This window comes from Mizuhopecten yessoensis, unplaced genomic scaffold, assembly GCF_002113885.1.
Source record: "Mizuhopecten yessoensis strain PY_sf001 unplaced genomic scaffold, ASM211388v2 scaffold8421, whole genome shotgun sequence".
Taxonomy (NCBI): Eukaryota; Metazoa; Mollusca; class Bivalvia; order Pectinida; family Pectinidae; genus Mizuhopecten; species Mizuhopecten yessoensis.
The window spans coordinates 253,913-326,001 of NW_018407539.1; the positions used below are offsets into that span (position 1 = coordinate 253,913).

The 72,089-nt window shown below is 36.2% G+C and overlaps 3 protein-coding genes across 5 annotated transcripts in view; 1 reads left to right on the top strand and 2 right to left on the bottom strand.

The window, feature by feature from the left end:
• Positions 1–5,099: 5,099 nt before the first annotated feature.
• LOC110455909 (trans-1,2-dihydrobenzene-1,2-diol dehydrogenase-like) lies at positions 5,100–23,191 on the bottom strand. 2 transcript variants are annotated; one of them, XM_021506339.1, is made up of 8 exons: positions 23,180–23,191; positions 15,456–15,562; positions 14,847–14,958; positions 13,986–14,149; positions 13,238–13,487; positions 11,728–11,855; positions 10,272–10,422; positions 5,100–5,497 (listed from the first exon to the last, which is right to left on the bottom strand). In XM_021506339.1, the coding sequence occupies exons 2-8, from the start codon at positions 15,552–15,554 to the stop codon at positions 5,394–5,396; spliced, it is 1,008 nt and encodes a 335-aa protein (XP_021362014.1). In that variant the 5' UTR covers positions 15,555–15,562; positions 23,180–23,191; the 3' UTR covers positions 5,100–5,393. The 2 variants fall into 2 exon arrangements, with proteins under 2 accessions (XP_021362014.1, XP_021362013.1); XM_021506338.1 differs by lacking the exon at positions 23,180–23,191 and adding an exon at positions 16,819–16,864 and having other exon boundaries at positions 15,456–15,563.
• On the top strand, positions 16,889–48,021 carry LOC110455908 (tankyrase-1-like). The gene is made up of 28 exons (XM_021506337.1): positions 16,889–17,094; positions 18,978–19,202; positions 23,220–23,315; positions 32,395–32,507; positions 33,716–33,810; positions 34,242–34,308; positions 34,525–34,711; positions 35,035–35,150; positions 35,403–35,494; positions 36,637–36,715; positions 37,204–37,375; positions 37,901–37,980; positions 38,262–38,413; positions 38,829–38,895; positions 39,320–39,418; positions 39,730–39,823; positions 40,192–40,317; positions 40,810–40,919; positions 41,167–41,289; positions 41,918–41,983; positions 42,331–42,458; positions 42,895–43,229; positions 43,826–43,920; positions 44,250–44,318; positions 44,556–44,739; positions 45,223–45,331; positions 45,625–45,781; positions 46,251–48,021. Exons 1-28 carry the CDS (start codon positions 16,905–16,907, stop codon positions 46,335–46,337), a joined length of 3,513 nt encoding a protein of 1,170 aa, XP_021362012.1. The 5' UTR covers positions 16,889–16,904; the 3' UTR covers positions 46,338–48,021.
• A 22,955-nt stretch (positions 48,022–70,976) lies between these two features.
• The window catches only part of LOC110455912, a 14,403-nt gene continuing 13,290 nt past the window's right edge, over positions 70,977–72,089 (bottom strand). For both annotated transcript variants that reach the window (XM_021506347.1, XM_021506346.1), the window contains exon 7: positions 70,977–72,089. This exon is cut by the window's right edge and continues 2,302 nt beyond it. The gene's annotated coding sequence lies outside the window, so the exon portion shown is untranslated.

Genomic DNA, 72,089 nt, shown 5'->3' on the forward strand with positions numbered 1-72,089 from the left:
AATGGATGTGTTGTGTTTTGCAGATTGTAACATCCTGTACATACAGGACCTGGCCCAGACTAGTAAGAGTTTCACCACACAGTCCAAACTGGACGTACTGAAGAGTCGAGCCACCCACTCCCTTTAATATACCTAAACCTAACCCACGTATCTCAGACTCTGGGCTACAATGTACTAAAGAGGCGAGTTACCACTTCCTTTGATACACTTAAATCTGACCAACACGTATCTCAGACTCTGAGCTAAAATGTACTAAAGAGCCGAGTTACCACTTCCTTTGATACACTTAAACCTAACCCACACGTATCTCAGACTCTGAGCTAAAATATACTAAAGAGGCGAGTTACCACTTCCTTTGATACACTTAAACCTAACCCACATATATCTCGGACTCTGAGCTACAATGTACTAAAGAAGTGGGGTATAACTCCCTATAATATACTCAAATCTTACCCACATATATCTCAGACTAAGAGCTACAATGTACTAAAGAAGTGGGGTATAACTCCCTATAATATACTCAAATCTTACCCACATATATCTCAGACTAAGAGCTACAATGTACTAAAGAAGTGGGGTATAACTCCCTATAATATACTCAAATCTTACCCACATATATCTCAGACTAAGAGCTACAATGTACTAAAGAAGTGGGGTATAACTCCCTATAATATACTCAAATCTTACCCACATATATCTCAGACTAAGAGCTACAATGTACTAAAGAAGTGGGGTATAACTCCCTATAATATACTCAAATCTTACCCACATATATCTCAGACTAAGAGCTACAATGTACTAAAGAAGTGGGGTATAACTCCCTATAATATACTCAAATCTTACCCACACTCAGTCTCAGACTAAGAGCTACAATGTACTAAAGAGGTGAGGTACCACTCCCCTTTAGTTTACTTAAATCTTACCCACATGTATCTCAGACTAAGAGCTTCACCAGATATTCTAAACTGAATGTACTGATAAGAGGTGGGTCACCTACTCCTGTTTAATACTCTCAATCTAACCCACATGTATATCAATGTTTGTCAACTGAATTTCCATCCACCATGATTTTGTTTAAATGAATCTACTCTTTAGGTGTAAGTTTTGTTTGTTTTAATCTACTGTGTCCCTGTGAGGTGAAATTTTTGATGATAATTCTTATACCTTTTCCAGTGCAAGTATCCTGGCCCTTAAGAAACCTGTGGAGACGGCCATGTTGGTCAGCCTGACCGGGGTCAAGTGTCTCCTGGCCAACCAGTGGCACTGTACCCTGGCAGAGACTGCCAACAGGTTAAAGGTCAACATGAAAGGTAAATCATGCAGGTCAGAGTCTAATGTCAATGTTGTACATATAAATCAGCATGATCCGTGGGTATACAGACATCACAGATGAGGTTTGTAGCCACACACAAAGTCTAATGTCAATGTTGTACATATAAATCAGCATGATCCGTGGGTATACAGACATCACAGATGTGGTTTGTAGCCACACACAAAGTCTAATGTGGTGCCAAGGAGGAGATGCCCGAACCCGAGATGTCCTGGTATAACCCGTCTGTTAGTCTTCCAAACATTGTAGTGACAATAGCGTCAGCATCAATAGAATGTTTGTCAGTGACTGTCTACGAAAACTGCCAAAGTGGAGAGCAAATAAATAAAAGGAGAATATGAGCCGATAAAAAATGTGAAAAAAACACACCAATATTTTGATTGGAGGAACAATTTAGTATTTATATGAAAAGTGACATCATATTAATAATGTTAATAGCTTTGATCATTTGTGTGGGTTTTTTTGCATTTAAAATTTAATATTATGTACACTGTGATATTTTGTTGTCTAAAATGTTGGACTTCGCTGGAAAGAGATAACATAGTGCTGTATGTCCGACTGTATCGCCTCCAACTTTGTCACATCAACCTGAACTGATAAAGGAACTTGTGCTTGAGTTTAGGAATTCTCGATTTCAGAGTACCGTAAAACCCCATGTAATTTGCGCAGGTACTTTTTGAGGTATTAACAGATATACAGTCATATATATGTATTTATTGTGAGCATATTAAGGACAATGTCAGGGTTTTTTGAGAGAAACAAAATACTTTTATATTTACTACCAAACTTAATATTTAATAATATTCCGTCCAAACTGAAATTTAAATATTGTGATAAAATTGTGATATTTGATCTACATAATTCTGATTAATATAGTGATTATACTTTCTCTATTTCGAAAACTAATGTTGTGATTGAAATTTGCTTGTTTTTGAATGAGAATAAAGTTAACTATTTTGTGTTAATCCGTGTATTCTTTTCTTGATGACCATTGTGATATCCTGCAAAGTTTTGTCAATCAAATCAATCATTTTCAAGCATGTCATGACTTAATTTCATAATTAATTGATAGTGTTCATTACAGACTTATATCAAGGTTTTCTATAAGATTTCATGTTCCACGTACCCAACGCAAAATAGGCAGTTAATTTCAGTACATTTCATAGTACAAATATTCCCTCATTTTTTCATGAAAGAAGCCGGTGAAATATCCCTAGAAGGAGGGAATTTTTACCCACTACTGGCTACAAATGAAACCCCCGTTAAGGATGTACACCCCTGAGAAGTCAAAAATTTCCTGTATTAAACTTTTTTTCTTATATGGATTTTTGGAAAAAGGAGTTAATGGCATAGTAGAGAATGCAAAAAAAAACATATGTCCGTGTGCTTGTTTTTGTGCTATGATCGGTCAAAGATACCAATTTAACACAATAGGTGATTTTAGGTGATTTTTGGGGTTTTGACCACTTGCAGAACAAATTCATACAATTTCTTCCAAGTGTTTTATCAGATATGTATAAATGTTTGTAGAATTGTTGAAAATATTATTTTCTTTTGAATTATGGAAGTAAAATTTCTTAATCTTATTATTTTAACTCAAAAAGCTGATTTTAGTTACCCCTACCCCCTATTTTTTAATGAAAAAATACTCATTTTTTACAGATTAAACGCTTGATATAAAAAGTTCTGGTATTTAACGTTTTTTTAATATTTCATGAATTAAATGAAAACGTGTTTCTCTTTCTAAAACATCTACAAAAATGGGGGGTCAGTGTGCTTCTTTTTTTGTCCCATTATCATTTGTGTTATTTTTTACTTTTTTCGGGGTCAAAAATCAAAAGTGCTTCAGTCACACTAAATACGTAAAAAAAATATCAATAATGTATAATTTTCCAGTTTGTTGCATATTAATTTTATCATATTGAACATTATAAAGTTGTACAGCAAAAAATGAACCTGCTACTATTAAAAATGGCGACACAATGACAATTTAAGTGATCAATCTAGTGCCAAAAAAGGTGAAATTTTGGCCTTTTTTGAAGCACAAGAAATACACTTTAATACACATTTTCAAAATGGCCGCCGAATTGGTAACTTTTAGCTCACCTGGCACGAAGTGCCAAGTGAGCTTATGCCGTGGCGCGGCGTCCGTCGTCCGGCGTCAATATTTTACTTTAAACGACTTCTTCTTAATAACCGAAAAGCCTAGGGTGTCAATATTTGGCCAGAAGCAAACTTGGATGAAGGGCTACAAAGTTTGTTAAGATTAATGACCTTCACCTATTTTCAAGGTCACAGGGGTCAAATATGTCAAAAACTTTAAACATCTTCTTCTCAATAACCAAAATGCACAGGGTGATGATATTTGGCCAGTAGCTAGCTGAGATGAAGGGCTACAAAGTTTGTTCAAATGCATGACCTTCAACCATATTCAAGGTCACAGGGATCAAATATGTTAAAAACTTTAAACAACTTCTTCTGAATAACCAAAATGCCCAGGGTGATGATATTTAGTCAGTAGCATACTAGGATCAAGGGCTACCAAGTTTGTTTAAATGTATGACCTTGAATCATATTTGTTCAAAATATTTCAACAACTTGTTCTGAATAACCAAAAGGCTCAGGATGTTGATATTTAGTCAGTAGCATATGCTGGGATCAAGGACTACTTTGTTTGTTAAAGTGAATGACTTTGACTTATATTCAAGGTCACAGGGGTCAAATTTGTTTAAAATCTTTAAACAACCTCTTCTGAATAACCATGGGTCCCAGGATGTTTATACTTTGCAAGTTGCATCCTGAGATGAAAGGCTATACAATGTGTTCAACATAATGACTTTGTTCGACTTTCAATCACAGGGGTGAAATGTTCAAAAAACAAATAACGGGTCTTTTGAATGAATTTTAATCATAAATACTGATATTTTGCCTGCAGCTTTATTTCAGATCACTTTTAAGGTTACAAGTGTGAGTTTTATACCAGGTGAGCGATGCAGGCCCATTGGGCCTCTTGTTTTAAATCTCTGTAAAAAAAGTTCTACAAACAACAGGCATCTAGTTTTTTGACGTATTTTCTTATTAATTCAATCGTAATTTGTTAAATATTACAAAAACCCGTTACACCAGATCAAAACGAGACTTGAACGTGACTGAAACCTCAGAAGAGTACATCTTTAAATACAATGTTAAACTTTACAATAGATTTTATATTACTTTGGTTTACGAGGGCTGTATTGGGTAAAGTACAACAAAGCTGAGCTCGGATACAAACCTCACAAATCAGGTTATATATATCCATCAGAAAAACTCCAGTTCAGAGAGTACTTATCAGGTCACTGGCCATTTGTTGGGTTTGCCACAATGTATATGTCAAGTGGAATGGGTTCGAGGTAATAAGTGCAGACTTGGCATGGCCTCCTGTTCTGTCGCATCACTACTACTAATGGGTAAATCGTTAACTACAGCCCTGCATTAGAGATATAGGTACTCATACTCATCGTACTCATAGATGGTAATCAGGGTGAATGTGCGTCTGTCTATCTTCCTTCCGCACTTTTGTTTCTGAATATTACCTTAGAATACAGAAGTTTACATTTCTTAATTTTACATGTTGATACCCCTATCAAAAGAAAGTTATCCCCTCATATAAATACCTCATTGGCTTGAATATTTTAGATTGAAAAATGGTCTGGAAATTAAAAAACTCCAACTAGGACTTCCATTTTAGTTATTCAACAATCTTACTTCAAGTTAAACACAAAGAAACAAACAAATTAAACATTTTATTTGTCTTAAAAATCAACAACATTTTCTGTAATAGGTAAAAAAATACATTCTTCTTCCAATTATTAGAGGTAAAGGAAGAGATAAAACTGAGAAGTTTTAAAAATATTGTATACATTAATCATTTAACTTATAAAAATGTAGATTTAACAACTATGTCACTTATTCACCTGTTCATGTTGTATATGAACAGTTAACTTAATCATAGATTACCTCAATTATAACAGTAAAGTATATATGGCACCAACATAGAAATATTGAAGGGAGATAACTCTATGCTTTAGTCAACATCATACACCACACCAAGTTGCTTGCGGACCTCATCAGTAATGGTCATTACCATCTCACTGTGGCGATGGGACATGGCCTCGCATTCTTTTTTACCTATGATGTAAAAAAATATATAATCATGTTGATCCTACAGCTAAGCATTGATTGTTCCCATCATTGGTTAAATAGGTACGCTGACGAAATGACTAAGGCTACATTGGTTAAATAGGTACGCTGACGAAATGACTAAGGCTACATTGGTTAAATAGGTACGCTGACGAAATGACTAAGGCTACATTGGTTAAATAGGTACGCTGACGAAATGACTAAGGCTACATTGGTTAAATAGGTACGCTGACGAAATGACTAAGGCTACATTGGTTAAATAGGTACGCTGACGAAATGACTAAGGCTACATTGGTTAAATAGGTACGCTGACGAAATGACTAAGGCTACATTGGTTAAATAGGTACGCTGACGAAATGACTAAGGCTACATTGGTTAAATAGGTACGCTGACGAAATGACTAAGGCTACATTGGTTAAATAGGTACGCTGACGAAATGACTAAGGCTACATTGGTTAAATAGGTACGCTGACGAAATGACTAAGGCTACATTGGTTAAATAGGTACGCTGACGAAATGACTAAGGCTACATTGGTTAAATAGGTACGCTGACGAAATGACTAAGGCTACATTGGTTAAATAGGTACGCTGACGAAATGACTAAGGCTACATTGGTTAAATAGGTACGCTGACGAAATGACTAAGGCTACATTGGTTAAATAGGTACGCTGACGAAATGACTAAGGCTACATTGGTTAAATAGGTACGCTGACGAAATGACTAAGGCTACATTGGTTAAATAGGTACGCTGACGAAATGACTAAGGCTACATTGGTTAAATAGGTACGCTGACGAAATGACTAAGGCTACATTGGTTAAATAGGTACGCTGACGAAATGACTAAGGCTACATTGGTTAAATAGGTACGCTGACGAAATGACTAAGGCTACATTGGTTAAATAGGTACGCTGACGAAATGACTAAGGCTACATTGGTTAAATAGGTACGCTGACGAAATGACTAAGGCTACATTGGTTAAATAGGTACGCTGACGAAATGACTAAGGCTACATTGGTTAAATAGGTACGCTGACGAAATGACTAAGGCTACATTGGTTAAATAGGTACGCTGACGAAATGACTAAGGCTACATTGGTTAAATAGGTACGCTGACGAAATGACTAAGGCTACATTGGTTAAATAGGTACGCTGACGAAATGACTAAGGCTACATTGGTTAAATAGGTACGCTGACGAAATGACTAAGGCTACATTGGTTAAATAGGTACGCTGACGAAATGACTAAGGCTACATTGGTTAAATAGGTACGCTGACGAAATGACTAAGGCTACATTGGTTAAATAGGTACGCTGACGAAATGACTAAGGCTACATTGGTTAAATAGGTACGCTGACGAAATGACTAAGGCTACATTGGTTAAATAGGTACGCTGACGAAATGACTAAGGCTACATTGGTTAAATAGGTACGCTGACGAAATGACTAAGGCTACATTGGTTAAATAGGTACGCTGACGAAATGACTAAGGCTACATTGGTTAAATAGGTACGCTGACGAAATGACTAAGGCTACATTGGTTAAATAGGTACGCTGACGAAATGACTAAGGCTACATTGGTTAAATAGGTACGCTGACGAAATGACTAAGGCTACATTGGTTAAATAGGTACGCTGACGAAATGACTAAGGCTACATTGGTTAAATAGGTACGCTGACGAAATGACTAAGGCTACATTGGTTAAATAGGTACGCTGACGAAATGACTAAGGCTACATTGGTTAAATAGGTACGCTGACGAAATGACTAAGGCTACATTGGTTAAATAGGTACGCTGACGAAATGACTAAGGCTACATTGGTTAAATAGGTACGCTGACGAAATGACTAAGGCTACATTGGTTAAATAGGTACGCTGACGAAATGACTAAGGCTACATTGGTTAAATAGGTACGCTGACGAAATGACTAAGGCTACATTGGTTAAATAGGTACGCTGACGAAATGACTAAGGCTACATTGGTTAAATAGGTACGCTGACGAAATGACTAAGGCTACATTGGTTAAATAGGTACGCTGACGAAATGACTAAGGCTACATTGGTTAAATAGGTACGCTGACGAAATGACTAAGGCTACATTGGTTAAATAGGTACGCTGACGAAATGACTAAGGCTACATTGGTTAAATAGGTACGCTGACGAAATGACTAAGGCTACATTGGTTAAATAGGTACGCTGACGAAATGACTAAGGCTACATTGGTTAAATAGGTACGCTGACGAAATGACTAAGGCTACATTGGTTAAATAGGTACGCTGACGAAATGACTAAGGCTACATTGGTTAAATAGGTACGCTGACGAAATGACTAAGGCTACATTGGTTAAATAGGTACGCTGACGAAATGACTAAGGCTACATTGGTTAAATAGGTACGCTGACGAAATGACTAAGGCTACATTGGTTAAATAGGTACGCTGACGAAATGACTAAGGCTACATTGGTTAAATAGGTACGCTGACGAAATGACTAAGGCTACATTGGTTAAATAGGTACGCTGACGAAATGACTAAGGCTACATTGGTTAAATAGGTACGCTGACGAAATGACTAAGGCTACATTGGTTAAATAGGTACGCTGACGAAATGACTAAGGCTACATTGGTTAAATAGGTACGCTGACGAAATGACTAAGGCTACATTGGTTAAATAGGTACGCTGACGAAATGACTAAGGCTACATTGGTTAAATAGGTACGCTGACGAAATGACTAAGGCTACATTGGTTAAATAGGTACGCTGACGAAATGACTAAGGCTACATTGGTTAAATAGGTACGCTGACGAAATGACTAAGGCTACATTGGTTAAATAGGTACGCTGACGAAATGACTAAGGCTACATTGGTTAAATAGGTACGCTGACGAAATGACTAAGGCTACATTGGTTAAATAGGTACGCTGACGAAATGACTAAGGCTACATTGGTTAAATAGGTACGCTGACGAAATGACTAAGGCTACATTGGTTAAATAGGTACGCTGACGAAATGACTAAGGCTACATTGGTTAAATAGGTACGCTGACGAAATGACTAAGGCTACATTGGTTAAATAGGTACGCTGACGAAATGACTAAGGCTACATTGGTTAAATAGGTACGCTGACGAAATGACTAAGGCTACATTGGTTAAATAGGTACGCTGACGAAATGACTAAGGCTACATTGGTTAAATAGGTACGCTGACGAAATGACTAAGGCTACATTGGTTAAATAGGTACGCTGACGAAATGACTAAGGCTACATTGGTTAAATAGGTACGCTGACGAAATGACTAAGGCTACATTGGTTAAATAGGTACGCTGACGAAATGACTAAGGCTACATTGGTTAAATAGGTACGCTGACGAAATGACTAAGGCTACATTGGTTAAATAGGTACGCTGACGAAATGACTAAGGCTACATTGGTTAAATAGGTACGCTGACGAAATGACTAAGGCTACATTGGTTAAATAGGTACGCTGACGAAATGACTAAGGCTACATTGGTTAAATAGGTACGCTGACGAAATGACTAAGGCTACATTGGTTAAATAGGTACGCTGACGAAGTGACTAAGGCTACATTGGTTAAATAGGTACGCTGACGAAATGACTAAGGCTACATTGGTTAAATAGGTACGCTGACGAAGTGACTAAGGCTACATTGGTTAAATAGGTACGCTGACGAAATGATTAGGCTACATTGGTTAAATAGGTACGCTGACGAAATGACTAAGGCTACATTGGTTAAATAGGTACGCTGATGAAATGACTAAGGCTACATTCCCATACCCCTCAATCTACACATTCCAAATTTTCCTGAAGTCAGCCTCGGTTCATAATTGGTTTCCAAACTTGAAGACATCAATTTTCAGAGTTATTTCATGTATATATGTGAAGAGGCTGCCAGCGTTCACGTGGCAGCTCATTACCAGTATCAGGATTTTACAGACTTACCAAATTTTTGAAATTTCCATGTGAGAGATTCTGCATTCTCAAAATTAAAATCTATATAAAATGTGTATTCACCCCCTAGGGACAAAAGGACTCTTTACAACGACATATCTTAAATTGTTCTTTCTGATGAAAGCATTATATCTTAGAATGTACAAATAGTTTTAGCAAATCGAATGGGTGTCTCCCTCCTAAATAGGGAGAGTTGACATTAAGTATGGTTTTAGTGATTTTTTTGCATCAATCAACAAGTTCCAGTGGAGCCACGCTGATCTCAACACATTGGTTCCCAGAGAAAATATCCAGATAAACAAGACATAATTTTTGCAGATCATGACATATTTATTTTTAATACTTTGTGTGAATGTACATAATGTTAATTGCTGTTAACAGATAAATGTGTCCATTAACAATGAGATACCATGTCGGCACCAGAGTCTTGTCAAACACGACTACGTGCTCACGGAGCCAGGCTGGAACATTTCAACTTTACCAAAAATGTTTACTGCCTACACAAAATTTCCAGCCTGGAGATTGAATGTTATAAGGAATGTGACTATTTCAGGTCCAGAAAGCAAATTTCTGGGTTAATGAGTTCAATTAATGTTGTGGAAACCTGACTGTTGCCTGGAGTTTTAGTTTTCCTGATTAACCTCGATGGGATTAATGTGCTTCAACTGTATTCCAAATTAAATCTGAAGGTTTATATATTTACTTCATCATTCACAAATAGCTCAATATGATATATCTAGACTGCAGATGAATAGGAGATATTTGATGTATAAACACTACCATATAAAGTTACAATAAGTTCAACATACCTTCAAGAATGGCCTTGCGGGCATGGTCTGCCTCGTACCTCATTCCTCCACTGTTGATGAAGTTAAAGGGGTGCCGCCCCTCAGGAACCTCATTGGTGACAACGCCTGATGGAAATGTGGCTTTCTCTGGGCACCAGAAGTGGTCGGGTATCTAATGAAATGACAGTTTTTTTTTACTATTATGGTCTTTATTTTAACATTCCAAATATTGTGAGGGTGCAAAATGACATGCTCAAATCATTATTGTATCACTGACATTTGTACTGTGTAGGAGCATGCTCGAAATCATTGCTATTTCAATGACATATGTGAAGTAACTTTTCAAAGTTAATCCTTGAAAATTTCAAAATGGGGCAGATGTAGAAATCTGTAGTACAATTGTATGAAAAATTCATCAAAATGTTTTGATATTTTTTGTATCCTGTATATTTTCAGTATTATCTTTACACAATATCCCAGAAATCATGTTATCATGTAAACACTATCATGCATGAATGATGTTTACAGCACACACTAACACATGCAGGAATCATGTTATCATGTTAACACTATAATACATGAATGATGTTTACAGCACACACTAACACATGTAGGAATCATGTTATCATGTAAACACTATAATACATGAATGATGTTTACAGCACACAATAACACATGCATGAATCGTGTTATCATGTCAACACTATAATACATGAATGATGTTTACATTACATGCAGGGATCGTCACTAACATATCCGGTGTGCACATGTAGTAACGACAACAGTTTATAGGTAAGACAAATCAACAGATAAGGTTGTAGAACTATCAAATTTGAAGGAAATACAGAACCGTATTTCACAATAAAATTCCACCTGCATTTGAAGCTATGGAGACAGTTTCCAAGACTGGGAATTTTCCGGGGAAATTAAACCTGCAAAATGTACAAGCAGAAGCTTTTTGTTTGCCAGTTTTCAATTCCAAATTTTATGCATATTTTTAAGTACTCTATTATACAGGGTCTTATATGTATTTCTTTTCATCAACATCGACCATGATGTCATGTGTTGTTTTAATTCTGATGTCACCGTAAGTTTATTGCATGAGACAATACACAAAAACAAATGTCATTGGTGTATTCATCATACAACAAAGTCGTTATGTTATAATAATGATAATTATAATATACAACATTTATATAGCACCCTATATAATTTTAAAATTACTCTAAAGCGCTTTACAACATATACATAACAGTATTAGTTAAATTTGATATACACAAAGGCTTACAATCACCATTATACGTTAAGCAAGAAGATAATCATCTCAATGTGCACATAAATGAATAAATAAAGGGTGGTATATACACGACGTCTGTGCAATAAGTGTGATATGTACACAAGTAATAAACTGTTTTCACACAATTCCCAGCATACACATTACAGCGTTTCATGTAGAAATGATCCTGTCACTGATTACCTCGATGTTGGCCTTTGTACCGTTGATACTGGCAGAACACTGAGTGACACAGGTACGACCAGAGTAAGTCAGATTAGCCATCCCGCCTCCCTTATACTTCAGGATGACACAGCCTCCCTCATCCATACCTGTCAACGAAAAGCCATTGGGCTATTTTATTTTACCAGATCTATCTATTATGGCTACATTTGCGTATCCAGTTCAAACGGTTGAACCGGTTGAACCTGTAAAGAAAACGACAGGTACAGATTTGGACCGAGGATAACCTCAGGAAAATTTGGTGCGTGTAGATTGAGGGGTCCAGACGTACCTGACCGAAACTAAAATGCTGACAATGTCAAGTCACATGTAATTTTTAAGATACGTTATGTAATTTAGTGGAAGCATGAGAGAAAGGCATAATATTCTTGATATATTGTTTTTTATTCTCCGAAACTGTGGATTTTTAGCTCTGCTTATAGAACGGTTCAAGTGTGTTTGTTTATCGTCGAAAATTTCTGCGCCACACGTACCGTTTCAACCGGAATACGCGAATGTAGCCTATAAAACATTTCAGATCCTCAGATTTCACCAAGAGTCTTAAATTTTCCTCAACTCCATGAGTTTTCATATTGGTGCAATCTGATTATGTTGACAAGAATTTAGTTGACATCATTACCCTCAGTTTTCATATTTCTGGTATCTGATAACACAACTCTAGGTCTGGGAGTTCTGTAGCACCAGTCATTCAAAACTGTTAACAGAATTGATCCCATGCAGCTTTCATTGTGGCTCACACTGATTTGTCTGAATAAACTGACTTCACTCCAGCACACTCCAGCCTAAATTATCTGTCGTGCTAGCACAGGTAAAACCGGTCAGCGTAACCGTGACCATTGGGGCTTCATCATCATGATTCGCGGAGGACAATCTGCTTTGAAGAACCGCGGTGTAGTTATCACCGCATGTTTTGGTGACATGATCACGTGACATTTGTCATCAGGGATCGCGATGACGCTGTTTTCAAGGTCCCTGATGTCGGTTTTGGGTGACAGGCCACCGCGATTGGCCACCCAAACAGATAATTGGTCATCAAGTGAACGCGACGGATTAGTAATTTCTATGCGCTGTACTGTACATGTTAAGAATCATGATTAAACCCCATGGTTGTTACGATAAGAATCGTTTGAAAATTGATGCTAAACAAAACATCCATTAAGCTCACAATTCCTTTATATCGGGGGGATTTAAAACTACAACAAAACTTAAAACCAAAATGTTACAACTTTGTTTCAAATGTGGGTATTGAGAACAGTGAGTTTATACCTGAAAAGATTACTGTCATTTGTAAACCCTGAAGGTAAAATATTCTCTAAAAGGCATACCACCGTCAAACCTAACTCAACTAAAATCAACAGGAACTAAATCAATGGGTTGGTAGCGATATTGTGTTGGTAATGTCGGGGAAAACAAAAATTAAGTCTTCTGGGGGGTCAATTTGTTTATAATGAAACAGTTATAATTAGCGTACCCTGATCGTTGAGTACTCCATCCACCGTTATTTTCACTGGCATTTCATCGTACACCATACAGGCCAGCTGGACAGTGTACATGCCAATGTCCATCATACAGCCTCCACCTAACGCTTTCTCTTTAATTCTTTCAACATCCTTGATAGGAATTGAAAATTTGGCCGTCACCAACTCCACATCTCCTAGGCTACCAGATGCAATTTCTGCTTTAATCTTCTCATAAATTGGGAAACATCTGCTCCATGTAGCCTGAAAATTAAACCGTGAATTTGACCTGTATCACTTCATGCTGCCACTAGACCTAATAAACCAAAATTGACCATTTCAGCAAATCCGTGAAAATAAAGGACCCCCCCCCCCCCCCCCCAAAAAAAGGGTGTTTAAAGAACTTCATGTAAAAAAACACTTATTGTGCATTATAATTAAAACAACACATTACATCACATTGAACACTGTGACATTGAAGAAACCATAGATATGTTGTAATAGATACAGAAAACATCTTTTTACTTGCATTCATTGCAATATGACAAAAAGGATCTTCAATTTGTTTCCATGTCAGGTGAGAATAATAAAATTCATCCTGATGTTTCTGTTTTAACTTGGCAAATCCCTGCTAAAAGAAAACTTCTTATTTTGTTCCATAACTCAATTCAAAATGCAGAATGTAGCACATTTCCCCTTAGCAGATTTGTGCATGCATGTGTAATGATAAAGTACTAAACATCCTATTTCACTTCAGCTTACCTCCATGAAGAAGAGGTTCTTTTGCTTGGCTAGTTGTAGAACACTTTTGGCCTGTTTCATATTGAGGGCCATGGGTTTCTCACACAGAACGTGTTTCCCAGCATTTAACATCATCAGACTCAACTCCATATGATTGATGTTGATGGTGCCGATATAGACAATATCTGTAAGAAGTCACAGGACAGGATGTGTTTGGTGTTAATATAGATGATATTTATAAGAACTAGATTAGTATGGCCTTCATGGATACACCCCACCACAACCATATCTGTTCCTACATAGAGTTGGGTAGTTGAGGTCAAGGTCAAATAGTTGGATGTTCACCTCATGAACCTCATTTTATTACACCTTACTGTGATCACCTGATCTTAGCAACAAATCTGTCTTCATCGCATGAAATAGAAGGTATGATACCTTATGGAAACCTACATCTATGCTGTATTTTAAACTCGAGTCCACAATGAGGTTGAAGAGAACCAACTTTATAACCCAACATATTCTTTGACTATAAAATAGTCACACTAAATTTAAAGTTGATACATGAAATGGTGGTCAATGTTTGCTTTGGAAACTTGTATTACACTGTACAAAGTACTTGCGGTTAAGGTATAGGACAAATAGAGGTCGCAATGACCTCTTTTTCCGATGTGACACACTGCCATCCTATGATGTACCTATTTACAAAGTTGAATGCCCATTTGTGAAACAGTTGCTTAGATACATCCAAGAAACAATAGTTAGCATGGAAGAATGCATGCACACCTGAACAAAGTGAATACCATATATACCTCTTACTTCAGTTGAAGTAGGGAAGTAGGGGTGTCAAAATTCTCTCAGAAATATCAATAACATATTACTAACCAACATTAGGATCCTTTGATAGTGCTTCATAAGAATCGTAGGCAACCTCTGACCCAAATTTGTCACCAAACTCCTTGGCACTCTCCAGCTTCCTGGCGGCTACTGCCACTACCTACACAAATATACAACAAGGGATGTCACTGTTAAGGAAGATAGGCACACTAACTTTCTACTGAATATAGACCTTGAGAATACTCTTCCTTTGAAGTTTATGTTATTTCCTCTATATTAACACAATTGCAATTACAGGCCTTTTTTCGGGAGTTAAAACATTGTAAGTTACTTCCAGCACTCTTTTGATGGCCAGTCAGGGTGCAGGGGATAAGTTACCTGCTTCAAACCAGGAATTTCTGTGGTGGTGATGTTTTTGTGAAAAGAGAAATTGTAATAAATATATTTCTTTCTTGTACAATTCTTTGCTATTAATATAAATTGGGAAACAATTCAAAGGTTGGAATAGTTCATTATGGAATTTCAGGGGTGAAATAGTTAACAGATCTCCTGCAATACAAGGCCTCTTTGTGGACTTCCTGGACGTGTTCTCTAAATCGATTGTACTGAATCCCTAACATTTTTATCAATAAATCTGACAAATACAACAGTGGGTACCTTATGTTCTCCATCAGGTAGTGTTGTCATGGCAGAGCAGAAGTCGTTGGAGATCTTTCCTGCACCACAGATCCCCCATCTTAGACATTTGGTTGTCATGTTTTACTCTTTCAACACAAGAGAAAAATGGGGGAAAAAATCAAGATTAAATGAATTCTCCACAAGGCAAAGTATCATAAGCAATTTATAGTCCCCAACCTCTGGAAAACTTTGGTGTTTAACATTAACAAAGGGCCATAACTCTTTACATATAGTGTGGCATAAAAAACAAATTACACAGATTGAAATACTGACAGAAAATGAAAATAGACAAAGTAGTGAATTTGGAGTTTAACTTTTTCAATTGTAGATGACAAGATTATTAAGATATTCAATGGACAATATGACTCATGCTGAAAAAGGGCTATAACTCTGTTTATAGTAGAGCACAAGCCCAACTATGGTCTACACAACTAAGAGGCAAAGGGTAGCATGTTTGGTTAAAAGGCTATCAGGTTTGTCCAAATAAATGAAAATGACCATCAAAATGTTTAAACAACTTCTGTATAACCAAGAGGTGAAGGGTCATGACATTCGGCATGTAGCATGATGGGACGCATCTTGCCACCGACAAAACTTTAATGTTGCTGAACTAGTCAGCATGGTCAGACTCAGTGGCTGGATTGGTGTTGGCCTGCACGTTACATTTGGTGGCAGCGGTGGGAATTAAGGTGTATTGGTACACAGGGAGTACCTCCAGGATTCCCCAGGCAGAGCATATACAAAATTTAGTATCATGATTTTTGGCCTGTATCTTCCCCATCTTGCTTGATTGCAGAGTATGAGTATACTATCTGGTTTGTTCAAAGCAGTGAAATTATTAGCTTTCAACATCAGAGCTAGAGTCAAAGAGGTCAGAATATAGTGAAAAGCTGCAATGATTTGATTTTCTTTTTATAAAATAAATACATCCATTGGAAAATGTGGAGCTTTGGAAAAACTGTTTTCAAGTTTTATCATAATTAAGTGATCCAGCTTGATATGTTACAGGTAATTTTAAAGTGAAATTATGCTATTTGATGTTTTTTAATTGCTCGTTGATAAATTTGTGGAGTTATACACAGTCCAAACTGGTAGATCTGCACAAAATACATTTTGAAACGGCCCCTCTAAAAGGACACCTGTTATCAGTAAAACGTTTTGAGATGACTCCGTGAGCTATAAAGCAATTTTGGCATTTCAAAGCAGAGTTTACAGTAGTTTTCAAACTAAATAATCACAGTCTTCATATTGCATTTTAAAGAAGTGACAAATATAATGTGTTAGCGTTGGTATGTTTCATAAACTGGTATAAAGTGGCCCTCCAAAGTTCTTCCCAGTTTACCTTCGAACCGAAATCGTTGTCGCGTAAAAGCTTGAAAAAGATCTCGTTTGCAACCGTTATTTTGGCGTGAGTTACGAAAATTAAAGATGGCGACGGGCCGTCGCTCCATGCTCCAAAATGAACCAAGTTCTCCGTCTCACAACGATCCAGGTCGAGATTTATTTGAAGCTTGTAGAAATGGAGATTTGAACAAAGTAAAGAAACTAGTTAACCACCATAATGTGAACGCGAAGGATACTGCTGGAAGAAAGTCAACCCCTCTTCATTTCGCTGCAGGTTTGTCTCCTTTCCCTCCTTGGAATGATGTTATTGTTTACATGAGTGTTAATTTGACTAATTTATACTCCTGAATGGCGATATTAAAGCTGATTCTTATAACAGTATCATCTTATGATAATAGAAGTGTATGATTCTTTGAAGAATTGTGGGATTTATTGAAATTATACTAACAAATTGCTGACAAACAAAACAAAAGGTTGAGTTGAAACAGCTGACACACGTACGACATCCGTCTGTCTTGAAACCCGACACGATAGACGATACCGATTTATTACATTGAAAATGAATCGAATATGCAGTTTATCAGGTCCGTTATAAGTTGATGTATTTTTCAATTAAAACGTTTCATATTATCTATCCAGATACGTTTTCATTATTATACCAGTCTGTTTGAACCGTTTTGACAGTTTGAGTTGTGACAACTAATCAAATACACTCATCTTCATAAGACAAGCACTGCCAATTTATTAACTATTTAGTAGCTTTAGTTTAAGGCCATAATTTGAGCTATTTCAAAACAGGACCATTTGGCAAGGCATTTGGGAATTTTCAGCGCAAACATCTATTAAATGAAACTTTTTGTTGTTAAATGCGTGCAGCTATTGTAAAATTCCATTTTTTTAAAATTCCAATATATGACTTAAATAAGTTTTACAACCACAATGAGTTGGTAGGCAAGAAACTTTGATTAGAAAATCCATGTTTATAAATAGAGATTTTTTGTTTTAACCTGCATTTAAGAAAGGGGTTATTTTACATTCTACCATGTCTGTGATGTAACGACGGTTTTCATTGGTTAAAAAGAGTGCATTATTGAGCGATATACCATGCATGTGCCAATAACCAATGCACGTAAAATAGTGCGCACGCATGCTGTTGCAACAACCTCCTCATATTTTATCATGAATTAACAAAAATAGTTAACTGTCAGGTGGGATCAAAATATTTGACAGGCCTGCCATTCAAAAGATTACACGGATCTATAGACCTAAAGTATGTGGGTCCGTGCAATGAAAATGGTTTATTAATTATTGACATTTAAAATGTACAGGTCTGAAGACAAAATGGTGAATTATCAATTACTTCTGTTTTTACTTCACTTGGTGGTGCCGTACATTTCACGATGTGTGCAGTGTGTGTACGTACTGTCAAGCATTGATTTCATGTTTTGACGAACGATGTCGATAGCATGCCAATGTTTGATTGATTGAAATAAACATCGTACATGTATCTGACGTCACACGTGTTCAGTTGTTTTTGGTCTGCAAAACGTCATCTGCTTTCAAAAAATCAAAGTGATGTCGAGCATTCGCCTACAGTGTACATACCGTGTGTGAAGAATAATGTTGCAAAAAGTAGCATCGGTCTGAACAGTGGTTGCAAAACACAGCGGTCTTGTGAAATCGATGATGGTCGCGTCATGATCAGCCGGTCAGCGACTTTCCATCACGTCATGGCAACCAACTTAATATGCCAACTCATGTCAGGCCTATCGTATGATGTTGTATCACTGGCACTTCCAAGAAAATCTGCTTGGTATTGGTACGATGATGATGGTTTTAGAAGTAAACACAATCCGGGAATCCCAACCCTAAGCACTGAGAAATGTTGGCGCGACATTGATCAAGTTAAAACGAGGCAACACGATCACGTGATAAATCTTGCACGCGCAAAAGCTTAAGGACAGCGTTTAATTTGCATATCGAATTATCTAGGTCATGTCGCCTTATAAGACAGTAAAACTTTACAATTAGTTACATTTGACGTGGTAGAATATGTTGATTATTTCTTAAGTATAAAAGGACAATGGGATGTGGGAGGTTAGGAGAGAATAGTAAACACATGTTTTAATCAAAGTGCAAATGTTCTGTCATTGACAGGATTTGGACGGAAGGACGTTGTTGAGCATTTATTGGAGTGTGGAGCAAACGTCCATGCTAAGGACGATGGCGGACTCATATCTCTGCACAATGCATGTTCATTCGGACATGCAGAAGTGGTACAGCTGCTATTACGCAATGGGGGTGATGCCAACGCGCGTGACAACTGGAACTACACGCCTCTTCACGAGGCTGCAATCAAAGGGAAAATAGATGTTTGTATTGGTGAGTAAATTCTGTTCTTAATAGCATATCTTAGTCATTTAATTTACTTATATTTATATAATTCTTTATTTGTTTTATGAGGATTACAAACAGTCATTGGCTAAGAGTTGGCCTCATCACATGTAACACATAAATACATAATATGACAATTCACGGACATGAATTTCCACCAACAAACACCAATCATACTCACGCGTCCTCATACAAAAGTTTGAAATAAGATGATATGCAAATTCTAAAAAATATATAGGCTTAACAAACACCAGGATGTCTTAAGATAAAGTTTGCTATAGCTCACTGCTGTATTGGTACATCTTTAAGAAACCACAGGAGTGATAAGTTTACCCTAGCTTTGTAGGCATAAAGAACCACAGGAGGTCTAAGACATTGTTTGCTATAGCTTTAGACATAATAAACCACAGGAGGTCTAAGTTATTGTTGATATAGCTATAGGCATAATAAACTACAGGAGGTCTAAGTAATTGTTGATATAGCTACAGGCATAATAAACCACAGGAGGGCCAAGTTATTGTTGATAAAGCTGTAGGCATAATAAACCACAGGAGGGCCAAGTTATTGTTGATATAGCTGTAGGCATAATAAACCACAGGAGGTCTTAAGTAATTGTTGATATTGCTATAGGCATAATAAACCACAGGAGGTCTAAGTAATTGATATAGCAGTAGGCATAATAAACCACAGGAGGTCGAAGTAATTGTTGATATAGCTATAGGCATAATAAACTACAGGAGGTCTAAGTAATTGTTGATATAGGTGTAGGGATAATAAACCACAGGAGGTCTATGTAATTATTGATAAAGGTATAGGCATAATAAACCACAAGGGGTCTTAAGTAATTGTTGATATAGCTGTAGGCATAATAAACAACAGGAGGTCTATGTAATTATTGATATAGGTATAGGCATAATAAACCACAGGAGGTCTAAGTAATTATTGATATAGGTATAGGCATAATAAACCACAAGGGGTCTTAAGTAATTGTTGATATAGCTGTAGGCATAATAAACCACAGGAGGTCTATGTAATTATTGATATAGGTATAGGCATAATAAACCACAGGAGGTCTAAGTAATTGTGTGCTATAGCTGTAGGCATAATAAACCACAGGAGGTCTAAGTGGTAATATGTTATAGCTATAAACATAATAAACCACAGGAGGTCTAAGTAATTGTTGATATAGCTGTAGGCATAATAAACCACAGGAGGTCTATGTAATTATTGATATAGGTATAGGCATAATAAACCACAGGGGGTCTAAGTAATTGTTGATATAGCTATAGGCATAATAAACAACAGGAGGTCTAAGTGGTAATATGTTATAGCTATAGGCAAAAGAAACCACAGGAGGTCTAAGTGGTAATATGTTATAGCTATAAACATAATAAACCACAGGAGGTCTAAGCAATTGTTGATATAGCTGTAGGCATAATAAACCACAGGAGGTCTAAGTGGTAATATGTTATAGCTATAGGCATAATAAACCACAGGAGCTCGAGGTCTAAGTTATTGTTGATATAGCTGTAGACAAAATAAACCACAGGAGGTCTAAGTGGTAATATGTTATAGCTATATTAGCATTACAAATCATGGAGAACCTAAACTTGTCATTACTTTGCTATAACTATATAAGCATATCAAACCACAGGAGGTCTTAAACATTAGTGCCCTAGCTTTATAAGCATCATGCCTTACAGAATTTGACGTCTGGAGTGATAATTTTGTATCAGAGAACGCAAATATAATGTTATTGTAAATAATTTGCATGAGAATTTGCTATAACACAAGATACATTATCTAGGTTTCTGTTGATTAAATCAAACTGCACAATCTACACAGTAAAGTCTGATTATGTTTCAGTGTATCGTTGTATATTATCACACCAGAGCTGAATTTGTATAATGTATTTCTTTCATGATTGAAATGACCAAAAAAAGGATTCCATATGATATGATTCCAATTTTTCGTATGATAAAAAATAAACAATTTTTTGATGATTTTGATCCATGGGAATTCAAAGTTATTGTAAACTTGTTAAATCAAGAGGTAAGCATAAAATTGGTAGCAATAAAACCGTCAAAACCTTCTCCAGATTTACACGGGTGTACAGGTATATGAGATTGTATTGACATCCTGTTGATCTATAACTGTCACTGATGCAGTGATTATAAAGCCTATGGCTATGTGGGTGGGTGTCTAGGAACATGGTCAGTCACACTCTACAACCAGAGGGTCAGAAAACATATATATGACCTCATTCTGTGTGAGATAGTGTCCATTGATCCCTGATGTAGACATTGACTACAGAACAGGTAGCCTGGCACCCTCAGCTGTAGGTGTTAGGACATAGTAATGTAGCCTCAGGTAGGGAACACAGATGTCAACAGCTTCAGAACAATGCTCCATAGAAAAGCAGACAGGACAGTGATTACAATCTCCTGTATTGGAAACTAATGGCATTATGACACTGACTGATTTCTTATAAGGACTCCTTACAGGTCTTTATCAACTGCAATTTAAATTTATGGTAAACTATACTGATTTTAAGAGAATACTAGTATAGCTTAGCCTTTTGATTTATACCATACATATACTTCATTTCATTCACAACCCTATTTTATTATTTACATTTGTGTCAGCAATAAAATATTTTGGCATTCATAAAAAATGTTGACATACTCCATAAAAAAAGTGGAATAAACCATGATATTTTTGTCAAAACTGCAAAATTAAATTAAATGTTTTAAATTAAAATAAACAAATGAAAATAAGTTGTATATTATAATATATCAATACCAAAAGTCCATGCTTCAAATGGGATAACTAGGATTCAGGAAATATACTCTCAGGAAACGTAATTCTTAAATACCCTATACGTAACTGATAGCCTATTTATTGATACATAAACTTTCCTTCCTGTTATAAATTGTACTATTTTGGTCATATAAGTAGGATATAATGTGATCAATGATAGCCTATACAGTAATCTCCTGGTGATTCAAGGAAATGATGAGTTGTCTTAGTGAGTCTATAAAATATAACCCAGAATGATACAGTACAAGTGTCTTGAATTAGATTGGGTCATCCTGGTAATGTGATTTCCACCTGACACCTATTTGTGCCCAGTGGTGCGTCCAGGCATGACATCATTTGTTTACCTGGAGTTAGTGACACTTGTCAGGTTATGTCCACTTTGTGTTGACAGGGGGGCTGTACATAGTCTACACTATTCAAATACCTACAACTGTTTTACCACTGTGTTACAGTTTGAGTTCAAATTATAGAGACAGTATCTCTCTGATTAACTGAGAGCCCCTAAAGGGCTAGTATACATGCTCTGGGTATATTGTGGGTCAGGTGACCTGGGCTTCTAGTGGTCACTGTTCTGTGCACCAGCTGGCCTGTGATGACCAGTGAGTAGATAAGCCCATGGTGAGCTGTGTTATGATTTTCTCACTGACCACATGTGACAGGAGTAAAGAGAGTATATCTCAATCTGTATGGACAGCTTGCATTGGTACATGTTTGTGTCGCTACCTACTGACCACATGTATTAGGACTCGGTCACATTGATGTGCTAACATTCTTAGAAATCATCACCAAGTGTTGGATGTACTCCCTTGGTTTATGAAAGAATACTTGTGTGATTTTATTTGGAAACTTTAAACACCGCCAGGAATTTTAAACACAGTGTGTTATTCAGTGCAATTAATATCCTGAGGTTTTATTTGGATTCTCAAAAGACAAAAACACAAAAGTGGAAAATGAAGCTTTCTTGGAAATTTTAAGGAGATGTGCTTTATTGTAATATTTGAATGGTACTACAGAAGGAATTATCGAACAGTGAATTATCAATCTTAAAAATGAGGTCACGAAGTGAGAAAAATAGGAGTGGGCGACCTGATACCCAGGGTTACAGCCTGTACGATGTTGGTCTTTCTGATATCTCCTCTATACACCCTGTAAACTATGATAATTATGATACTGTCACTTCCACAGTGCTTCTACAACACTTTGCTGACCCCAACATCCGTAACACTGATGGCAAGATGGCAGTTGACCTGGCTGACCCTTCCGCCAAGGCTGTACTCACAGGTAAGAAACTTGTCATTTTTCATATGTTAACTTACACTATGTTAAAAATTTACATATTCTTTTTCAGAGGACAATATCTGACCTCCCTTATTTCTTGTGATCTAACCACCCTCACTTCCTGTGGATACTTTCAATAGGAAAATTTTGAAAAATATAAAATTCAATATTTTTATCAGAATTTGCATCCAATTTTATATATTTGTATATAAAAATTGCATCAATTTTGTATATAAAAATTGCATCAATTTTATATGTATATATAAAAAAAAAGAACAAAAATTGTAGACATACTAAATACATGCCCTTTGCATTTGAAAACCCTATGATTATAATCTTCATAGAAATAAAGTGAATTCTGAATCTGTAAGATAAAGTTCCCTGTAACTGCATGTTTTAGTTCTCAATTAAGAGACAGAAAAATCCCATCCTATTGACTCAACAAGTGTCAGCCCCTGGATTATAATCAGTTCCCATGGCAACCAAAGAACACTCGGGAATGTTGGCAATCTCAAAATTTGTTCATGTTAGGAAAAATTTTTTGCTTACCAAACAGTTCATATCAAAACGTTCACAACCAATTTTAAACCAGTCAATTAAGTTTAATTTCAAAATATCATAGGTTAGAGCAATTGATTTTCAACTATATATGACCTCTGACCATGACATCAGAATAATTAGTGTATGTAGCATGGTTTTCTTATAGAACAGACAGCAGACCAAAATGACCTACTCAAATCACCTTTTTCTTATATAGCTCATGTATTTTTTTTTAAAGTTGGTCAGTTAGAAATGTCATTTGGTTTAAATTGAAGTTATTGAAGAGCCTGTTTCAGTGGTCAGGACAGGAATGGAGGGATGTGTGGGGTCTTATCCCAGTGTGTCACTTAATTGTGATTAAGATATTATGAAAGTGATAAGTGTTGCCTTGCCAGGATATGTCAGTATGACAACCATTACCGACCTGGCAGGCTTATCAGTTAGCTAACTGAGGGCTCATTTCCTAGTGTCCCATTATGAATTTCTTACGTAAGGAAAGTATAACTGTCTCATTCTGAATATAAGTTAAAAATTCAATCAGAATCATTTTATTCACTTAATTTTTACTGAAATTCTTGTTTGAGTATAATTATGTTACTTGTATAACATTACACAAAGCAATTGGATTAAAAAAGTTTCTTTCTAATTTGAATTTGTGATTTTATTTCATTTAGTATATAAATTTTGTTTTAGTTCACTCTAAGAAATAGTCTTTAATTGAAGCCTTAGCAGAAAATTTAGTTATTACACAACTTCAGTGGCCTTCCTTCATTGATCAGGTAACTGAATATCCTGTAGCACAGTTGGTGGCCGGTCTAGGCTGGGTGCCATGTTATAATTATCGTATCTAGTACAAGTCTATAGGGAAATGGTTGACACATAATTCCACGCTCCATCCTACATTTGTCCTGCTGCCAGCTGTCGAGTATATATAGCCAGAGAAAGGGCAGTATATGATGAGCTTTGTTATTGGCAAAGGAGTAAATTTAAGGTTCATATCATTGTTAAGAAATATGACAGGTTAAATTATAGCCAGCAGCTGATAATTTACAGTTGTAACAGCTTTAATCTTTGGTTTAGGCGTTGAAGCTTGAGTTTTAGAAAAGAGAATAATAACTTGATAAGTTTTTGTCTTGTTAACTCGTGTTTACCAGGTATTGTTTTACACAGTACAGCTACAGACACTGCCTTGCAGTGTTTTACACAATACACACATGATGCATGCCACAGAGCAAATAAACATTGGTATTGATCACCTGCTAATTATGTTACCTCAGGGTTTTTTCTGGAGTTGAGGAATTTTCGTGTACAATATTTGATGACTGTCTTACACTCGGCATGCTGATGGTCAGTGCGGTGATGAAGATCAGGGTATTGACCCTTGAGTAACTGTGTGATGACACACCTACAGACACATGTGTTCGCTGAGAACTTTGTTGGTGCATTGCTCAGGACAGTACAACCTAAGCTGTAGGTATTGCATGCCTGTTACATGTATTTGGGCCACAGAGATGTAGTCAATATCAGAGTGGAAGTATGGCAGACACCATTACCATGTTTATATTCAAGCAACATCATGGATTTGAATAATAATTAACTTTGTACAAAATTGTATGTTATACTATGGTAAGAAAGCAGCCTACTTACATTCATGTCTATTGATTTATAATTCCAGCTATCTTAGTGCATCCTTATGATCAGCAGGTAGGATACTTATATTTAGACATGTTGTGATGGAGTGAAAAACTGTCTGATTAGACAGGTTATCATAAGAACAAGAAATGTCAGATTAGACAAGTATAACCAGCGTTCTATTTGGCTAGTTCAACAGGATTATCATGTCTGTCAATGTCTAATTGGACAGGTTATTATTGAAGTCATTGATGTCAGATTAGACAGGTATTACCAGGATTCTGTTTGACTAATTCAACAGATTTAGAATTAAAACCTAGGATTGTCTTGGTGACATAGGTTTACCTTAGAATGCAGGATTGTCTTGATTGGACAGCTCATATAGGCCAATACTGTATAGCTGTACCTGTTTATAACAGAAGACAGCATGGTCTTATTAGAAAGATTTAAAATGTACGTTGTGGATGTTTTATCAAATAGGTTTTTCCTTAAGGCTAAAATGTCAGATTAAACAAGTTAATCATGCTAGCCAAGAGTGTTTGTTTAGACAGGTAACACTATATTATGTTGGTAATACAACATGTTAATATAAGACCAAGGATTGTCTGATTGTATAGTTTATTATATGGAAGCAAGTAATTTATTTTTAACTGCCAGAATACCCTGATTAGACAGGTTTTAAAAGGATTGCCTTGTGCCTGATTAAACAGGTTTAAAATGTATACCAAAAATGTCAGATTGGACAGGTATATAAGCCAAGAATTTGAAATAGTTTATAGTTAAGAATGTTCTTGATGGACAGGTTTATCATAAAAATCTTGAAAGTCTAAATCAGACAGGTTTATTATGAAAACCAGGAATGTCTGAATTGGATATATGTCATTTTGGACAGGTTTATCAGTGGGACGATGAATGTCTGATTAGACAGGTTAATCAGAGGGACAAATAATGTCTGATTGGACAAGTTAAGCATGGGGACGAATATTGTCAGATTGGACAGGTTTATCTGTGGGGCAAGGATTGTCTGATTGGACAGGTATATCACTGTATTAACATGTTTTACATGAGGCTAAACTGACCCCGATTGTATAGCTTCTACCTTTAATGGATTGTTAGAAGCCAGAACTGACCCTGATTGTATAGCTTGTACCTTTATTGGATTGTTAGTAGCCAGAACTGTCCTGTTTGGGCAGGTGTTACCAGGATTACAATAAGAAACAAAATTGTGTGTGAGTGAAAAATAAAAATAAAATATTCAAAACTGACATGGTTGATAATTGATAATGAAGAGTTTTTTCAGACATAAATAGTTGCAGCACTGGTGTGTAATTATTGACTTCTATGCTTGAGTTCTGAATAAGAAATACTCCAAAATTCATGTTGTTTCTTACAAATATTTACATGAATAAGTTACCTACTAGGTGCTTGAAATGACAACTGAAGGGTTTAACCAGGGAACGTTGGAGCCATATATGGATCTGTAAGAGATGTATATTCTAAAATTGATCCTTCATAGTGTTTGTTACCTTGTGGCCTGACTGTACTGACTTAATCAGACCTATAGAGGGAACTAGACATCAAATATGTATCCACATGTGATCGCTTACTTATTACAGACTTACTGAGGCTACAATGTACCATTCCCTTTCATCCACACACATCCACACACATCCACATCCACACACATCCACACACATCCACATCCACACACATCCACACACATCCATTCACACACATCCACACACATCCACATCCACACACATCCACACACATCCACATCCACACACATCCACACACATCCACATCCACACACACCTGTAAGTTCCCTGGTGTGTTAGACCAGATGTACACATTGTGGCTGATCATCAGCACAGACAGATCACTGGTGTGTGGTAGTCAATGACAAGTCTGTTACAGCTGCTTTACCCAGGCTGTTAACACTGATCATCAGCACAGACAGATCACTGGTGTGGTAGTCAATAAAAAGTCTGATACAGCTGCTGTACCCAGGCTGTTAACACTGATCATCAGCACAGACAGATCACTGGTGTGTGGTAGTCAATGACAAGTCTGTTACAGCTGCTGTACCCAGGCTGTTAACACTGCACACCTACATGACCAATGAGCAATAACAACATGTATTACGGTCTTTAAGTAGGATGTAAAAAAAATTATGTGTCATCGGGTTGTTGTTTTTTTTATCTGAAGACAGAATGTAGCCTTAGCAAAGCTTGTCACTCCATTCTTCAATTTGCATTTGTTTCATATTCTGAATATTGTATTGCAGAAGTATGAAAGTATGTGTGTTGTTATTCAAGAATAACATACAACATGTACGTACATAAAGACAACTCAGTTCATGTGATTACATGTGAAGGAGATTTGTTTTTTACACATTTTGTTATTTCTCACAGTCCAAGGTTGCGAGGTACATGTTAACAGTTTTTATGAGAGAAAATAAGAGACCAGTATGTATAACACAGGGGATTTGTTTGAAATCCATCCTTCTGTCTGTTCATTACACAGAGAATTTGTTTGTAATCCATCCTTCTGTCTGTTCATTACACAGATGATTTGTTTGTAAACCATCCTTCTGTCGGTTCATTACACAGGGGATTTGTTTGTAATCCATCCTTCTGTCTGTTTATGACACAGGGGGTTGTTTGTAATCCATCCTTCTATCTAGTCCTTACACAGGGGGTTTGTTTGTAATCCCTTCTGTCTGTTCATTACACGAGAGGTTTGTTTGTAATCCATCCTTTTGTCTGTTCATTACACAAGGAGTTTGTTTGTAATCCAACCTTCTGTCTGTTCATTACACACGGGGTTTGTTTGTAATCCATCCCTCTGTCTGTTCATTACACAGACGATTTGTTTGTAATCCATCCTCCTGTCTGTTCATTACACAGAGAATTTGTTTGTAATCCATTCTTCTGTCTGTTCATTACACATGGGATTTGTTTGTAATCCATCCTTTTGTCTGTTTATTACACAGATGATTTGTTTGTAATCCATCCTCCTGTCTGTTCATTACACAGAGAATTTGTTTGTAATCCATCCTTCTGCCTGTTTATGACACAGGGGTTTGTTTGTAATCCTTCCTTCTATCTAGTCATTACACAGGGGGTTTGTTTGTAATCCCTTCTGTCTGTTCATTACACGAGAGGTTTGTTTGTAATCCATCCTTTTGTCTGTTTATTACACAGATGATTTGTTTGTAATCCATCCCTCTATCTAGTCATTACACAGGGGGTTTGTTTGTAATCCCTTCTGTCTGTTCATTACACAAAGGGTTGTTTGTTATCCATCCTTCTGTCCGTTCATACTCAGGGGATTTGTTTGTAACCCATCCTTCTGTCTGTTCATTATACAAGGGGTTGTTTGTAATCCATCCTTCTGCCTGTTCATTACACAGGGGTTTTGTTTGTAATCCATCCTTCTGTCCGTTCATACTCAGGGGATTTGTTTGTAACCCATCCTTCTGTCTGTTCATACACAGGGGTTTGTTTGTAATCCTTCCTTCTATCTAGTCATTACACAGGGGGTTTGTTTGTAATCCATCCGTCTGTCTGTTCATTACACAGGGGCTTTGTTTGTAATCCATCCTTCTGTCTGTCCATTACACAGATGATTTGTTTGTAAACCATCCTTCTGTCGGTTCATTACACAGGGGATTTGATTGTAATCCATCCTTCTGTCTCTTCATTACACAGGGGATTTGTTCTTAATCCATCCTTTTGTCTGTTTATTACACAGATGATTTGTTTGTAATCCCTCCTTCTGTCTGTTCATTACATAGATGATTTGTTTGTAATCCATCCTTCTGCCTGTTTATGACACAGGGGTTTGTTTGTAATACATCCTTTTGTCTGTTCATTACACAAGGAGTTTGTTTGTAATCCAACCTTCTGTCTGTTCATTACACGAGAGGTTTGTTTGTAATCCATCCTTCTGCCTGTTTATGACACAGGGGTTTGTTTGTAATCCATCCCTCTGTCTGTTCATTACCCCGCTGATTTGTTTGTAAACCATCCTTCTGTCGGTTCATTACACAGGGGATTTGTTCTTAATCCATCCTTTTGTCTGTTAATTACACAAGGGGTTTGTTTGTAATCCATCCTTCTATCATGCTTCTGTCTGTTCATTACACACGGGGTTTGTTTGTAATCCATCCCTCTGTCTGTTCATTACACAGATGGTTTGTTTGTAATCCATCCTTTTGTCTGTTTATTACACAGATGATTTGTTTGTAATCCATCCTCCTGTCTGTTCATTACACAGAGAATTTGTTTCTAATCCATCCCTCTGTCTGTTCATTACCCCGCTGATTTGTTTGTAAACCATCCTTCTGTCGGTTCATTACACAGGGGATTTGATTGTAATCCATCCTTCTGTCTGTTTATGACACAGGGGTTTGTTTGTAGGGGATTTGTTTGTAATCCATCCGTCTGTCTGTTCATTACACAGGTGATTTGTTTGTAATCCATCCTCCTGTCTGTTCATTACACAGAGAATTTGTTTGTAATCCATTCTTCTGTCTGTTCATCACACAGATGATTTGTTTGTAATCCATCCTCCTGTCTGTTCATTACACAGAGAATTTGTTTCTAATCCATCCCTCTGTCTGTTCATTACCCCGCTGATTTGTTTGTAAACCATCCTTCTGTCGGTTCATTACACAGGGGGTTTGTTTAAAATCCATCCTTCTGTCTGTTCCTACTCAGGGGATTTGTTTGTAACCCATCCTTCTGTCTGTTCATTACTCATGTGTTTGTTTGTAATCCAACCTTCTGTCTGTTCATTACACGAGAGGTTTGTTTGTAATCCATCCTTCTATCTAGTCCTTACACAGGGGGTTTGTTTGTAATCCATCCCTCTATCTAGTCATTACACAGGGGGTTTGTTTGTAATCCCTTCTGTCTGTTCATTACACATAGAATTTGTTTGTAATCCATCCTTTTGTCTGTTTATTACACAGATGATTTGTTTGTAATCCCTCCTTCTGTCTGTTCATTACATAGATGATTTGTTTGTAATCCATCCTCCTGTCTGTTCATTACACAGAGAATTTGTTTCTAATCCATCCCTCTGTCTGTTCATTACACAGAGAATTTGTTTCTAATCCATCCCTCTGTCTGTTCATTACACAGACGATTTGTTTGTAATCCATCCTCCTGTCTGTTCATTACACAGAGAATTTGTTTCTAATCCATCCCTCTGTCTGTTCATTACACAGACGATTTGTTTGTAATCCATCCTTTTGTCTGTTAATTACACAAGGGGTTTGTTTGTTATCCATCCTTTTGTCTGTTCATTACACAAGTGGTTTGTTTGTAATCCATCCTTTTGTCTGTTTATTACACAGATGATTTGTTTGTAAACCATCCTTCTGTCGGTTCATTACACAGGGGGTTTGTTTGTAATCCATCCGTCTGTCTGTTCATTACACAGGGGGTTGTTTGTAATCCATCCTTCTATCATGCTTCTGTCTGTTCATTACACAGGGGGTTGTTTGTAATCCATCCTTCTATCATACTTCTGTCTGTTCATTACACAGGGGATTTGTTTGTAATCCTTCCTTCTGTCTGTTCATTACACAAGGGGTTGTTTGTAATCCATCCTTCTGTCTGTTTATGACACAGGGGTTTGTTTGTAATCCATCCTTCTATCTAGTCATTACACAGGGGGTTTGTTTGTAATCCCTTCTGTCTGTTCATTACACAAGGGGTTTGTTTGTAATCCATCCTTCTGTCTGTTTATTACACAGGGGTTTGTTTGTAATCCATCCTTCTGTCTGTTCATGACACAGGGGTTTGTTTGTAATCCATCCTTCTGTCTGTTCATTACACAGGGGTTTGTTTGTAATCCATCCTTCTGTCTGTTTATTACACAGGGGTTTGTTTGTAATCCATCCTTCTGTCTGTTCATGACACAGGTGAATTGTTTGTAATCCATCCTTCTGTCTGTTCATTACACAGATGATTTGTTTGTAATCCATCCTTCTGTCTGTTCATCACGCAGGGGATTTGTTTGTAATCCATCCTTCTGTCTGTTCATCACGCAGGGGATTTGTTTGTAATCCATCCTTCTGTCTGTTCATTACACAGATGATTTGTTTGTAATCCATCCTTCTGTCTGTTCATGACACAGGGGATTTGTTTGTAATCCATCCTTCTGGCTGTTCATTACACAGGGGGTTTGTTTGTAATCCCTTCTGTCTGTTCATTACACAAGGGGTTTGTTTGTAATCCATCCTTCTGTCTAGTCATTACACAAGGGGTTTGTTTGTAATCCATCCTTCTGTCTGTTTATTACACAGGGGTTTGTTTGTAATCCATCCTTCTGTCTGTTTATTACACAGGGGTTTGTTTGTAATCCATCCTTCTGTCTGTTTATTACACAGGGGTTTGTTTGTAATCCATCCTTCTGTCTGTTTATTACACAGGGGTTTGTTTGTAATCCATCCTTCTGTCTGTTCATGACACAGGTGAATTGTTTGTAATCCATCCTTCTGTCTGTTCATTACACAGGGGCTTTGTTTGTAATCCATCCTTCTGTCTGTTCATTACACAGGGGGTTTGTTTGTAATCCATCCTTCTGTCTAGTCATTACACAGGGGGTTTGTTTGTAATCCATCCTTCTGTCTGTTCATTAGTGCTTCTCTTTGGGCTGGTTCTCATACAAATCATATTGAATTGGCCAATCAGATCTGTTACACATCTGTGTGAGCTTTCATTGGTCATGTTCAATTCTGTTCATCATCTGGATTCTTATTCAACATGTACAATATACAATATCCTGCTATTATTATTTTTTTATTTGCTTAAGGTTAAATCAGTTAAGGAATAATTTGTGTCTATCATTTATCTAAAGATCTGGTGGCCTTCATATAAAAATGTCTTTATTGCAGGTGAGTACAAGAAGGATGAGTTACTGGAGGCGGCTCGCAGTGGAAATGAGGACAAACTCATGTCCCTCCTCACCCCCCTCAATGTCAACTGTCACGCCAGCGACGGACGCAAGGTAAATTAGTTAATACCATTGATGTATCAGGCTTTCTGAAGAATAAAGACAACATGGAAAATGTTCAATATTTCTCCATGCTTATTGATCAAGATTAATTTATAAGTATGTTTTTATTACATTCTCCCCTGTGAACAGGTTAACAATTACTACAGGGATCCCCCTCTTATTACTGCCGTTGTTGCAACAATTCACAGTTTTACATATTTTGTATTATTTGGGTTAGAATTTATTAAGAAAAATATCAAAATAGAGTCAAAATAATTTATCTTGGATTCTGTGTAGAAATTGTGTTGTTTGCTGACTCAAAAAGATGACATTCCTATTAAAATATACAGACTTTGCCAAGCATTCTATCAGGTATTCAAATATATTTTATGTTAAAAAATTTATATCTTTTAGTGCTTAGTTTCATGTACAGCATTTTCTTAATTTTTGATTTTATGTTATTATCCTGCTGGGAGTCAAACATCAGCCAATCAAATGATTTATTTATTATCTTCACAGGTTGTGTGTTTTGCTTTGGTATTTAAATAGGTTAAGGTTTTTGTAAAGGTACTTTTCATTACAGATAACATGAAAATATCAACCAAAAAGAGATTACTACTGGTTTATTTCAATGCTTTTGGATGTTTGTAATTTGACTTCTTTGATTCAGTTCAGAGCACGTACTGATAGAATAGGAAAAGCACTTTGTTCAAAATAGGTTCTTTGTAACAATTTGATCATCTTAAAAGTACAATAAATACATAAACACTGGAATTGGTGAGAGAACATAATAAACTTGTATATGTGTGAACATCAAAACCTGTAACAACAAACATGTTACTACAGTAATGTATTTACCTAACAAAGTATAATCCCAATTAACCTTGTAAAGTTCTACAGTAAATGACATTACATGTATAGGAAAACTTCCTTGTAATTCTGTCAACCCTGATTTGCGATTTACTGTTGGAGAGCAAACTCACTGATGAGAAAGTTTTATCAATTGTCAACAATTATCTCCCATTGATAATAAATTAAACTTTTCAAACATTTGAATTACAGTGCTTCCTAGCCCATCATCATACTAGATATGTTCCTTATAGTGGGTATATGCTTGCAATGTAATTTTGTAATTGGTAAAACATGTCCCTTGCAATTCAGATATTTCAAATCAATTTTTCATTTGAAGTATATATACTGAAATGTGTTTGTTGTTGTAGTCGACGCCCCTACACCTAGCAGCGGGCTATAACAGAACTCGTATTGTAGCACTCCTGTTACAACATGGTGCTGACGTCCACGCCAAAGACAAGGGGTATGTTTTAATCTCATAATACTGCTCAGCAAATACACCTGGTAGTTCTTTATATTGAATCATTTGTAAAGCTTAAGAATTTTTTTTTTGATATTCTGTATGAAGATTTCAAATCAGTTCAATATTATGTCACTTAGTGGCATCAGAATTTTTTGTTAGATCGGGGGGGTGGGGGGGACTAAAATTAAGTAACATATAGAGAAGAATTTCAAATTAAATTGAGTCCAAGTTAAAAATAATGAGTCAAAGGACCTCAATACTGCTTTGTAGGAATAGCTGGGCAGATATTTCAGTGTATTTTAATTATTTTGAGGAAATTCATCAAAGTTATCTGTATATTAAGACCAGGTATTTTTTTGTAATAAACACAAGCATATGTGGTGCATATAAGAAAACTGTATACTTAAAGATTATATTTGTGTGTCTTACAGAGGCCTTGTGCCACTTCACAATGCCTGCTCTTATGGCCATTTTGAAGTCACAGAAACACTGCTCAAAGTAAGTACCAGTACCTTTGAGGGATTTTAGGAAGTTCATATGTTGGTGCACTGTGCAATTTTGATTTTAATTTAAAAAGTCCAATACCTAATAAACCCAGGGTTACATACAATAGATGCTTGCGATCACCAAGTTGGATATTTTTTGTAAATCTTGCCTGATATGTAAATACAAAGTGTATTAACAACAGTGCTAATGTTTTAAATTTGTTTGAAGGCTGGAGCGAGTGTCAATGCCATGGACCTGTGGCAGTTTACTCCCCTCCATGAGGCCGCATCAAAATCCCGTGTGGAAGTGTGCTCCCTCCTCATTGCCCACGGGGCCGACCCTACCCTTGTCAACTGTCACTCCAAAAGTGCTATAGACGTAGCCCCGACCAGGGAGCTGCAGGAGAGACTACAGTGTAAGTACCGTCTGACACGGTAAAAGGGAATCACATCAGTGAGTTAATTCTAAACAAGTGACATATTGATAGTAATCTGCAGAAATATACAAATTATTGTAAAGTTCATTATTATAAAAACATTCTTTTTGTCCCCAGTGCTTATCCAGACAGATTTCAAATGTTTATTGTTGGTGATATGACGACAGGATTTGGCAGGGAATCGCAATGGAAGAAAATAAATAGTGATCAGAATTGAAACCCATTAAATAGGCAGAGGCAGAATATTTTGTTAAAGTTACAATATTTAAAATAATATATGAGGATAAATTTCTGTTTTTCAGATGAGTTCAAAGGTCACTCGTTACTGGAGGGATGTCGTCAGGCAGACCTGACGAGGGTTAAGAAATACATAGAAGTAGTCAACATCAAACACCCGTACTCTGGCGACACGGCCTTGGTAAGATATTGTCATTAAGGTATTGTTAATATATGTAAGAGTGTGAATCTAAACTTGATCATTAAATAAACTGTAACACATTTCCTTTGAACAGATAATAATAAGTATTTAAAAATGATCAGGCCAGATTTCAGATGTAATTATGTTACAGCCTGGCAACAATTTGTCGTTTTGAGCCAGTTCAGATATGAAATCAAACCTGAAAATATTGACGTAAATATAAATTATCTTATATAATATTATTGTTTGTAGCACTGTGCCGCCTCTTCCCCATTCCCAAAGAGAAAACAGGTAGTGGAGCTCCTGATACGAAAGGGAGCTAACCTCAATGATAAAAACAAGGAGTAAGTATGCAGTCTGCTCCACTTCAAAACATATATGGATAACGTGATTTTAGAGGCAATGCACACATTTTAAAAAAGGACTTAGACTTAATATCCAATTCAAAAATATTTGTATAGTAGTGTAATTTTTGAGATTATAGTTTGTAGTCCGGCTTTTACCTGTAAAATATAAACTGGTAACAAAAAATTGAAGCCACCCAAGTACACCCTGGCTAATGTCTGCAAAGAAAATTTTCCAAGCTGTTGACAGGGTAAGTTAGAGGCTTAATACTCTCACTCATGTTTTTGTTCCCTGGTATCAAATCCAATCTATATCCTAGGTCGTTGTCTAATGGTAGCCTTTGTCTTACAGTTATTTCACCCCCTACACATAGCAGCCGTCAAGACACACTACAATGTCATGGATGTTATAGTATAGGTCGTTGTCTAAAGGTAGCCTTTGTCTTACAGTTAAGTCACCCCCCTTCACATAGCTGCCGACAAGGCACACTACGATGGCATGGATGTTCTAGTATAGGCCGTTGTCCAATGGTAGCCTTTGTCTTACAGTTAAGTCACCCCCCTTCACATAGATGCGGACAAGGCACACTACGCTGTCATGGATGTTCTAGTATAGGTTGTTGTCTAATGGTAGCCATTGTCTTACAGTTATGTCACCCCTCTTCACATAGCTGCGGACAAGGCACACTACGATGTCATGGATGTTCTTGTATAGGTTGTTGTCTAATGGTAGCCTTTGTCTTACAGTTATGTCCCCCCCCTACACATAGCTGCGGACAGGGCACACTACGATGTCATGGATGTTCTAGTATAGGGCGTTGTCTAATGGCAGCCTTTGTCTTACAGTTATGTCACCCCCCTACTCATAGCTGCGGACAGGGCACACTACGATGTCATGGATGTTCTTGTATAGGTTGTTGTCTAATGGTAGCCTTTGTCTTACAGTTATGTCACCCCCCTACACATAGCTGCGGACAGGGCACACTACGATGTCATGGATGTTCTAGTATAGGTTGTTGTCTAATGGTAGCCTTTGTCTTACAGTTATGTCACCCCATACACATAGCTGCCGACAAGGCACACTACGATGTCATGGATGTTCTAGTATAGGTTGTTGTCTAATGGTAGCCTTTGTCTTACAGTTATGTCACCCCCCTACACATAGCAGCCGACAAGGCACACTACGATGTCATGGACGTCCTTCTGAAGCATGGAGCTAAGGTAACGACTATTACACTCAACATTCTATCTTAAATCATTGCATAGAAAATATCATAAGTTCAATCAAAGTTTGTTGTTAATATATACTTTGAAGCCATGCATACATTAGTGAAGTCACAATGTTGAGCTTAATTTTCTAAATTTCTAATTCCTGTACAAGGTTAAAAAGGAGGTTAAATGACCCATTCAGAGTGTAGTTTGAAGCAGAGCTGGGGACACACTGGTTGTTGATAGTATATGACTGATGGAGTCTAAAACAAGGAAATTTTATTTTTGGCCTCTAATCAAGAGTGGGGTGGGGGGGGGTTAATATCAAAATTCTCAAAAAAGTCTTAACCGATGCTTAAATTTGCACGATAGGATTGTCACAACATTATCAGGGAAGCCAACCTAGAATGCTCACTGAATATCGGTATTTTATCTGAAAGTCCGTTATTGTTAACCAATGATATATACCCGACAATCCAGTATGTTCAAATTGTTGACAGGTAAATGCACTGGACAGCCTAGGACAGACAGCGTTACATCGAGTGGCACAGCAGGGCAACATGCAGGCGTGTCGCCTACTCATGTCCTATGGGGTAGACCCTGCCATTGTCTCTCTCCAGGGATACATGGCCGCCCAGCTGGCCACAGAAAACATCCAGAAGATGCTTAAAGGTAAGAGTAAACATGGCTACAATGTCAGTAATGTTACAGAGAAAGTACTCAAAGGATGGACTCGACTCATGGTATACAGGTAGCTATTAATTATGTCCAACAATGCTGAGTGATCCTCATAATTAAAAAACAGAATATACAGTTTATAACTGGTAGTCATCAAGTAAACTCTGAAAATATAAGAATATATAAAGGATTTGGGTAAGTTTGATTTATAAATAATCCCAATCTAGATCAGTTAACGTATCATTGACTTGCTGTGGGTGTCATAAAAGTCAAATGGAATTAAAATAAGTTTGAGATTATTTTTGTCATGCAATTGACCCAACTATGTATAATAACACAGATGTATGATCAGTAGAATCAATGTTTATGATAAAAGTCACAGATTGATTAAGATTTCTGATAATTTTCAGTGTGAACTTAGTAAATTTTCCAGAAAACTTATCATTATCTGATGGTTTGGTGCAGAGTTAGCATACATACAGCATGAACAATGTTTAAATGTATTTGCCCTGATTACAGAAGACCCCCCAGTGGGAGGAACAGACGTGGACATACAACTGCTGGAGGCTGCCAAAGCTGGGGATATTGAGGTTATCAAGGTCAGTCAATGGGGCTCAAGTCTCTGTAACCACACTATTCCCTCATCCACCTTGCAACATCCAGGTTAAAGTGCATTGCTCCATTATTCTTATATTAATAGTCTAGTAGTCATCAAACTGCATATATTGGATTCATTTTGAGAATAACAACACAAATTATCCTCAACGAATATTTTCATTTTATCACTATGTTAACTTTATAGCGTTTGTCACTGTGTAATACTTTTTTCTTCAGAATTGTAAATTTTCAAAAATTCATTTGTTCTTTTGTTCTTCTAAAGAAACTTGTTTCGGCCAATCCCCAGTCTGTGAACTGTCGAGACCTTGATGGCCGACACTCCACACCTCTCCACTTTGCTGCTGGATACAACCGAGTTGGTGTAGTGGAGTTTTTCCTACAGCACGGTGCTGATGTACATGCCAAGGACAAAGGGTCAGTTGTCTTCCTCATCTAAACCAGATTTAGCTGTTCCCCTGTCACATGATTTTGTTCATTGTTCAATGTACAGCTTCCGTTAAAGTCAATAACGAGGCTCTTTTGCCAATGAATAGACTACAATGATTGAATTAACGAAACATAATTCACTGTCAGAATGGAACTCGGCAAACAATCATCAGGGTGTATCACTATGGGCATTCATTTTAACCTTGGCAATTTCAAACCAAAACTGGGAAGCAAATTATTCTTATTTTATAAAAATGCATCTAACAATTTCAGTGCTCATATTCTAGTTAAATGAATAGATTGTAAAATAATTCATACTCCAATGTATGTAGATTTGGTAATTATATCACTAACATTATATAAACTTGCTAGAATATAAATATGGTTGCTATTTTATTTTCAGTGGTCTGGTGCCGTTACACAATGCCTGTAGTTATGGACACTTCGAAGTCACAGAACTTCTCATTAATGTAAGTCTTTAAGATTGCAGCTCACCAACACCAATATTAAAATGAGAATTATGCGAAATTTTAGCTCGCCTAAAAAAGGGGGAGGGTTAGAGTGGCAGACCCCAAACGAAAGGAGAAGAACAGGAATATTTTGTTGTGTAACAGTTATCCAGCCCACTCCTTTTCAATGAAAGTAAAGGGATTTGTAGCTAATTTCAAATAAAGGTACTCTGGACAAAGGTGATTTATTGTTATACAAATGAATAGAGTGCGCCCCCCCCCCCCCCCCAAAATGAGCTTTTCAGCTATTCATCTGGGCCTTGTGGACCATGATATAATTTTGTCTTAGTGTTTTGTACAAAATTATCTTTATGCACACTATCACCCTTGTTGACCTACCCTAACATTACATTATATAACCACGTGTTGTTTACCTTCTGTACAGCATGGTGCTTGTGTCAATGTTGCTGATCTATGGAAATTCACACCATTGCACGAAGCAGCAGCCAAAGGAAAATTTGAGATCTGTAAACTTCTCCTCAAGGTAAGGAATTCTGTCTCTAGTATTTACAATATCAGGGATTCATTTCAACTGGAGTAATGAAATCATTAAACAAATGATGGTAATTTTGAAAAATAATAACATAGCTCAATGACTTCAATTTCTTTAGTATGGAAAATGTCAGCCTCCAACTTATTTAAATGAACAGCTGTATATCTATTTTCCACTATATTTTTCCCAGCTATTAGGATCAGTTAAGGAGGTTATATGAAAAATAGATAAAAGAAAAGTGTATTTGCAATAAATGCCAATATAAATGAAAAGTCATTTAACTGAATGTTACATCAATACAGCATGGTGCTGATGCCAACAAGAAGAATCGAGACGGCAACACACCACTTGATCTAGTCAAAGATGGAGACCAGGACGTCGCCGATCTGCTACGAGGTACATCATTCTTGATAATCTTAATCCATTAGGAGTAGAAAATGTATATCTATAAGGGGGATGTGGACATTCTACTAGAGGGAGTAAAGATATCGGAACCATGGCTTTTCTAAGGTTCTGACCCTAGACTCTACACTAAAAGCTGGAATTTCTATTCCACTTTACTTTTAAAAAGACGGACACTTTCTCTCCCACCAATTATCCAAAATTTTGGTAAAACATGACACAGACAATAAAATTGCAACACTAAACATAGCAAAATGTCTAAATCATTCAAACGTTAGCTAAGGTCATATGATGTCAAAGATTTAAGTTTACAATTTTATGTAGTCAGCTGTACAAACTTAGTTGAATATTTTTAATAACAGGTGATGCAGCTTTACTGGAAGCAGCAAAGAAGGGTAATCTGGCTCGTGTGCAAAAACTAGCCTCACAGGAAAATATAAACTGTCGTGATACACAAGGACGCAACTCAACTCCTCTACATCTCGCAGGTATGCTCTCACATTGACTCTAATGGCTGGAAAAGACATACAGTTGCCTTGTTCTTGTGAACTGATGCATCGCTTTGTGGGATTGATAACTTGTTCACCTCCAGAGAAGTTGTATGTTAACAGAATGAAAGTTCCTATTGAAGTCACAAAACTTAATCTGATGGTTAATGTCATCATTTTGATTTTATTATGCTTGTATCATAGATTAAATATTGAACAATCATTTATCAAATGTTGTTATATAAACTATGCTGATGAATCTGGGGATCTATTGTCATCATACCTACTTTTATTGTGATGCCGGTGGAGAATAAAAGGTAACTTGATAGAATGTAAGGTTGATGTATTCTAAAAAATCTGAAAATAAGTCAAACTTAAATGGATTTGTTACTATAATAGTTGTGTGTCTGATCAGACCCAGACCAACATGGGGTGTTGACATTTCAGAAAAACAGTTCATTTCTTATATGTGCATAATTGTGTTGTTTTCAGCTGGCTACAACAATGTGGAGGTGGCAGAGTTTTTACTAGAGAATGGCGCAGATGTAAACGCCCAGGACAAAGGAGGTCTCATACCCCTCCATAATGCTTCTTCTTATGGGGTTAGTAAACCAATCTATTCATCTTAGGGGATCACTGAACTATGCATAATGCTTCATCTTACTATAATTCTAGGAAATATATCAGTGTTTAACAGTTTGTTTTGTAGGAAATGTGGGGTAGTTTATAACAATCTGGTTTCATAGGAAATGTGAGATAGTAAAAACAAAATGTGAGATATTTTATAACAATTTGTTTTTCATTGGAAATGTGAGATAGTTTATAACAATTTGTTTTTGTATTTTACAGCACGTAGATATAGCAGCCCTGCTGATTAAGTTTAACACGTGTGTGAACGCTGTAGACCGGTGGGGATTTACACCACTTCACGAAGCAGCACAGAAAGGTCGTACACAACTCTGCGCTCTGTTGGTGAGTCAATTGTTGAGACAAAATAAACAGGAGTCAACGTATACTATCATGTAATTTCATAAGTAAGAAATAGAGTGTGTGAATTCTGCATACACCTGACAATTTTCTTTTGAGTAAATATTTGTTATTTGACTGTTCCACTACTGACAGCATTACATCCTTATTGTTAGCCGGATAATAAAGAGCACTCAGACTCCTGTACAGGTGGCTAATGTTGGACCCCTACAGTATTTGTCCTTTTAACATTTTGGTTAAAGACCTAAACAGATTAAAGAAAGCTGGGAAATGGGCTGCCAACACCATTAACTCTTTCACCACTGTAGACCATAATAGACTCATCCAGATCAATGCATGGTAGAGTCTTCTAAAGTTGCCTAGGGGTGAGGGGGTTAAACTGCATTTCTTTTCTGACACCACAATCACCCTGTACCAATTTAATAATCTTCTAGATGGAAATTCATGTATTTGTATGATTTTTTGCTGATCAAACAGAAAATTCCTGTTGACAATACCTCTTAGCCATTAGTAAGAGTATGACCACAAATGAAAGACACTACCTGTCAGAGCTAAAGAAACTTTTTGAGATTTTAAAATAATCCGTTGACCGCTGTTTTTTCACCACCTCTAGCTTGCCCATGGAGCAGACCCAACAATGAAGAATCAAGAGGGACAAACACCATTAGATCTTGCAACGGTAAGAGTCATATGTTCAGAAATAGCCTGGTGCATTACACTGCAACGGTAAGAGTCATATGTTCAGAAATAGCTTGGTGCATTACACTGCAACATTAAGAGTCGTATGTTCAGAAATAGCCTGGTGCATTACACTGCAACGATAAGCGTCATATGTTCAGAAATAGCCTGGTGCATTACACTGCTAGTTTACAAAGAGGATTCTTACACCATAAATAGATGGTTAATGTGTTGAAATGCAGAGTAACAAAGAAATGTGTTTTTTGTACATTTCTCTGTTTGTTTGCTGATTGTCGCCAGTGAAAAAAATGTGTTATTGTGATGATTAATGTTGATGTTGTTTTACAGGCGGACGACGTGAATGCTCTGATACAGGATGCCATGCCGCCGACCACCCAGCCCCCGACTCTGCCAAAGTCACAGGTGACCAGTAACACCACCAACACAAGTAGTGCTAGTAGTTCGTCAAATAACAGGTATGGAAATCTTCTGTTGGAATTATTAAAGAAAGCGTGCATTTTGTAGATTATGAACAGGATTAATTCACTACGCAGAAATATATATACTATGTCTGTTCTTACTTGTTGTAAATGAGGTCTTCTAAGCAGAAATCAAGCGATTGAAGATTTTAATTGTACACATGCAGGAATAATTAAGTTACTTAAAAGTCAGAGACAACGTTCCTAAAACTACTGAATCAATAATATAAACCATTGGTGACTACTTAGATCATCTCTAATATCTTGTTTGTATGTAATAAAGATATTTGAAAAAAAATATCATTTTAGATATATTATCTGTAGTAATAAAATAAAAAAATGCTGACACCTAAATATTCTGAGAAGTATGAAGGAAAATGAGTTGATCTGTCTTGATTATTATTGATTTGAGATATCATCTCTTGTCTTGCAGTTCAATGTTTAATGGTACCAATGACAATGGGACAGGGATGTCGTCACTGGGAGCTACGGGAGGAATTACCCTTCCAGTGTCGCCACAGGTGGGAGATGGCGCGATGGAGCGAACCATGGCTGAGGGAGAGCGTAGCATAGAAGGCGTTAGTGTGTCCTCATTCTTAACCTCAATCGGACTCGATCAGTTACGAGATATTTTTGAGAAAGAACAAATTACAATGGACATTCTTGTGGAAATGGGCCATGATGAACTTAAGGACATAGGTATTAATGCCTATGGCCATCGGCACAAGATTCTCAAAGGTGTGGAGAAACTCATCTCCGGGAATAAAGGTTGGTTGTCTGCCAGTAGCTCAACTAAATCATAGATGATTTCATTTATGTACAAAGTCACGGATGTTATAAAAGAATTTAAAGTTTTAGTAGATTTTCAGTTATTTTATGACAGCACCGGTAAAATGATTATAAAGTTGAAGGACTTGCTCAATTGATGGGTATTGTAATGTATGAATGTATGAGAGTGTGTGTTACTACATTATTTAATGTTATAGATTTTAATAGATGATCGTTTAAGTTTCACATGAGTTGTGATGTTGACCCATGTCTGATTTGTCATCCTATAATTAACCTACTTTAGTGGACTCTACCATGTATTTATGGGGATGAGTCTAGTATAGTCTAAGGTGGTAAAAGGGTTGAAAGATGTTGCTGGTGTCCTAGAACCAGACCTGTGTGAAGAAAATTGATGTACTGGCAATACTTGTTTGAAAAGTTCAATCTTCTACAAATATTTATTCCGTTGATAATTGATATCAATATCTTATTAGCATTCCCACAATTATGAATTAAAACATTATTAGTTCATGAAATAACGTCCACTCAGAATTACGGAGATTAACAGTAATGAACACCTATATTCTCTACCACAGGTCAGCCGTCCCTATTGGCAGCTGTCCCCCACCAAGGGACAGTCCTCGTCGACCTACAGCCAGACGACCCCGAGTACATTTCTGTTGATGAACAGGTATGCTAACTTCCTGTCAATGTAGGCTTACAAACATATAAAGTTGTTAAATTCAATTTGGCAAACCTAGTGCGTTGAAATGTGTAAATGTTACAATAGAAATCATTCATAGCATTAAGTGGATGTTGTCCAGTCTTCATCTTGTATACAGGTTTTATTTTCTAAAGTGTCATTTAGCTTTGATGTGATGGTCTGAAGTATTACTTCATTAGAACTCTTCACTGTCACTTATTGAAGCAGAAGAAAAAATCTAAGTATAAGTGTTTGTGAAACTTAAGCCTGATGAGATGATAATGACCTGAGAGTGCTATGTCCATATCTATTTTCAGATGCAAAGTACGATACGAGAACATAAAGAAAATGTCGGAGGAACTTTTAATCGTTATAGTATTAATAAGGTAAGTGGATGTCAAGAAGTTACTTATAGAATTTTACTTTAAACAAAACACAACTGTCCATTAGGAGTATCTGCCTCATGTTTATTCCTCCAACAGCATTTATTTCAGTGTCTTCAGGAAGAAGACCAGTATTATGACAATATATTTCAGGTACTCAAATTTATACAGTACATAAACTATGCAAATAATGAACTGAAATTCCAGTATAGTTTGATTAAAAACATAAATTCATTACAGATCCAGAAGATAAGTAATAAGCGCCTTTGGGGTAGATACTGTCATCGGCGGAAAGAAGTGTCGGAGGAAAACCATGGCCATGAGAACGAGCGACTGCTGTTCCACGGCTCGCCTTTCATCAACGCAATTGTACACAAAGGCTTCGATGAGCGACATGCTTACATTGGAGGCATGTTTGGAGCAGGTAAATAACTAAAGCTGTTTTTAGTGTATGTCTCGATCTTATATTTGTACATAGAAGCTTTGAATGAGGCAGAGTTGCGTGCTCATGGGACGCTGGGTTAATTAATGTCGAGATAATCTTGAGTAGCCAATACTTCAACATACATTTTCAGTATAGATAAATAATACTGTATATTTGGATGTTAATTTGTATGTCATGCTGTATATAGGGGTATAAAGTTGTCGAGAAAACAAGCCTGTGTAAAATATCATTGTTAACATAAATCTACCAGACCATGTTTGTCTACCAGACCATGTTTGTCACGAGGAAGAAATGGGACAGATATAGTTCCCACAGTTTTCCTTGAAGCCATTGCTACCATGATATCTGATTGGGGAAGACATTTCATAATCATCTCAATGATAGACTTTGATTAGGTATTTCAGATTTGTTTAAAAATGAATACAGCTTTAGATTTGTGTGTAAACTATGTGTACTTTCCAGGTATCTACTTTGCGGAGAACTCGTCTAAGAGTAACCAGTATGTGTACGGTATAGGAGGAGGTACTGGCTGTCCTCTCCACAAGGACCGCTCCTGCTACATCTGTCATAGGTAAGTTTATTCCCGAGTCGTATGTCCTCTCTGTGGTATTAACATACTATATCTTTTTGAAAGTGTAACTGTTTTCATGGTCAGTTGAAGATAGTTTTCAACTTAGCCTTGATAAGGAAAATTATGTATTGTTTCTTGAGCAAAAAAAAAAATTGAAACTTTTTCATTTTTTTTTATCTACGTATGGCTTTCACCAATAAATATTTAAACATTTAACATTTATCCACCATTTTGGTTAGAAGTTAATAGAAAAAGAATTGTTTTGTTTTGACCCCATGTTTTATCTATTGCAGACAACTCCTGCTGTGTCGCGTGACACTTGGGAAGTCTTTTCTACAGTTCAGTGCAATAAAGATGGCACACTCTCCGCCTGGTCATCATTCTATCATTGGCCGACCCAGCAGTGGGGGCCTCATGTACCCGGAGTACGTAGTGTACAGGGGGGAACAGGTATGTAGTGTCCAGTTACAACCAACATGTCAGAATTAATCAGTGTTCAGCTTTCTCAAGGTAACAGAGTTATCAACAGTTTTTGTCTTTCACTACATTTATATTGATCAAGAGCATACAGCTTGTGTGTGGGGGTGGGGTTAATGTCAGTCATTAATTTTCTGATGTGCATTGATGTAATATGTTGTTGTGACAATACTTTTACATATTTCCAAAGGAGTAAACATTATCTGAACTATGCTTTAAAATTTGATATTTTAATTGTGATAAAATGCAGATAATTCTCAAATTTTAGATAAATCTATTGTAAATCAAAAGTGTAATTATTAAGGGAAGTAACTCTAGTATATAAAATCATGTTTAAAGAGTAATGGAGACGTTATAAGCAAGGGAGATAACTCAGTAAATATCAAAAGTGTAATGAATGTTAACGTTGTTTACAAGTTGTTATTTTAATGTTCTTTGACAGGCCTACCCTGAGTATCTCATCAGCTTCCAAATTCTGAAGCCGGAGAGTCCGGAATCATCGACCACAGCTACCCCAAAGAAACCATAGACATGGAAACAACTGTTACAATTAATTGTAGACAGTTAAACGTGTGACTCATCATGACATTTCTTCTGTCACATTCAACCTAGACAAGCTAGGACACACCTGTCAAAGCAAACTATAGAAATACACACAACTGTCATCACAGGCAACTGTCATCACAGACTACTGTCATCACAGACAACTGTCATCACAGACAACCGTCATCACAGACAACTTTCATCACAGACAACTGTCATCACAGACAACTTTCATCACAGACTACTGTCATCACAGACAACTGTCTTTTGAAGCAAAACCAGCTTGTTAACAGAATCATGACCCTTACTTGGGAAAGCCCTGCACTGTTACTATCAGAGTAGTAGCTTCTACAGACATGCTTCAAGGAAAATCAGGCACCTTTGTTATTTATGTGTTTATTTTTTCTACATGTAAATTGATGAATTTTCATAAACAAAGCGACTAAAACAGGATTTGAAACCAGCCAGTTGACTGAAGGGAGAAACACTACACACTTCAGATTGATTGTCTAAGTTCTGTCATCACAGACACGTTAACTTATAAGAGTATGTCCATCATAATTATGTACATGTATTGATATTTCCCGGTAAAAATCATAGCAAAAATTTCTTTAGCAGAGTTATTTTCAGTTTTGTACTTATCTTTTTTTTTACGTAGAAATGCATTGTTTTAAAGAGGAACAAGCTTTGTTTTCAGTAATTGTGCTTGTTATTTTTGTCTTTTAATTGTATATGATTCAAAACTTCTTACAACACTTGCGAATCACTATGTAAACAGGATAGCTAGATGTAGGTTGTTCTAGCTCTGTTTTAATTTAAATGAATATCTTTAATTTAATTCTTAGGTTGAATTCTTATAAATCATGTATCTCCTGATAGCGTGCTACTTGGTTTTAGAATTCTTTAAGCAGCGATTGCATCAACACTTAAAAGTTTAAAGAATATTTTTTTAAGAATCTTATTTGAGGAATCAACTGTTGAATTTAAACTCTGTGTGTGAACTTTTACAGTTGAAATCTCTCTCACTGAGAGCACCTGTGCCATTCTATCACCAATGCAATGTTCATTGTTTACGAGTATTCTATTTTTGAATCAATATGAAATTACATAATAGGGCATCAAAAGAGAAAAGTTCTTGTTTGGATCGTTATATGATGAAATAAATGAATTTCCTTCTGTACATAAGTCTTTTCCTCTGTATATATTGTAAATATGTAGATTGTGCCATTTAGTGTAAACTTTTCCCCCGTATGAATCTGCTCTTTGGAAATGCATAATTTTCTTTCTGTCATCTTGCCAAATATTTCTGTGTGGTTAAATTATACTCGGAACATTTGCATAACTATACATTTCTCTGAATGTCCATAAAATGTTATGTCTGTATAGAACAATGAATCTCGTAGTGTTGATTATGAAAAAACACTTCTCATTTTTATTTATTATTTCTTAAAAATATTTATGTCTCACAGTATGAATCTAAATTGTTGATATTTTTTCGGTTGAGTGAAATGGTAAAGCTTGCTCATAGCCTTAAAGCAATGTTCCACTGATAAGATGTATTGCCTGTTTCAGTCACACAGAGTTCACTTGGGTTGAAGGACTCTTGTTTTGCACCCAAAGGCAAAAGTGCTTGATGAAGCAGCAAGTAAATGGCAACACTGTTGCTTAAAGTATAACAAAACACCTGTTGCCTCAAACCCTAGTCATCAACTATATTGCTACTCCATAATAGAATTGATGCAGGACATTAAGATAATCTTTCAAATAGAAAACACATTGATGATGATATTGCAACCTTGAAATGTGACTGACATTATAAATGTCATAACTGTACTGGTACCATTAAATGTGACAGACATTATCAATGTCAATACTGGAACCATTAAATGTGACAGACATTATCAATGTCAATACTGGAACCATTAAATGTGACTGACATTATCAATGTCATAACTGTACTGGTACCATGAAATGTGACAGACATTATCAATGTCAATACTGGAACCATTAAATGTGACAGACATTATCAATGTCAATACTGGAACCATTAAATGTGACAAACGATATTATCAATGTCATTACTGGAACCATTAAATGTGACAGACATCAATGTCATTTCTGGAACCATTAAATGTGACAGACATTATCAATGTTATTACTGTACTGGAACCATTAAATGTGACAGATATTATCAGTGTCATTACTGGACTGGTACCAATAGATGTGACAGACATTATGAATGTCATTACTGTACTGGAACCATGAAATGTGACAGACATCAATGTCATTACTGGAACCATTAAATATGACAGACTGTATCAATGTCATTACTGTTCTGGAACCATTAAATGTGAAAGATATTATCAATGTCATTACTGGAACCATTAAATGTGACAAACGATATTATCAATGTCATTACTGGAACCATTAAATGTGACAGACATTATCAATGTCATTACTGTACTGGAACCATGAAATGTGACAGACATCAATGTCATTACTGGAACCATTAAATGTGACAGATATTATCAATGTCATTACTTGAACCATTAAATGTGACAGATATTATCAATGTCATTACTGGAACCAATAAATGTGACACATTATCAATGTCATTACTGGAACCATTAAATGTGACAGACGGACATCAATGTCATTACTGGAACCATTAAATGTGACAAATTATCAATGTCATTACTGGAACCATTAAATGTGACAGATATTATCAATGTCATTACTGTAACCATTAAATGTGACAGATATTATCAATGTCATTACCGGAACCATTAAATGTGACAGACATCAATGTCATTACTGGAACCATTAAATGTGACAGATATTATCAATGTCATTTCTGGAACCATTAAATGTGACAGACGGACATCAATGTCATTTCTGGAACCATTAAATGTGACGGATATTATCAATGTCATTACTGGAACCATTAAATGTGACAGACTGACATCAATGTCATTACTGGAACCATTAAATGTGACACATTATCAATGTCATTACTGGAACCATTAAATGTGACATGTGATAACATGATTGACAATTAAACACTCAAAATACAATTTGTCTGCAACATGTACCAGTCAAATATATTAAACCTAGCTTAGTCATAAGTACATTATGAGTTTTCAGAAATTTTGTTCAAATAGCCAGTTATTGCTGTACTATACCTAACTATTTCCAACTAAATAACCTGTCAACTGTCCAATATAATACATTTATACTGGAATTACTGGTTGGAAGGAGCAAGTATTAATTTAAAGTTTATTTTTTTGTCTGTTCTGTTTTTCACTTAATCATATAAAGTTTCTTTCATAGTTGCATGCATGTTACAATATTGTGCTAGCTTTTTGACATATGATGAGATGGTTTCAATTGCTTAAAATGCTGCACATGTTTTTATATTGATATTTGGGCTATTATAACGTATACAAAATGTACCACTAAGTAGTACACGGTCCCTCTACTTAGTCATAGGTAACCACCAAATTAACTAGTGTTTGCAACGAAATTGACTAACAAAAATAAGTATTATAGCTTCAAGTATCTTGTGTGTGTATATTTGTATATATGTCGCCTGTAGGGATCCCGTTAGTGGTGCGAGTCATTAGACTAAGTCGAGAAAGGGGTATGAAATAGAGTTTGTGTTTCTCCTTTCTACTAAAACGCATTGATAATATATATGAAATGTATGTTTTGATGTGTAAATGAGAACAGGAATGATGATAGGCGTGAAACAGGTGTGACAGGTTGTATGGTAGGTCTGTACGGGTGTGACACGTTGTATGGTAGGTCTGTACAGTAATTTAGTTGTGTGTTGTATATAGTCCCGCGCTGTGTGTATAGATCTATCTATCTGGTCTCTGTTTTACTCCTCTACTCTCTAACTTCAGTATAGAAGATGCTTCCCAAACATCATTTTGTCAGCGACATGTTTTAATGTAACTACTCAATAATAAAACAACTTTGTTGAAGTCTATTATTTTGCAGTGTCGTTTTGTATATTCAGCTTCGGATTGGAATTAATTTGTTACTACTCACTCCAGGAGGTGCTCAAACTCAGATTATTGTCTGCATGCATGCGTATCAATAAACTACAAGAGGAGTGGGCGGGTATATTAATGGACTACATCAGCCCATCCATCCCTGTTCGTAAAGAATAATTCTCTCTTTCTGGGTAACTATAATACTACTTTATAATATTTGAATAGATGATGCAGTTAAATTTGATCTACAAAATATTCATCCTGCAGATGCTGAATTTGAGCTTACATTTTTGCGCTTCAGTTACTACACAAATATTCCCCCTAATGCCTAATTAATCAAGAAAAATTGTGAAGTCGGTATCTGGGTAACTGTGTTACATGGACGACGGTTGAACATATTACATGTTATTATGCTGAGTTTGACCTACATTTTACACTCCAGAGACTTCCTTATCATTTCCTCATACAAATAGAACAGTGTACATGTTTTATGAGAAGTACTTTTTACACAACCAATGAAATGTTCTATGTGACAGTTTGATGACTAGTATGATATGTACACTGTCACCTTCATCAGACAAATGACCAGTGAAGCGTATGCACACAAAGGTGTAAAAATGTATACGAGTTGTCCATAAAATCAATGTCGATTTCGGCTACGCTGGAAATGTACAATAGTTGTTATATATGTACCTAAATGAATCAATTCAGCTTCACTGGTCATTTGTCTGATGAAGGTGACAGTGTACATATCGTACTAGTCATCAAAACGTCACAGAAAATATTATTGGTTGTGTAAAAAGAACTTATAATAATAATAATAATTTGAGGTTCTTATATACCGCTTTTTCACATCCTAGTTTGTAGGTCGTCTCAAAGCGGTTCACAAATTATTATCTGGTTATAGGGCCTTTGCAACCAGCTCCCTGGGGAGCATACAGCCGGAGCTGCCATTTCGGCGCGAACAGCTAGCATTCATCAATTCTAGCACTGCCCAACCACATACTCATTTACAGCCGAGTAGACTGGAACAAGCGGAGTAAAGCATCATGCTCAAAGAAACAACACATTGCCGTGCCGTGGCGCGAACTCGCAACCTTCGGTCACGAGCCCGGCGTCCTACCACTGGACTACCTGCCTCCAAATAATCCATACTTAACTGATGAAAATGTTCAGAAACAGTGTATTTAAAAATAACTATCCGGATTTGGGTACTTATTTGTAATCGATAATTCTTTAGATAACCCTCATATATCACAGAAGAATGGTTCAGTCAATATTGGGACATACATGTTACTATACAGTTAAAGTATGGGGTTGAGGGATATAGCAAGTTTCTGGTGTCCCGAGACCAGGTTTATCGCCTCGGGAAATAGGCATGGTCAAGGGACACCAGAAACTTGCTATATTCCTCAACCCCATACTTTAACCATTTTATTATACCGATACACACTGCAGAGATAGTTTAACTTGAAAATATTTGTAAACCATAAGCTGTATAGCCTCACGTCCCAACTACCCCTTTGACGGCAATGGAGCCAAATGCTTCGGAGTTCGGTAGCAAGCTCCGCCCACCTATTTTATTATTATTGGATTATTCTCTGGTAAAAATAAATCCCAATTGCTAGGTTAATGCTTGTCCTTAGCATATTACAGTGGAGCGAAAAACACGACTCAAAGCCGGTCAATTTTCCGTTAACATACAGAGCCTACGTATTCCAGGGGTGCGTTACTGAGTGTAAACAGTGGAGTATTGATGATGCAGTGCGGGGTACGGTGCAGGCTATTGAAAGCCTGTTCAAAGTCACCAAATGACTTGGAAAGAGGACGGTTCCATCCGAGGGATTGTTAAGATCTTTCAAGAAACAAAGATATATATGGTAAATACATTTTCTTTTTGTAATATCCATGAATTCTGTGATACGCTCGAGGGAGATGCGGCTGAACACTTTGCTAATAAGGAATCGACAGCGGTATGTTATTTCTCAAGTTGTTGCAGTCTCCAAGGTCAAATTTCTTTGGAAATTTTCCATTGACATCCTTTCTGATGTGGTGTGGTATCTTCCCCGTTTTACAGACGTGCAGAAGGATATGTGGTGTTACTTACTCGTTGATGATCATGTTGTAAAGTAAAGATCAATGTAAGCGGCTATGTAGATGAGCCGGGTGCGTTATTTATGTCAGTTTATATTTATGGAAGTTAAAAACATATAGTTCTGAAATTTAGATCGAAGAAATTGGTCAAGTGTTTAAAGCCGTTATGAAGAGCTGATAATATAGTCGGCTTCGTATATAAACAAAGACAAATCAACCAAAAGAGACGCACATGGGAATGGCAATAGACTACCTACTTGGAAAAGTTACCATCGCACTTAACAAAAATATTGTTGCCAGGAATTCAATAATTCTCCAAATTTCTCCCACATATACTTAATTTTCCTTTGCCGATTTTTTACTCAAAACAACTGCTCCAAAATAGCTGTATGATAAACAGAATGATTTTGACTTTCCTATCATTAGCTTTCCCCTTCTTGATAGTAACATATCTGTCTCCCCTACTACGGTGTTTACATGTTTCAGTTGATTTGGTATTCAAGGGTTTCTTCTCCGAATATTATGAATTCGGTGATAGATGTCAACTGCTGACGGACAAACAAACAACACAGGATTTATAAAGAAGATCTAAGGTCGCCATTATCATCTCTTTGGAAAATATTCTCTTTCTTTATGCGATATTCAGGTTTAATTACGCCCATTATAAATGCACCTTTTTATATTGTTGTCTCTACCCATAATTCGAAATCCCTTTGTTCATATTGCCCCTGTAATGTTTCTAACAGTATTGGCATTAAACGGCGCAGTCGCTCAAGAGGCTGGACATTTGAAGATGGTGTTGTTTAGTTAAACCCTATATCGGGCCCAGAGGTCGTATAAACTTTGTTCATACAAAAATACCAAATTGATTACTACTGGACATTTTCTTCTGCCTTGTCCTAATTACGTACACTCTTGAGATGTTTCTGTGCGGAGATCCAAATTTTGTCCATTGATGAGAACGAAAGCGTTTTCCGTTGTATCCAACATTTCACTTCTAAAACCACACGTTTCACAAATTAACAGTGCTGTCACATAAGTCCCAGTGAGATACACATCACCTTTGTCATGATTTATAGCCTTTTTTACCTATCTTTGGTTCACTTATCTTATATGTAGTATCACTAAGCCCCCCCCCCCCCCCCCCCCCCCCCCCCCCCCCCCCNATGTATATTATGTATGACATGAAAAAAATGAAATAAAATATGGTTAAAACTAAAAATATCAACTTGGCCCAGATATGTGTTTCAGACCAAATATAGTAAACATATTTGTAGTCTTTCAGGTAAACCAGTATATAATAGACTGGATTTCAACGATTTATACTTAATGGGTCCCGCCCCTCAGGCTCTAGGAAGACCAAACATTTTCAGGAGTAAGGTTTTAAATTGAAAAGTTGTCAGACGACAGACGCTGCGCTATTACATAAACTCACTGGTTCTTCGGACCAGGCCCCGTATTCATGAAACCGTTCTCATGCTCAAGTATGGATTCTGTGCTCAAACCAGTATTCTTGTAATTGACTCAAATCACTCCAAACAATCAAATAGTGAAATTTAAACATTGGAAACAGTATTCGGCTCCAAGTCTCTTCAAATGTTTTCCAAATCATTGGCAAAATAAGATTTTTTATCAATTTATAACCAGAACACGAAATTAGGCTTGAGCAAAAAATACATGTTTGTGAGAACAGTTACATGAATACTGGCCGGGGTTAGCAAAGAACGTGTTCAACACAGTGCGTTAACATTCTAAAACAAGAGGCCCAGGGGGCTTGTATCGCTTACCTGTATATCTCAGCAATCATGGCAAAATATTCTCCTAATAAGATCCAAGGGAATGGGCCAGACCATAAGGCCAAACCTTGTAGCATATCTGTATTAGATTGTTCATGCCCAGCAATTTTATGTATGGTTATGGGGTGGGGATCTCAACTGTTTCCAAGCTGTGACTAAGAAACTAGGTCCCTATGGATGTGGCTAGACCCCAAGGTCAATTCTAATATCATGACTGCATTCGTCTCTTTATGCCAAGCATTTGTATATATAGTTTTGGGGTGGGGATCTAAACCTTTTTAAAGTTATAACCAGAGTTAAGTTTGCAAGGGTGGGGCAGATCACGGGGTCAATTCTAATATCATGACAACATTTGTCTCTTTATGCCCAACAATTGTATATATAATTTTGGGGTGGGAATCTCAACCGTTTCAAAGTTATGACCCAGGGGTTATGTTTGCAAGGGTGGGAAAGATCCGGGGGTCAATTCTAATATCATGACAGCATTTGTCTCCTTATGCCCAACAAATGTGTATATAGTTCTGGGGTGGGGATCTCAACCATTTCAAAGTAATGATCGAGGGGTTAAGTTTGCAAGAGTGGGGCAGATCCCAGGGTCAATTCTAATATCATGACAACATTTGTCTCTTTATGTCCAACACTTGTATATATAGTTTTGGGGTGGGGATCTCAACCGTTTCAAAGTTACGACCCAGGGGTTAAGTCTCCAAGGGTGGAGCCAGAACCCAAGGCCATCCTAGAAGCATATATGCATTCTTCTCTTTATGCTCAGCAATTGTATATATGGTTATAGGGTGGGGATCTCAACCATTTCTAAGTAATAAACTATTTTTGGCCCTACCCCTTAGCCCGGGGGTCAGCCCCACTATTTGCACAATTTTTGAATCCCCACCTCCCATGAATACTTCCGACTAAAAATAATTTATATACATTGCAATGTTCTTCAGAAGAAGTTGTTCATAGCAATATAGCTAAATTGCCCCATTTTGGCCCCACCCGTCAGCCCCCTGGGGGTCATCCCCACCATTTGTACACTTTTGAATTCCCACTACATAGTTATGCTTCCAATCAAGTATGATAAATATCTATCGCACAGTTCTACAGGAGAAGTCGTTTATAGCAATATAGCCAATTTGCCCCCTTTTGGCCCCACCCCTTAGCCCCCTGGGGGTCAGCCCCACCATTTGTACAATTTTGAATCCACACCACCCAGGGATTCTTCCAGTCAAATTTAGTCAAATTCCAATCAATGGTTAAGAAGAAGTCGTTTGAAGAAATTGTTGACGTACGGACGACGGAAGCCACGGTACGGCATAAGCTCACCTTGGCCCTTCGGACAAAATGAGCTAAAAATAAAACATAAAAACAGTTTGTTATTTCCAGTTTTATTATCAAAGAAAAATCGTATCGTGATGAACAATGATGAAATTAACAGAATGATACCAGAAACATTTCCGAAAATAAATATCGATAATCACCTTCCTTAACCTCTCTGGCTTAAACCCAGAATTATCTGGCTAAGGCAGTCTTATAACTCAACCCGGCACGCTTGCTGGTTAATATAGATATAGGTTGTTTTATCTGACAGGTACTGATGAAAACATGTCAACAAAGTAAAATATAACATTATCATGGCATTCGATCAACAAATGCTAGCTATAGCAAAGTGATACATCTCAATTCAGACTAGATTCAAACATTTCTAAGTATCTAACCTCTTCAACACTGAACATATTCTTCTGTTCATATTGACAAGTAAACAGTATAACACATGGGATTTAACCATACCTCAAAAGCACCCCGTCTGTTTGTGCGCTTGGTAGTGTGTATAGACAAAACACGTTCATCTCTATTGCATTACCACGACCTCGAATTGAAACGAAGTAACAAGCAATATAAAATCATCGTAACCTTTACAAATCAGTATCACAACCAAGTAAACTTCAACAGCATTAAAAGTTAACAGAATCATAACAAATTATACAACAACATCTACTTTATATTACTTGTCAACAACTGCAAGTACATCCACGTTCCAGCATCTACAGATTTCTAGCTCCGACCAACGAAAGAGATCAGGCTTCAGTTCTGCAAAATTAGTTTTCTTACCATTGCATTTTTTAATACTGTACTTGTTACTTTTTGTAAATGATTAGCTTACAACTTTCTTATAGAACTAAAGAAACATGTATATAAACAATTGCAAGAGAACAAGATTCATAGATGAACAAATAATTCTTTGACTCCACTGAAAAAAAGTAAATTTTTTTAAGTTTGAAACAAAACATCATAGGAAACTAACATTTATTTTAAAACCAGGATTCACCAAACGTTTTTAGTATTTGAAATTAAAAATGATTTTTAAGAACAGCACAGCTTTGACAAAATCTGACCTAAAAAAACTATTCTGTTTGAGATACTGGAACCTAAACAAATCTAAGCACAATAATACATAATAATATGAAACAAAAACAAATGACCACATTAGTTATAATAATCATGTCATGGGACAAGATATGTTGATGGGTAGGATAAACACACTATTTCTTTGATAACATCCATTCCATTGATTGGCCAATCTAAAATGGGCACATGGATACTAATGCTGTCACAATACTTTCTACGTCGATTCATATTGTGACGTCAATCACTTTGACAAGCATATCATAACCCCGGCTTTGAACTGACGTGTAAGGTATATTACATTTAATCAATAGGCGAAATAACATTTGATTAATCCCCGCATTTAACTGATACATGTATTACAATTCAATAATCAGAGAAATAATAGTTTATATATTTTTTTTATATGACTTCAAGATTACATATTATTTGCACCGAAATTACACAGCTTGTTCACACCATGTATCGTATGTTAAATTTATCAATATTCCATGTCAATTATAAATCAAAACGGAAAATAACCGTCTTGGCCGTTGTTGCAAACAGGAATATTATTTTTTCTACAAAAGCGCTTTTCTTAATCCAGGCAACATCGTCCTACACTATAGAAATACCTCACAAACAGTAGCACTCTTTGCGTGAATAAATTAAATGTTAATATCCCCGATTTATTGCTAATATCAGTCGTTTCCAAACCCATGTACCCAATATATCGTCAAAAAAGCTGGACATATTAACACCATTGATTAGATCCTGAACAAAGATAGACAGATCAACACGTAATTAAGTCCTGGACAAAGCCGGACACATACAATAATTAGATCACTGGCCATAGCATTGGGGACCATTGTGTCAAGGATATTTGCTACCTTACCCATATGTAGTTTTAACGTAAAGGTAGATCATCCCAGCGTTTAGTATTGTATCCACACAAAAGAGAACATTCCAATTTGATCGACATTTTTCTGACTATAGAAAATAGCTATATAGGACATTGTGTTTAATTTTTAATTTTTCCTTTTCAAAAAACCACACCCATCCTAGATACTAATCGGGAATTGTTATGTTAATACTTCCCTACATCACAACTGGGCATAATTTCAAAATGTCCGCAACTTATTATTTCATTGTCAAAGTTGTAATGTAGTGGGATTGGCTACCTTAATTGTTAAATTGGCATTATCTTAAAAAGAAAACTTATCGATGTTGGCAAGGTTATGCACTTATCAAATGTTAATTCATAACATTTCACAAAGCAAATATAAATTAACATGGATAAGCAATATTTACAGGTTTCTTCTTTTATTTTAAAGATGTAGCGGTAGTAAGGTAGCATATACCCTTAAACTTGTATACATTTACATACGATTTATACATGCAAAGCTTGGTACAGTATGAAAGACTTTTGAATCCTGTATATACATACCCGCACTAGTGAACCTCTGTGTTACTATCGTACACTATAATCATCGATACTTCATCCGTTCCTGGTAAGTATTAACAAAAATATAGATCGCAAATGTGCTTATATACAAGTTAAAATGACGAGTCGTAATATTCAAAATCATAACAATGACAAAACAGTATAGTTATAATGGCATCGACAGAAATAAACATAGTTATAGAGAAGAATGTTGATGGAAATCAAATCAACATGAAAACAATATCAAACAATACAATAGGCATTAAACGGGCCATATTATTTATCAAGTCATGAAAACATTGTTATTTACAACGAAAATATGATAAGAAATGAGATACTGATCTAGCATATATTGTAACAAACGTTCATTAATGACAAAAACAATGATTGAAAAAACTCTTAGTCGACTGAAGCAGCTTAACATGACAAATAGGCAGAGGATACATCTTAACCAAAAACTTCTGTCATCGTACATGGTTAGAAACGAAAGGCACAGGACATTGTTAACATTTTAATGCGTCAGTTCTACCTTCTTACTTAGAAAGAGTTCATGGCTTTACGTTTGTGCCTTTCTAGGTATTTATAGGTTTCCTTTGAGAAATATCAAGATCATTATGTCACCATGATATGAAATCAGTAGTTATTCTATTGGTTAATAGAAATCATATTGATATTGACCCTTGTCAAGTTCCAGGGTTGTTTGTGACCCAGCTCATGCGGATATTCACAGAGTAGACGAACCTGTTAAGTTGTTCACGTTTTCTACTCCCCATACGATATACACTGTGTCGTAGCATACGGTAGAGTAACGGAGATTAAACGAGACGGAGTCTTTCGTTATAAGTTTGCACATTTACAAGAAGCTAGCATAGTTATATTCAATACATAATCTATCAGTGCACAGTGCATTGACCAAGATATTTTTATCAAACCAGTTGTTTTTTAATCAAACTATTTTTAACATTGACACTGCAAATATATTTATCTAGAATATCAATTACTCTGAAGTTTAAACACTATGAACGACGGCGTGAAATCAATTTGTACTTTTCACTAGACACTTGGCGTGACGTTCGTGTAGAGACGGATATTGTTTTAATGGAAGACTAACAGGTTATTACAAAATTACCTTGAAAGGTATGTTTGAATGGGTAATCAAAATAATTTTCATAGTGGTACTACAAATATACATTTGTACATTAAAATTAATACAAGAATATAAAGACCTATGCATAGCAATGTGAAACATTTTCTTCTAGTATATATACCGCAAACGTAAACGATTGTAGGAGAAAATTCGACTATGCTCAATATAATATTTACATCAAATAAATAATTTGATCAGCAGATTTTCATCTGTCTTCGTTACATGTGTATACTAAGCACTCATATCAGGTAAAATTATATAACAATAAAACTTAAAAACCTTTTTTTTTAACATTATAAAACAAATATTTCGGCCTTCTGACGGACCTTTAAGTGCAAAATTGCTTTATTATTTAAATTTTTATTTCGTTTCAAAGTTTCCTGAACAATAAATATTTGAACATAATCCTCTATGGCTGTACACATGTTATATGAGCTTGTGGAAGTAATATGGGTCGTAATATATTTCACATATGTCTGAACCATGTTTATTATCTGCAAAACATACCTTAGTATAAGTTGTAGCCGAAATTTTGCTTAAAGGAGCAATGAGCAATCGGTTCACGCATCCTTGATAAAACTAAACGATATGCTATTTTAATTTGTCAAAATATGTGTTCAAAACAAGAATAATTAGATACCTACGTCCGTTCAGTATGACGCCGGCATGAGATGAAGATTCTAATGACATCATATATCAAAGTACACACATTTATTGCATTGATCAACAACCGTTTCGGTCTTTTACTGTAAATAACTCGCACACCGTCCCCACCTCCATAGACACTGTTAATCACCACACATGACCCAGTGTTGAACACAGAAAGACCAAGCGACGGGAATGAATTACCACAGACATTGAGAACACAGAAAGACCAGGCGACGGGAATGAATTACCACAGACTTAGAGAACATAGAGAAAAAAGGAAAAAAATGAAATAAAAAATAACATAAAACTAGAGGCCCAATGGGCCTGCATCGCTCACCTGGTATAAATCTCACACTTGTAACCTTAAAAGTGATCTAAAATAAAGCTACAGGCAAAATATCAGTATTTATGATTAAAGTCATTCAAAAGACCCTGTTAATTTTTTTTTAAAACATTTCACCCCTGTGATTGAAAGTCGAACAAACTCATTATGTTGAAGAAATGTTATAGCCTTTCATCTCAGGATGCAACTTGCAAAGTATCAACATCTTGGGACCCATGGTTATTCAGAAGAGGTCGTTTACAGATTTTATACAAATTTGACCCCTGTGACCTTGAATATAAGTCAAAGTCATTCACTTTAGCAAACGTAGTAGTCCTTGATCCCAGCATTCTACAGACTAAATATCAACATCCTGAGCCTTTTGGTTATTCAGAACAAGTTGTTTAAATATTTTGAACATATTACTCGTTGTAACCTTAAATATGATTCAAGGTCATACATATAAACAAACTTGGTAGCCCTTGATCTTAGTATGCTACTGGCCAAATATCATCACCCTGTGTATTTTGGTTCTTCAGAAGAAGTTGTTTAATGTTTTTAACATGTTTAACCCATGTGACCTTGAATATGGGTGAAGGTCATTCATTTGAGCAAGCTTTGTAGCCCTTTATCTCAGCATGCTATTGGCCAAATATCATCACCCTGGTCATTTTGGTTATTCAGAAGAAGTTGTTTAAAGGTTTTTCAAGACAATTGACCCATGTGACCTTGAATATGATGGAAGGTCATTCATTTGAAGAAACTTGGTAGCCCTTCACCCAAGCATGCTACTGGCCAAATATCATCTCCCTGGGCAGTTTGGTTGTCGAGAAGATGTTTAAAGTTTTTAACATATTTGACCCCTGTGATCTTGAAAATGGGTGAAGGTCATTAATTTTAACAAACTTTGTAGCCCTTCATCCCAGTTTGCTTCTTCCAAATATCGACACCCTAGGCATTTCGGTTATTAAGAAGAAGTCGTTTAAAGTAAAATATTGACGCAGGACGACGGCCGGACAGCCGGACGGCCGACGGACGCCGCGCCACGGCATAAGCTCACTTGGCACTTCGTGCCAGGTGAGCTAAAAAAGAACTCAGCGAAGAAATAGTAGGGATTTGATAAACAATGATCTACGGAAGTGAACAAGGACATTCGTAAGTATATATTGAGACTATTATAAAGAAGGACTTATTTGGCACATGCGGTATATCCGTTAATTCTCGCCATAATACTGTGAACATTTTCAACCAACCATTTAAAATCAACTCAAACATTACAGTTATCCATACCATCAAAAAAACCATAAAACTATCTTATCAACACTTCCTTTTTAAGACGGGACATTAAACACATATATGTACTGTAGCATCACCAGGCAGAATGAATAACATTGTAAACAGATGTATAACTCAGTATTACTGCAGACTTCATTTTACAGTTGGCCGAAAACACTTTAGTAACAGTATTTTTGATGTTTTTTTTTATTTCGATTAGCTATCACTTTCTTTATGCAACAAAATATTTTTTAACAAATATATATTATATATATAAAAATTTGCTGAATCAAACATGTTTATTATATGCTCCCGTTCAATGTTACAATATGAAGCTTTAATTGCAGGCTAGTTTTTTCATTTTAACATTAAAATAAATTTCACAGATCTATAAATATCAGCTGAATAGTTATTCGTTAATTGATTCGATATGGCTTGATTGTAATACGTCCCCGCCGTTCTCAATTCCAGTCATTCACAAAACTTGTAAATACAAAACGAAAACCAATACGCACGCACACACAAATATTCCTGGTGATTACAGAGCAGATATTCTCACTTTCCTTGCCTATTGCGGGGTTTTAAGTGGAATAGAATATATTTATTACAGAACTAATTTTAATCTTTTCCTTCACCATCTACATCCATGCCTAGTGACAGTGGATACGAATAATATCGATTGTGATCAGATGTCTATACGTGGGTTGTAGCACAGGAACCTTAACTTAATAAGTCACTATGAAGTTGTTTAAATATGTATGTTGAGGTATTTCCGAAAGTCTCTATGGTATTTAGTCAGAACCCAATACCATTTCGTTAAATAAATATAGGACCCGATGCATTGATACATTTTGTTCCTGCTACAGTTTGGATGAAAATGTCCTATTGAACTATCTATAAAACAAATTAACACTGACTTAATTCTGATGCCTGTGTCATGTCGAGGCTACCGGGTGTATGATGCACCACTGTAGCTTTGTGTGACTCCCCTACACAATGAACACATATAAAGGTCATACTATATCACTATAAAGTAGCAATCACCAAGAACACTTGTCGTAATGTTACTAAAAATAACTCATTCACTCCTGAAGACACATTTGAACCCCTTTAATTCAAAGTTGGAATAGTTCATTAAGAAATTTCAGGGGTGAATGAGTTAATTGTTTGTAGTGACATTACGAGAAGTGAACATGAACACATATAAAACATTCTTATAACGTCACTGTAATGAGGTATCAATCCCCAAGTACACCTGTCGTAAAGTCACTACAAAGTATCAATTAAACCAAATACGATAAACACATCTAAACATTCTTATAGTGTCACTACAAAGTATCAATTAAACCACATACGATAAACACATCTAAACATTCTTATAGTGACACTACAAAGTATCAATTAAAGCACATACCATAAACACATCTAAACATCCTTATAGTGTCGCTACAAAGTATCAATCTCTCAGTACACCTTTCGTACTGTTACTGCAACTAAAGAATCAATTAAACCACACACCATGAACACATCTAAACATGCTTATAGTGACACTAGAAAGTATCAATTAAAGCGCATACCATAAACACATCTAAACGTCCTTATAGTGTCGCTACAAAGTAACAATTAAAGCACATACCATAAACACATCTCAACATTCTTATAGTGTCACTACAGAGTATCAATTTAACCGCATACGATAAACACATCTAAACATGCTTATAGTGACACTAGAAAGTATCAATTAAACCACACACCATGAACACATCTAAACATTCTTATAGTGTCACTACAAAGTATCAATTAAAGCGCATACCATAAACACATCTAAACATCCTTATAGTGTCGCTACAAAGTATCAATTTAACCACATACCATAAACACATCTAAACATTCTTATAGTGTCACTACAAAGTATCAATCTCTCAGTACACCTTTCGTACTGTTACTGCAACTAAAGAATCAATTAAACCACACACCATGAACACATCTTTAACATTCTTATAATGTCAATATAAAGTATTGTATATATAATCTCCCATAACATGAACATCTAAAACATTCTTATAACACTTGTTGTAATTTCACTTTATAAAGAATCAACATATATAGTAAACCCCCATTACATTTTTCGTAATGGTTCGATACAGTACTATTAAGTATCAATTACATATTCCATTAAATAACCCATAACACTTGTCTAAGTATCAATGAACAAACCCCATTGATCTCCCGTAACACTTGTCGCAGTCTCTTTATAGTGCTATAAAACACCAAACCAACATACATAATAAATATCCCATCACACTTTTAGTAATGTTTCTATAAAGTATTAAACAACATATATAACAAAATCTTCCACTACACCTTTCGTTATAAGTCTCTAAAATATATCATAAAATGTCAACCAACATATACGATCAATCTCCTATTTCACCTGCCGTAATGACTGTTTGAAATATCACCTTGACAACTGTCGTAGTAACAAATAAGATACAAATGACATATTAAATCGTTTATATAAAATACCTTTCTTTTCAGTTTGGAAGCTTCCATGCAACCACGACGCATAAATAGTAACACACATAGCAGTAAAGCAATTAGTGCCAATAAACAGATTAGAATATCGCAATAGTATAACTAGGTGTTATATTAACCCCTTTACCCGTATAGACCAAAATGGACTCATCCATTTCAATGCATGGTAGAGTCTACTAAAGTTATATTGGGAAGAAAAGGTTAACCGTGTCTGCTACACATGATATGCTATCCACTATCCTCAAGATTTTCCACAGAAAAGCATGATTGAAGTTAATGTGTTTCCTTAAGCCCAATAATGTGTGATATAGAAAAAACTTACATTAGGGAATTTCTTTAAGGAACGCTCGTGTCTTCTTCTCAACAGTCACCTACTTTTTATTAAAACATACATCTCATTGTGTCATGGTAGCCACACTAGGACAGAAACATACTATTGTATAGTCAATATATTTTACATATCGATGTATACTCTCACCTTAATTCCCGTAAAGCATTAATTTCACACCAAGTGTTGCAAGAACAACTCCTTACACATAACTAAAAATCTATAAGTTGAGTGAGATGCGAAATGTCCTCACAAAGAAGCGCAAAATATTTCAAAGTGTCCGAAAGAAAAATACAGTATATATAGTAGGTGAGATAAACAGCAGTATTATAGTATCGTTAGTGTAGCCATGATGTCCTGATGTGACTGGATTGTGGAACAGCCTGATACCAAGACACAGTTACACCTCTCCCCTAACACACCGATACTAAGGCCCTGGTCAACTGGGTTCGGCTGTTCAAATGAGAAACAATTAATATATGACAAGTGTATTAATTTATGATAAAACTAGTTTAGCAAGCATATAACACGATATTTTTTTTATATATATAAATGCTATATTTTGTTATTGAACCGAGAAATAAATTAAGCAGACATTATGAAAGAGCAAACAACCACATTTGACATTTTCAGTATCCGGTGCGTCTGAACTATCGCATTACGTCAATACATACGTTTTTTAGCATGTTTCCTTCTAAATGTCTACGAGGTTGATCAATTACAGGACATGAAAATGGAATTAACGTACGAGCTCAATGAAATCAGTAACATCACACCATTAACACTGTAGCAATAACTGTAACATTTCTCTAGGACGATAGGTTCATCTGTATCCATAGACATTTAAAAATCATCAAGAGGCCCAATGGGCCTGCATCGCTCACCTGGTATTAATCTCACACTTGTAATCGTAAAAGTGGACTAAAAGTAACAGCTAAAGGCAGAATAACAGTGTTTGATTCATAGGAACCCATTAGAATATTTATACATATGACGCCTGTGACCTTGAATGTCAAACAAGGACATTAGGTTGAAAAACCTTGATAGTAGGTCGAGGTAATTCATTTGAACAAACTTGGTAGCCCTTCATCCCAGCATGCTACAGGCCCAATATCAGCACCCTAGGCCTTTCGGTTATTAAGAAGAAGTCGTTTGAAGATTTCAACATATTTGACCCCTATGACCTTGAAAGTTGGTCAAGATCATTCATTTGAACAAACTTGGTAGTTCTTCATCCCAGCATGCTACAGGCCCAATATCAGTAACCTAGGCCTTTTGGTTATTGAGAAGAAGCCGTTTGATGATTTTACAACATTTGATCCCTGTGATCTTGAAAGTGGGTCAAGGTCATTCATTTTAACAAACTTGGTAGTCCTTCCTCCCAGCATGCCACAGGCCCAATATCATTTCCCTGGGCCGTTTGGTTATTAAGAAGAAGTCGTTTGAATATTTTAAGACATCTGACCCCAGTGACCTTGAAAGTGGGTCAAGGGCATTTATTTGAACAAACTTGGTAGCCCTTGGTAGCATGCTACTAGCAAAATATCATCATCCTAACCCTTTTGGTTACTGAGAAGAAGTTGTTTAAAGTAAAAAGTTGACGCCGGACAGACGGACGACGGACGACGGACGATGCACCATGGAAAAATGACACAGGTCTCCGCTGTTTGTTAGGATATTCAGTGCTTGAGGTAAAATATATTTCGGAATCGGATGATTTATTATAAACAATTTTACTATTCTATATTTTCTGGCAACAATACGTTGGAGAACACTGGGTATATTTGAATAAACAGTCTTATTAACAATGTGAGAAAAATGTAAAATTTAGCCATAATGTAATTACAACAAAAATACTCCAATATTCTATTTACTTTTTACCTAACGACTACTTCAAATGTTACCAATCATGCATTGCAAAATCCTTTTAAAACATCAACATTTTCAATGAACATACGGTGTCAGTATTATAAGAAATGCAATATGAATATAAATGAATGTCATACATGCATGAAAACATTATATACTATCTACATACTGTTTTAAAGTAAAATACCGATACATAAGATTCTACACCTGTTAATTAATACCAAATCACTGTCTTGCCTTAATTACGACATTGTGAAGGATAACTGATCGTCAATAAAATGTTGATGATATCAGAAGAACGCTAGTAGTATACAATGGGACGTGGAGTAACGAGTAAAATATCATGACTACTATATGTATATGTATGGCGAGGTACATGTAGAATATTCCGACTCTATAATACATATTTATACAATTTATGTTAATATAGTGCTGATATGACTAATGTTATTGAACTGTGTGAGCGTAGATTATGTAAGTGCTGATATGACTAATGTTATTGAACTGTGTGAGCGTAGGTTAGGTAAGTGCTAATATGACTAATGTTATTGAACTGTGTTAGCGTAGGTTAGGTAAGTGCTGATATGCCTAATGTTATTGAACTGTGTGAGCGTAGATTAGGTAAGTGCTGCTATGACCATTGAATGAACACGGACTACAGTTTCTCCCACCTCTTGGTATGCAAGATACATGCGTCAGAACTGGACATGTGAATCACCCATGTGGAATAAGTCTTTCCTACATATGTGCAACCAGTGACCACAATCAGGCAACATCATCATTCTCTAAATCCTAACTAGGGAGTGCATACAAACTTTTGCGTTCAAATCGTTCTTAACGATATCGGCTGACGTTCTGAAACGTGACGTCGTGTCAATAGTTATACTTTCAGTATAACACTTTCTAAATCTGTTTTCTTTGGATAATGTGTAACAGTATCAAGAAGTTCTACTATTTTTGTTGTTACATTCGTTATGTCATTGCTATATTGAACCAATTTCCTCGATAAAGGGTTGGGGGAAAAGGCCAATCATTATGTAGATACGGAAAATACCACATTTGATTCCCTCATGTATGTCGAAATTTTGTTGTTTATGGTATCGACAAACTGCAGTTTATGTGATGAACCCCAATACTCGCTCACATAAATAACAAATATGTTCAATGCATCCAATTTTACGAAAATATATCGACTATGAAAGTAAAATGGAACCACAGAATATAAAGAAACACCACAGCACGTTTTGTTATATCAGCTGAAAGTGGACTGATATAACAATCAAATGTATACAAAAAGCATCTATTGTTCGGTATAACTATACGACATTGGGTAATAAATGCATACAGTGTTAATTCATCATGTAACAATATGATATGTTTGAAATGTGTTCAATGTTATATTATTATGTAAATGGGTGCAACCTCTATCATTAATAAGTTTGATGATATACAGGCATACTTATATATAAAATATATCGATATATTCCTCAGGGGTGCAGTTTATGTCAATAAGTAGTTTGGGGGATGGAAGCGTTAGGGTTAAAGCGATCACTAATGCTGTATAATAATAACATACAAGAAATAAATGTCATTTTCTGCAAATGGTACTGAATGTCTGAAGTATTAACGTCCATTGTGCTGATATTTCTTACTTATGTTTTAGGGTCGATCTTGAAGAAAAGATGAAGTCTAAAATGAAAAAGAATATATCGAAACAATTTCGATCCCAATTCATGGTATGCATATGTATGCGATTTATTTATCATATTCAGTGAGGTATTGTACATAACAAGAGGCAGAGAGGGCCTTTATCATCCATCACGATATTTAAGCAATGATGTATTCTCATGAAAAATAATATTATAAACAAGTAGCATAGGGTAATTTCTTCATGCACAGTAATTATATATATATACATGGTTACGAGGTGGGGATCGCAGTTTTTTCTGTAGTATGATTCAGGGACTATGTCCCTTGGGAAGGGCATGACCCCGGATCCAATTTTGGTAGCGTGGGTGTGTTTTATGGTGGGGATCTAAATAGGTTTAAGTACAAATGCACCCAAAAAATCACTAATTGACCCCATCCTTCTGGACCCACGGGTTACTTCATTTTCTTTTATACAAAACATGATTATCTTGTCCAGGTAATGATTCAGCCCATATCAGTTAACCATCCGTGCAGTCGTTCAGGAGGAGTAGTGTTTTGAAAATTAAATTGTCTAATTTTGCCCTATATTTGGCCTATATTATACCCATCCCTCTGACCCCAGGGGTCACATCAACATTACTGTAACGAAATGATATTTCCTTGCCCTAGTGATGATTCATACTAAATATGGTAACAAGCATTGCAATGCTGCAGAAGAAGATGAATTGTATTAATAAATCCCAGAAAATGTATAGTTTGTCTTCTAACTTTATAATTACAAAACTAATCCAATTCAAATTTCGACTCTTCCTGGGTCTTTATTCCATTGCAGTTTGATACAAGTTCCAAGGTCTGATTACTTGTGTTTAATAGTGAACTGCTTTCGTTTGCACATACAATCTAAATTCAACTGAACGATTTGTCTGCAGCGGCTTACATTTGGGAGTTCCAGAATGAGTGGGTGTAAGTATTATCCTTTTATTTTGTCTCACTATTCTAACACATGTATTAAGGATTTGACTTATACACCATTACATACTTATCATGTTTAATAAATAACGTATTCAACAAAATAAACACCGTAATTGATCAGTATTCACTATCCTCTTTTTGATAAGAGAGTTTGATCTCTTCCTTTTTAATCTATCATATAACTTTACATATAGAGTCTCTTTTTGTTATTTTTTTTTCAGCATTTTGGAACGTTTTGCAATCATTCACTTCCCGAAATGCAAAATGCCCAAGGCACTTAAGAAGTTGAATACGTTTTAAAAAAGAGACCCAATGAGCCTGCATCGCTCACCTGATATTAATCTGACACTTGTAATCTTAAAAGTGGACTAAAATACAGCTACAGGCAGAATATCAGTGTTTGATTCATAAGAACCAATTAAAAGATTTAAACATATGACGCATGTGACCTTAAATGTTGAACAAGGACATTGGGTTGAAAGTGGGTCAAGGTCATTCATTTGAATAAACGTGGTAGTCCTTCATCCCAGCATGCTACAGGCCGATTATCAGTACCCTGGGCCTTTTGGTTATTGAGAAGTGGTTTGAAGATTTTACGACATTTGACCCCTGTGACCTTGAAAGTGGGTCAAGGTCATTAATTTGAACAAACTTGGTAGCCCTTCATTCCAGCATGCTACAGGACCAATATCAGTAACCTGGGCCTATTGGTTATTGAGCAGTGGTTTGAAGATTTTACGACATTTGACCCCTGTGACCTTGAAAGTGGGTCAAGGTAATTCAATTGAACAAACTTGGTAGCCTTTCATCCCAGCTTGCTACAGACACAATATCAGTACACTGAGCTTTTCCTTCATCCAAGCATGCTATAGTCCGAATTTCAGTACCCTGGGCCATTTGGTTATTGAGAAGTTGTTTGAAGATTTTAAGACATTTGACCCCTGTGACCTTGAAAGAAGGCCAATGTCATTCATTTGAACAAACTTGGTAGCCCTTCATCCCAGCATGCTACAGGCCCAATATCAGTACTCTGGGCCTATTGGTTATTCAGAAGAAGTTGTTTGAAGATTTTACGACATTTGACCCCTGTGACCTTGAAAGTGGGTCAAGGTAACTCATTTGAACCAACTTGGTAGCCCTTCATTCCAGCTTGCTACAGACCCAATATCAGTACCCCAGGCTTTTCCTTCATCCAAGCATGCTACAGTCCCAATTTCAGTACCCTGGGCCTTTTGGTTATTGATAAGTTGTATGAAGATTTTACGACATTTGACCCCTGTAACCTCGAAAGTAGGTCAAGGTCATTCATTTGAACAAACTTGGTAGCACTTCATCCAAGCATGCTACAGGCCCAATATCGATACTCTTGGTCTTTTGGTTATTGAGAAGAAGAAGTCGTTTGAAGATTTTAAGACATCTGACCCCAGTGACCTTGAAAATGGGTCAAGGTCATTCATTTGAACAAACTTGGTAGCTCTTCATTCCAGCATGCTACAGGCCCAATATCAGTACCCTGGGCCTATTGGATATTCAGAATAAGTGGTTTGAAGATTTAAGACATTTGACCCCTGTGACCTTGAAAGTTGGTCAAGGTCATTCATTTGAACAAACTTGGTAGCCCTTCATCCCAGCATGAGCCAGGCCCAATATCAGTACCGTGGGCCATTTGGTTATTGACAAGAAGTCGTTTGAAGATTTTAAGACATTTGACCCCTGTGACCTTGAAAGTTGGTCAAGGTCATTCATTTGAACAAACTTGGTAGCCCTTGTTACCAGTATGCTAAAGGCCAAATATCATCAGCCTGGGCCTTTTGGTTATTCAGAAGAAATTGTTTAAAGTAAAACGACGGACGGACGACGCACCATGCCATAAGCTCACTTGGCCCTTCGGGCCAGGTGAGCTAATAATAATACTGTATATTATCACAGTAAATACTTTCTCTTTACATTTAACATATTTACATCCGAAAGAATGAGTTTGCATTCCTCAAATCAGTGCAGGGCCTTGGTACGGTGGTAAATTTATTTTTGCTTTAACAGCTGAACAAACACACCTAACAACTGAAGATTAGAATGAAGGTCTAATGACAAAACGTCCTCAATATTTATGTATGAAATACATCAGCTGATAGAAGAAATATGGAAATGATAAAAAAAGCCATTAATGAAAATTATCAATTTATTTTTAACATACATAACATTTTACTGTATTAGCGACCTGCAAAATTTAGACCTTTTGAATGCAAATTCATAACTGTTTAGGATGCAAATTCACAAACTTTAATAACAAATCAGCCCCTACATTACAGATTTATATTGAACCTGCTTTTGATTCACTTCATTACCAATTAAACAAATAATGTTACTATTCTTGACAAAGATCTTAATAATAAGCAGCAGATGTTTCCGAGAATCTCAACATTTTCTCCGAATCAACCGTTCTTACAATGGTTGTTTACATCCAACTTACATTACAATATGGTAAATGTAATAATGTGGTAAGCTAGCAGAACAATAAGTTTGAACAGTTGAAAGACACCACTTTAATTGCTTAATTTTTTGTAATTATACCTTCTGGTCCTATTAAAGCTTTTCTCTACTGGTCAGAATGAGTCTTGCAGTAAATGAGAAGTTCAGATATGTTTACCCTACCATTGATTTATACCTTGTCCTTCGATATGACAAAGGGAGTGTTCAATTTTAAAGATATGACAAAGGGAGTGTTCAGTTTTAAAGATATGACAAAGGGAGTGCTCAGTTTTAAAACTTAACAACAGTATAACAATAACAATTTCATTTAATAATTAAGATCAAAAGGTAAACTCCAACCATCTTTTAACATTTGGTCTACCTCAGATCTGACAACATATACAGAGAGAGTGTCTAGATCCGACAGCACAAAGACAAACAAGAAACTATTTCAGATCTTACCATGTACAGACAGGAAGTGCCTACTACAAAATTGACAACATACAGACAGGAAGTACCTACCTCAGATCTAATGATGTACAGACAGGAAGTACCTGCTACAGATTTGACAACTTACGGACAGGAAATGTCTAGAATTGACAACAGACAGGAAATGTATAGATCTGAAAACTTACACATAGGAAGTGTCTAGATCTTACAGATAGATAGTGTCTAGATCTGACAACAGATAGGAAGTGTCTAGATCTGACAACAGAAATGAAGTGTCTAGATCTGACAACAGACAGGAAGTGTCTAGATCTGACAACAGACAGGAAGTGTCTAGATCTTACAACAGACAGGAAGTGTCT

Coding starts and splice junctions, on each gene's coding strand:
- LOC110455908 (XM_021506337.1), top strand. CDS start 16,905: ATGGCGACGGGCCGTCGCTCCATGCTCCAAAATGAACCAAGTTCTCCG. Junction 19,203..23,219: donor GAAAATAGATGTTTGTATTG/GTGAGTAAATTC, acceptor TCACTTCCACAG/TGCTTCTACAACACTTTGCT. Junction 40,318..40,809: donor AACTCCTCTACATCTCGCAG/GTATGCTCTCAC, acceptor TGTTGTTTTCAG/CTGGCTACAACAATGTGGAG.
- LOC110455909 (XM_021506339.1), bottom strand. CDS start 15,554: ATGACAACCAAATGTCTAAGATGGGGGATCTGTGGTGCAGGAAAGATC. Junction 14,150..14,846: donor ATCAAAGGATCCTAATGTTG/GTTAGTAATATG, acceptor GACTTCTTACAG/ATATTGTCTATATCGGCACC. Junction 11,856..13,237: donor TGGAGTACTCAACGATCAGG/GTACGCTAATTA, acceptor TTTCGTTGACAG/GTATGGATGAGGGAGGCTGT.